A 72089-nucleotide genomic window follows, 5' to 3' on the forward strand; every position below is an offset into this window, starting at 1 on the left:
ATGGTTCAAATGGCTCTGAGCACTATGGGACTTAACATCTATGGTCATCAGTCCCCTAGAACTTACAACTACTTAAACCTAACTAACCTAAGGACAGCACACAACACCCAGTCATCACGAGGCAGAGAAAATCCCTGACTCCGCCGGGAATCGAACCCGGGAACCCGGGCGTGGGAAGCGAGAACGCTATCGCACGACCACGAGCTGCGGACTCTCGCCAGCAAACTCCCCAGATTTAAATCCAATCGAGGAGCTGTGGGACGACCTCCATCTGGCTGTTTCCGCCATGGATTCTCAAATGAGAAACCTAGCGGAGTTGGCCAAAAAACCGGAGTGGCCATGGCTCTACATTCCTATCGGTATCTTCAAATGGTTCAAATGGCTCTAAACACTTTGGGACTTAACATCTGAGGTCACCAGTCCCCTAGGACTTAGAACTACTTAAACCTAACTAACCTAAGGACATCACACACATCCATGCCCGAGGCAGGATTCGAAGCTGCGACCGTAGGAACAGCGCGGTTCCGTACTCAAGCGCCTAGAACCGCTCGGCTACAGAGGCCGGCGCGGTATCTTCCATAGCATCAATGACTCTCCTCCTGCATGTCACCCAGCGGTCCGCACTGCAAAAGGTGGTTATTCAGGCTTTTGATATGTGATCACGTTAACGTGACACGACAGTATGTATGTTCTGTTCTCCTAGCATTGCTAATGTATTTAAGTGGTGAAACATTTTTACTTTCCGAAGGACCTTTTAAATAACGTGACAATTTCAACAGCGGTGAATAAATTTAAACCTGCCTCTGAGATTAAAGCAGTATACCATAATGAGACCCTATTTCGGTGCCTTGCTTCCATGGGCAGTGCACTTACCGACTGAAGGAGCCAATCAAAGATGATGAAGAGCCCTCACAGCAAGTTTGGAAGGTTGGAGAGAGGGATTGGCGGTAGTGGGTCTGTAAAGGCAGGTCGTGAGTCGTGCGGACATAACTCAGGCGCTAAGAACGTTGCCCACTGAAGGAAAGGCTATAGTTTCGAGCCTCGGCCCGGTACACAGCTTTATTCTACCACGAAGTTTCAAAACTCCGACCACTCCACTGCAGAGTGAAAGATTTATTCTGGAAATTTAAAGGTGCCAGTAAAATGAGGGCAGTGGGAAAAGCACATCTAAATCTGTGGGATAGATGAAACCATAAGCCACATTCACTTGGCTGCGAGCCGTGTCGCCTATTAAAAAGTTATTTATTTCAGTCACAGCAGCGAGAAGACGTGAGTGATCCTGACCGCTTACGACCGTCACATGCCATCTACAGATCTCGACTAGCTGATTGCAGTGCCTGTGGGCACCGTAAATGGCGGCATTGAGATTAAAACAGTAGGCTATTTGACATCGACAGAGATATTTACGGCGTCAAATGTGATGTGTTACACTGTAATCAGCTAATAGAGATATGATGATGGACTCTAACGGGCGAAACCGTTTATGATTTCTTATATCTTCTCGCAATTGATTTGCAACTCATTAACAGTTATTGTACCTCTCGAAGACACTTCATACCACCTTCTTCACTACCTGTCAAAAACAGTGAAGCACCCAGAAGGGGAGAAGGAAACGCATTGAAACTGTGATGGTATATAATGTAGTTGAGGTGATTATAACATTTAGTCAGATTTACAAAGAACTTGGCAGTATGAGCCCATGAGCCCATTTATCAGTATACGTGGCACAACCCCCCCCCCTCACCCCCCTGGCCTGGGTGCATGCAATGATTAGGTTTGGAAGGGTGTGATAAAGTCGTTGTATCCTATCATTATGCAATCTGATATCCTGGATACTTGCACTGGGACACAGCTCTGTCGGGAAGAGATCTGGAAATCTTGCTGGCCATGGGAATACCCCAACAGTTCGCAGTTATGTCGGCCTTACTTTGGATAAATCATCAGCGTGGAGCCTTTAATGTAACGAAATATTTTTCCCTGTACGAATCCCTGGATGAAACGTCGATTTCCATGTTCTAAAAATACCATTCACGTAACTATTAAGCAATTTTTATAAAAGCCTCTTCCCGAATTATTTATTTCTGGAAATCTGTAACTTTACATTTATCTGTTTAGACTGCTCAGTGGGAAAGTGTCAGAACACAAATCTTAAGTTGCAGGGTTCGATCCTCAGTCGATTATTTCCTTTTTTCTTCCACTTATATTTCTTCCGCTTCTGGAAACGACATATAATTGCGAAAAATGTCGAGTTACACTATTCAATTACTTCAAGTCAAGACCCGAGTCTGAATACGCACTACTGACCGGGCGTGATTGGAGTAAGCTTTCTTTTGGAGTCTCCTGGGGTGGGTTACTGGTTGCTGTACGCTGTAGTGGTCAGACGTACACTGCCAGAAAATAAATTAGTTCATCCTTTTAGAGGTTTTTCCAATTCATTTAACATTTGATTGTTGCAATAGTGCATATGGAATACATGAAATGATTACATTTACAGATCAATAACGCAAGTGGTTCTGTGGTACCAGGTATCAACGCATGCTGAACCATCCATATTAGTATGTAGTGTAGACTCTACGGGTGGCAATGCAGGCTCTGGCATTTGATCGATCGTACAGATGTCGAATACTGTCCTGGGATACATTATTCGACACCTGTTCGACCTGTTTACGTAGTTCTGTAAAAGTTGTTGGCTGACGAGTCGCACAAGCCACTTTTCATCCCACCATATCCCACACGTGCTCGAATGGAGGCAAGTTTGGAGACCGTACTGGCCAGGGAAGTTGCAAAGTACGTTGAGTTTCATGGGCAGCGTGTGGATGAGCATTATCCTGCTGGAACAACACATCACCTACCTGTTACAAGAACGGCAAATGAATGGATCTAACAACATCCTGCGCTTATCGGGCGCTGGTTAGCGAACCATCCGGAGACACCAAACGTGAACGAAAGTTGTAGTTTATCGTATCCTAGAGCATGAGCCCTGGGGTGGAGCCAAAGCGCCTTGGACGAATGCAGTCTACGAGACTGCGCTCACCAGGTCTACGTCGTACGAGCAAACGACCATCACTTGCGTGCAGGCAGAATCTGCTTTCATCACTGAAGACCACAGTGCGTCTTTCCATCTTCCATGTGACCCCCTGACTGCACCAGTGGAGCCGTGAACATCGATGCTGTGGCGTGAATGGAAGACGGGTTAGAAGTGTGCGTTCCCCCAGTCCCACTGCTAGTAACCGGTTCGCAACAGTTCGTGTTGACACGTCTGGGCTTACAAGCCCACTTATCTGTGCTGTGGTAGCTGTACGAGCTGCGTGGATGTCCAGACCTCATCTAAGTGTTTGAGGATGTTCACATGGCGACTGATACCAGCAGTGCTTCCCAACTGACGCAGGACGTGCAACATGAGTGGCAATTCTCCGAAAGGGCCTTTCCAACCCTCGGAAGGCCACAATTTGAGCTCTTTCAAACTCTCTCAGCTGGCTGAAGGGAGCACGACTGCGTCTCCGTGGCATGTTTGCCTGCTTGCTTCACACGTTTGCACCACACTGAGCCTTCTGGTTGTGAGCATTCCCTTGTCAAGAAAAGACACAGACGCTGCTCTGGTAGCTGTGCCAATACGCTATCTGTTGGCAGATGAGGCTGAAACTATTATCAGTACATCTACTATCCCATAGGTGGCCTATTCCGTCATCTGATTAGAGCTCGTCTTTCCAGGTGTACTAATTTTTTTCCGTCAGTGTAGTATAGCTGTCTGCAGGGAGAGCACACTTGTAATACGATTTTATTAATCACTCACTTTATGGTTCATACAAAACTGTTTTTCGGTTTGCGTCACGAAGTGACTGAAACTTTCTTGATCTGAACGTGTTTCTCAAGTAGAAATCCTATCTTTGCGAGTAGAGACTGTTTCGAAAATCGGTAGAGAAGCCTCCGGATGGTATAACAGTTAATTTCGTCAAACTCCCTGTCAGTGAACGTTTGTCAATTATTTGTCACCCGTGTTGGCCTTGCTTTTTTTTTTTTTGTTTTCTTATGTGCTGGAATTCTGCTCGCCGCGTGTTTTCTGAGTAATAATATTCCGCTTGACAATGTCATTTAATTGCTTTCCTGAAGTCAGTTGTATAAATTTTCATTCAAATATTCTTTCATATCAATATTTCCTTACCATCATTTCCCCGTTCATACGAATTCGTGTCGACTTGCGCTCAGCAATCACCATACGATCACTCGATGTGAATCGCATTACTTGCCTTCAGAAACTGGTAAAACTTTATAGATTTCTTACCGAAATTAATGTCAAAACTAGGATCAATTACTGTGAATATTATACTTCACGTTTCGTGTATGACTTTTCAGGATGCAGGTGTTGACACAGCAGCCATAGCTCCTGCTATGGAGTCGTCCATAAACTCAAAATGGGTATGAGGAGCGGAGGGCTCTGGCGAAATCTCACTAATCCATTTAAGTGGAAGGGCGGGGGAAGAGGGGGGAGTAGTGGAGTGCAATGAAAATCTAACGTCAACTTTTCCATTCAGAGAATATACAGTATTATAAGGAACACCATTTTGTTTTATTAAATTAATCTAGAGCCTAGACAATATTGAAGTGCCCACCAGTCCCTAAGGTTTCTGAACTGAACTGAAATGCTTTACAAGTATGAATGTCAGAGATTACCCGATTTGAAGCATACGCTGCACAGCTATTAGATTTGATTCGGGGAGTCCTGCTGTGCTGGCCGAAAGCACAGCGCGTCAGTCTTGATGTTCTGCAACGCACATAAAGCCAGTGTTTTGTGTTCAACTTGAATTTGTATCTAAACTTTTACAATGCATATTTTAAGCGGCTTGCCGAAAAGCCTGAACACACGTGCTAGCAAGAAGTTAATCGTTTGTAGAAGGAAGCTAAGCTGAAGTTCACCTACAACAGTTACCTCAGTGATCACATACATCAAGAGACTGAAAAGCTGCATAATCGAAGGTAGGTATAAACAACGTTATCTTTCATCTGGAATTTAAATAATGGTTCAACGATATTTATTATGTATAAGATACTAATAAAGTCCAGTTTTTTTTCGATCTGTCAAAATGGTTAATACAGTTTCCGTGGAGCCTTTTTGTCTGCCTTTCACTGTCTATCCGTCTGTCCGACCGTCCGAACACTACTCATGGTTGGCATGTTTAAGATAAATTATATTCATTATGCGTCACAAACGCTGCTTAATACACTTAAGTGAAGCATGGTTTAGTAAAGTGTTTTAATCAATCCTTAAAACAAACGAAAAATTCATTTCTAAGTATTTTTACTTGATTTCATACTAAACCTCACATGAGGGGATGGGAGGTTCCCCACCACATCTCACCAAAATCTCATTAAGGGGGGACGAGGGGTCCAAATTTTAAAGAAAACCTCTCACGTAATTAACGGACCTTCCATACTTGTTCTGCAAAAAGCGCGGTAATTCGACGCATTATACGTGGAATCTGTTATAACAGTTGGGTACACATAATGTGGCATTTATGCCAGAGTGCGTCCCGCTTTTATTCCTACATAGACTGGAGTGCTTAGAGTGAAGCTGTACCAGTTTCCAGTAGTCGGTAGCTGACCTCACACCACGCGACGCCAGATGGTCACGTAGTGTGGGAACTCGGAAAGTTCGATGGGCTTCCTATGCTGAAGCAGTGGGGAGTAACCGTTCACACGGGGCGCCAAGCCGCATATCTCTTGCAATTTGCTTTTGTAGATTACTATTAAATTTAACTTCCATCCGGCGTTCTTCCTTGTACTGAGAAGAATCATTTGATAATTTCAACAACTTTAATAATTTTTATGAGAGTTGTTAGATGTTTTAATTAAGGTGAACTCTTATTGGGTATTCAGATGGCCCAATCAGAACCATCAAGGAGGAGACAGGTGCGAAACGGTAGTTAAGCGTCCCCAGGAGTAGAGGTGGGTCGAACTCGTTCATTCCCGTGAACTACTTCATTCATTTCACTCTTTGCCGTGAAGCGTTCAAATGAAGTAGTTCATTCGTGAAGTACGGAAGCCTAGCGAAGTTGCCCAGTTCGCCGCTCAGCCGCTGCTACGCTCGCCTCGCTCGTACAATAAAGCTTCGTAATACTTCACAATTTTACCAACAGATGGCGGAACTATGGAGTACCGTGCACGCAACGGTTTACGCTCTTACAGCGTCAGAGTTATCTTAAATACAGCATGGTCGAAGGGGACAAAGGGCATTTCTGTCTGTGTCCAAGTGTCTGAACAATTTTATCTTGGACTTTACGCCCGTGAACGGCACCTTGTATTTTAAAAAGTGTTTGGCTCCGTTTATATGTCCACCATCTTTTTTCTCTAATTGTCTTCATTTCTATCTTTTGCGTTTCTCTGCGGCCAAAGAGCGGCGTAGTATGCTGCTGCAGGCCTGCCTGTATACAGGTTTCAAAATGACAATAAAGAAAAAAAGGGGGACAAAGGAAAGATAAACAGAGAAGGCTGTCACATATAAAGAAGGTACTACATTTAATCTTGCTCGACATTTTCTGATGAAGCGCCCAAAAAAGTCTTTTATCTGCCAAATGAAACATTATTTGTTGTATTCATGAACTGAAAAATAGGGCTACCAACGAAATGCAGTCCAATTTTATGTTCCTTTTAAAATTTAATCCAAAATAGAATGAGTATGTTTAACACTGTCACAAAGTCTATATATCTACGTTAAGTAATTATTCAGAAGTTTTCCTGTAGATTTTATTTTTGTTGACAATAATAACCCACTAGATTCAAAACGTAAACTGTTACCTGTAGTCACTGATACGATTTCAGGCAAAATCCCTCTTTCAGTGTTATTAACAAACCTTTTATTTTCATGTTTGCTGTGCGTGCTCACACAGATAGCCACTTCGTTTCTATCTTTAATATTCATTTGTCTTCAAGCGCTGCCAACGGTAGGCTACCCGTAGACGCGAAGTTTAACTGCCCAAATAGTCACGGGTAATGATGTCAGCACTGCAGGTAGCAGCTGACGCTGCCTTCTCCTCACCCCTCACCTCCACCACCCGTCCGAAACCTATCTTTCCCCACGGGTAATGATGTCAGCACTGCAGGTAGCAGCTGACGCTGCCTTCTCCTCACCCCTCACCGCCACCACCCGTCCTAAACCTATCTTTCCCCACTAACGCCGCGTGATTCGTCGACAGGCGGGACAGGGAGGAGTGAAGTGATGGGAGGAGGAGTGACGTGGGTGAGGGAGAGGGGAAGAGAAGAGTGAGTGAACTAGAAAAAAGTGTGGAGTGTGCCATCTGTGAAGAGTTTGAAGTAACAGTTCATTGAAATTGAATGGTTAGTTCACACATCACAGGAGTGAAGCGTTCATTTGAACGACTCATTCACGAGCTCCCCATCACTACCCAGGAGTCGCGATCGAGACTGAAAGGTGTAAACACGTGTGTTGTAAATGATAGGACACTGAGTGACACTGAAAACTTTCATGTGATATTGCCGGAAGGTATATAAACTAAATGTTAAAACATATTTCGTGCATGAGATTCATGGTGTTAAAGAAATATTTCATGTTTCAAACATTAATTTTACTGGCTCTGTGCGTCTGCATGCTGTTCACGGCAATGGCTGTTCACGGCAATGTTTGAATAAATTTGGAGAGGCATTTGTGGCATCCTAAGTCAGTGTTCATTTCTTTATTTCGGCCAAGTCATGATTTGGAATTTTTTCGCCACTATTCGCCCTTGCATCATTCAATATACGAGCAACGAACTCGAGACCTGCATCCCACGCCAGGTAAACTAAAACACCTAAATGAAAATGCAGGGGGAACTCCAATTTCATAGCGTCCGTGTTATCTTCGTGTAACTAAGACAGTGAAACTCAACGCCGACTGTTGTAATATGTGGAAGCGGAAGTATCTAGTAGACACTAGACATATGCCTTGAAGACCACCATTTAGGTGATATAAAGGCTTAATATTACGCAGTGCACATCACTTCCCAATGCTTATTTTCACTTCGCTATTTTCTTACTGTATATGTGTTATAATGTCCACAGCACTGCAAGGGTCTATTAACCCACGTTGCATTACACACTTTCGTGATTGATGAGATATTTGCTACGGTTACTCAAATTCATGTAAATTCCATTTTTTTCTGTTTCCATTAATTCTTGTGCGAAAAAACGGCTTTCCGTCTAGGTAATGTTCCACAAAATGTGTGCAGCCAAATCGCCTTTCTGTTTTGTTTCATGAGTCTAAATATTGCATATGTCTGGACATTTTTCTCAATTCAGAGCATATTCTGACTTCCTTTCATAGGTAATCCGTTCTTCAAATGTAGAAGGAACCCTGCAATCTACTGTCAGGGGACTTGTGTATCCTCTTCCGTTTTTCATTTTTCACAACGGCATCCTGTTGGCCTTCTTAAACGCTTTTTAAAAATCAGTAATCCTAAATGTGTGTCTCAATTTGATGTCTTGTGACGATAATGATCAATAAATGCTAAATGTGTCTCTTAGTTGTCTTTCTTATTTTGAAGCGATAATTTTTGTACTTCTCACAAAACTTTTTGATATTGCTCATAACACCATTTTTGTCAGAATTGTACGTTAATTTCTACGTGGGGTGATAAGGAACAGTCTGAAAGACTTGTGAGGGTGTTGCAGGATAGTTTTTGCTGAGATAATGATTAGGTAAAAAATTCTATACCTTGCGCCGTTTCCAAGTTAATTAGCATTGAAGTTAGTTGTTCGGCTTTAGGAAACCAAACGCAGACCACATTTGGGGACACCGTCTCTGGCAGGCAGCTTGAATTGGCGCGTTGTGCAACCCTCTGTCTGGCTAACGTCACTGATAATTAACCCGGAAACGGCGTAACGTATGAAGTTGATCAAATTTTTTTTCTTAAACATTATTTCTCAGCACAACCTATCCTTCAGCACACTCACAAGCTTCTTAGAATCTTTCTGACCACCGTGTATGTATTGTAACTTCCGAGAATATATAATTCTTAATGTGTGTTTGATTTCTTGTGCACCTAAAACATTCTTCTTTCTTATATTTTCAGGACAAATATAATTAACAATAGATGCAGCTATGAACTTCGTCATTAATTTGTAGTGAGTCTTGCATTGTAACTGAATTTCATTTAGCGGGTATGCTCAGTAGACTAAGATGAGTTTCTTGCAGAAGTTCTGTAGAGACAATAATAGTATACTCTACCGATATTGAGTCTGACTGAATAAAATTGCCCGTCACTTTAGAGATTCAATTTCGATAAACTGTCAACGAACATAATCTGTATCGTCACATGTTTGAAGTTATTACAGAATAAAATAGTCATACCACAGTTATTTTGTATCTTTGTTGAACTACGCTACTTGACAGGAGAGACGCTGAGGAGGCACTTTCATTCAGAGTCCTCGAACAGCTGAACAGCGAAGTATCGATATCGATCGACCTCGGCCTCGACATTGCTGTTGGTTGTGGAACGAGCTGCTTCTTGACGTTGAAAAACTCAGTGCGTCGCCAGAATGCAGTACTCGCTTCCTCAAAACTAGCGTTTAGCAGTTTGGAGCAACGTCACTGGCTATGACCAACCGCCACGGTGACTAACTGTAGCCTGTTTCCGGCTCATTTGCCTTCACCGCTCCGTTTGAAGCTATGGCCCCGACAGCCCTGAAACCACTCGTGTCAGCTTAATGCGTGAAAGTGACTGGCGCCTTTCGCAGTCGGGATCTGCAGTACGAAATGCGGCCTGCCGGAACTCCGTATGACGACAATGTTTATAACACCTCACTGGTCGTATTACAACAAGTCCAACTGCATTTCGAAGCTGACTATGTATTGTAGTTTTCTCATGGTCACTGTGAAAAATTTGATGTGGATGCTGTTTTAACAAATTAGTTTTACTAGAATAGTAGCTGAAATGTCCTTTTTTAAAACGCTTTAGCAAGAATCTACAAATATTCGTAGTGGTATGGTGTTACTTCCTTCATCAAGCCAAAAGTTGGTTTGATACAACTGTCCATTCCTCCCGTTTGTCAGTACCCAGAAGGGAAGCAGGAAACGATGTGGAATTTTACTGGTTGTGGTGTTCGTACTGTAAGACCTTCAGTACACACACCATCAGATTATTTGACTTGTCGCTCTAACAAAGTAGGCGAGTGTCAGCAATATGTCTCGTGGTCTCATCGTGGCGTGTTTATCTTCTGCCATTAGGTCAGACGATAGAAATGCCACTTGCACGCTTAGAGTAGCAGATTGACGGTGACCAACTTTAAACAGAACTTCATTAATTTTCACACACATTTATTAAAATAAAGCCAAACATAAAAATTGCTTAACTTGGTTCTGGATGCTATTTACAATTGACAATCCTTTGGTATTGGTACGTTAATCTTATTCTCACATATATCTCTGATACTTGACAAAAGTGTCTATACATTTATCTTCATGGCTATGTACAGGAATATGGTAATCTTATTAGGCGCAGACTGAAACTTGACTATAGACTGGTACAAGCAAATGTAGAACTCGTACAGACTGGTACAGACTAATGCAGACTGGTACAGACTAATGCAGACTGGTACAGACTGGTGCAGACAAATGAAGACTGACTAATCGGAGATCTGTACACTCGTTATAATACCTCGCACGTTCGTGTATCACTGTGCGAGTGTGATCCGCGAGGAGAAGAGGTTCTGCATTAGCAGCAATCTCATTGGCTGCGTTACATATTAATACGCGGATCGGCGGAAGCAGAATTTGGTCCGTCTCTATGGCAGCGTCATCTCGTAGTGTGGAGACGGACGAGTGCTGCGCCTGCGCTGTTGTGCTTAGCGGGGCGCGCTCTAGTGGGAAAGTTGTGTACGCGCTGACTACGCGGAACTATGTACACAACACTGGTTAAGATGGGATGTGCTGTTATTTCAGTTAAGAGATAATCGAGTCGAATTTCATAAGAACTTCGTAGTATGAGCAAATTTCTCAATATGACATTGCAGCCCCACTGCCCTCCACCTCGTCTGGATACATGAACTCATTCGGTAGAGAGAGATGCAATGAAGCCCTTGCATTCTCTCCAGAGAATTTGGCCCAAAACTGTTGTAACTGGCTTTTAATATCATCCACACAATTCCGAATACTGTAAGAGCTGACAAGTGCGAGAATTATCGCACAATCAGCTTAACAGCACAAGCATCCAAGTTGCTCACAAGCATAATGTACAGAACAATGGAGAAGAAAATTGAGGTAGTGTTATATGACGATCAGTTTGGCTTTAGGAAAGTTACAGGCACCAGAGAGGTGATTCTGACGTTGTGGTTGATAATGGAAGCAAGACTAAAAAAAAAAAAAAAAATCAAGACACGTTAATGTTCGTTGACTCTTCATGGAAATTAGATGTCTAAATTGATGGGCAATTTTATTCAATCAATCTCGATGTTGGTAGAGCATTTGTCGACCCGGAAAAAATGTTCGACAATGTAAAACGGTGCAAGATATTCAATATTCTGAGAAAAATACAAAATTAAAACTCCTCCCGAACAGGCCATAAAGTCCCAACGGTACCGACCGGCTGCCGTGTCACCCTCAGCCCATAGAAGTCACTGGACGCGGATGTGGAGGGGCATGTTGTCAGCACACAGCTCTCCCGGCCGTATGTCAGCTTCCAAGACCGGCGCCGCTACTTCTCAATCAAGTAGCTCCTCAGTTTATCTCAGAAGGGCTGAGTGCACACCGCCTGTCAACAGTGCTCGGCAGACCAGATGTTCACCCATTCAAGTGCTAGACCAGCCCGACAGTGCATAACTTCGGTGATCTGACGGGAACCGATGTTACCACTGCGGCAAGGCCGTTGTCAAGCTATAGGGAGAGACGGTTAATATACAATATGTACAACAGTAAAGAGGGAATATTAAGAATGGACGACCAAGAACGAAGTGCTCGGATTAAAAGAAGGGTAAGACAAAGATGTAGTCTTTAGTCCCCACTGTTGAATCTTTACATCGAAGAAGCAATGATGGAAATAAAAGAAAGGTTCACGAGTGGAATTAAAATTCAAGGTGAAAGGATATCAATGATACGATCCGCTGATAACATTGCTATTCCGAGTGAAAGTGAAGAAGATTTACATGATCTGAATGGAATGAACAATCTAATGAGTACAGTACAAGGGCTGAGAGTAAATCGAAGAAAGACAAAAGTGTTGAGAAGTAGCAATAATGAGAACAGCGCCGAGCTTAACATCAGGATGGATGGTCACGAAGTAGATGAAGTTAAGAAATTCTGCTACTTAGGCAGCAAAACAATCTATGATGGACAGAGCAAGGAGGACATCAAAAGCAGAGTAGCCCTGGCAAAAGGGCATTCCTGGCCAAGAGAAGCCTACCAGTATCAAACATAGGTCTTAACTTGAGGAAGAAATATCTGAGAGTTTACGTCTGGAGCACAGCATTGTATGGTAGTGAAACAAAGACTGTGGGGAAACCTGAACAGAAGAGAATTGAAGCACTTGAGATGTGGTGCTACAGACGAATGTTGAAAATTAGGTGGACTGATAAGGTAAGGAATGAGAAGGTTCTGTGCATAATAGGAGAGGAAAGGAATATGTGGAAAACACTGGTACGGAGAAGAGACAGGATGATAGCACATCTCTTAAGACATCAGAGAATGACTTCCATGGTACTAGAGGGAGCTGTAGAGGACACAAAATGTAGAGGAAGACAGAGATTGGAATACATTCAGCAAATAGTTGAGGACGTAGGTTGCGAGTGCTACTTTGAGATGAACAGGTTGCCACAGTAGAGGAATTCGTAGCGGGCAGCGGCATACCAGTCACAAGACTGATGACTCAAAAATATTTTGGACGCTGGCACGGGGATGAAGTTGGCGTCTGAACTGGTCACACACATGTTGAATTGGGGACAGATCTGGATATCTTGCTGGAAGCGTAAGTGCCTTAACATCACGCAGACAGTTCACAGAGACACGTGCATGTATGGGAATCCATCGACCTGTCACTCGAGAGGAAACACAGAAGAATGTAACGTTGTGTGGTCAGAGTTCCCTCATTCAATACCAGCTACGATCTCAAGTCATACCTGATGATGCCCCACATCAAGACTCCAGAAGTGAGACTGCTGTGCCTCTCCTAAACATTCGAAGAATGGAACCTCCCACCAGGTTGCCGCCATAATACTCAGCGATCATTGGAATCTAGGTATCGGAGAACCACAATTCATCGCTGAACATGAAGTGACGCAACTCAACAGTCCATGCTTCTCGATCACAGCACCACTCCAAACAGCCGTTTCTATTTTAATATTAGCAGCAGGCTAGGAGTGGAACGGTAATATCATAGTCTGGATGGTGATACACTCCGACCAATAGTACAGACTGTTATAGGGAGTGCATTACTTTTTCTAGGGTGGAAGACGCAGATTTTAAGATGTTACGGTCACGTCTGGTGCAAAATATGGCGATCCTGCTTCTTATTGGTCAGATATGGTCGACCAGAACTTTGGCGACATGTAGTCCAGCGTCAGGGAACTTCCGCACTTGACTGTCTCACAAAACTGGACCCACAGCGAGGCCCCTCCGAAACTCTTGTCAGGTGTGCTGATAACGCTGTCTCACACGAGAACATGACGTCTCCATGTCCTTCATAGTGATCATTCAACATCTGACGCTGTCCATACCCCCTATATACCCTACCAAACCTAATAACAACACTAACTAAATACGAACAGTGGTAATGTACTCTGGTGATCATACTGCCAATCGCAGGGAACTGCTACTTTATTTTTTAAATAAAGGCCAATGATCAGTGCTACTGTAGACTATTGCTAACATGTATACGATTTGTTACTCAAAGAAAATACCGGGCAAACATTCAACACGAAACTGAGGGCCTTAACTTTTTTTCTCGCGTTAAAAGAATTTCGCATTAAACGAAGTATGCGTAAAAAATTGATTTGTTTTAGAGTTTATTACTGTGAAGTAATTCGATTTCCTGCTAAAATTTGCTCTTTTGGGAATCTACTGTACATTGAATGCACTGTTTTATGGGAAAAAATCTACTATTTCTTTCTGCGGTTTCTTTTTTAGCATCAAGTTTTCAACAAATTATTCAGTACCAGCTAATGTTTAAGTCATTTCGCCGTTCGACTGAGAAGCTCAGTAGCACATTTTTCTCGATGTTCTGCATTTCTGATATGCTGGAGACAGAAACTGCAATGTTGATTTCATTGTCAAATTCGTCGTGATCATCTACATCGACGCGATCTTAAGAGCTCTAAATGAGCTACAAAAAGATTGTGACAGTGGACCCATCATTATCGATATAACAAATTCATTCGCTGATATCGAAGGACTCTCTGACAATGTAGAAACATTTTATTCAATTTCGATTCAGTTTGAGTTCCCACAGATCGTTGAAGCGCGAAAAAATCTGATACAAGGAAGAAATCCCCACGAGAAAAACAATACTATTGCGAATGGTCTTTGGCGTCACCACATTCCATGTAGAATGTAGCAAGTGAAATGTTTCTGATAAACTGATCGATTTTTTTTGTTGCTTCAGTTACTAGTAAATACAGTAGGAGCAATTTCTTTCAATCGTAAAATTTCAGGTTTTGCATAATGGCTTGGGCACACGGTTGTAAAACATTTGTGGCGTTCGATGGCAAAAACATAAGTTTTATAGCTTTTAATTTAATATTGGGGTGTTCTGAATAATTATCAATAATAATTACGATTTTACTCTCTTCTCGTAAAAAAACACTTATGCTATTTTGTCTAAAACCGACATGGCGAGACCATGGCTGTGTACAATTAATGTAGGTTAATTCTTACAAAGAAGAAAGAAAATCGTGGTTGGTTGCTGTTTTCTTCTTTGTAAGAATTAACCTACATTAAAAACATTTATTCTGAACTGAGAGCCTTATCGGTGAATGTAGTGGTCTGGTTTTGTTTGCCGTATATTCTATTTGTAATGTTCTTAAATTTTTATAATAGCGCTGCCTCAAACTTTTCCCAGTAACAAATAATGATAATTTTTCACATCATTCTGAATTACATCCTATCAATATTGTACTTGTGACTCTTAAGTTTCTCCCGGCGTATTTGATAATCAAAATATCTACGGGTGTACTGCCGATCTACAGTGTCCAACGGGCACAATATTTCGGCGATCATACCTGTCGCCATCATCAGGTGAACTGACGGACTGAGCTCCTGTAAACGTGCCGGTACGGAGATCCGTACGCTATGGCTGCTCAGGGGGAACTAGCTTCGATTCTGCAGCAGCTATGAGAATCAAGAAACGAGCCAGCCTCGCATTGGTACGTGAGAGAGTGCAATTCACCCGCCGGAGCCTTGAGTTTATCTCACAGGAATTACTCAAACTACATTTGCAACTGGCTAGTAATTTCACTTCTTTTTCATGGGATTGGATTGATGGTGTCACCTGAGTTGCAGCTGATTCCGCCCATAAGAAGGCAACGGGACGTCAACAGCTAAGTTCTCACGTCTCCTTGACAAACCGTCTCTGCAGGTTCCGTGCAAGACTGTCATCAATTTGAGTGGCATGGTTTTGAGTGATGATGCGATCTCGGTTTTGCAGAAAGGTCTCAACTTCGCTCCCACCCCGTTCACTCCGGTCGCAGAAATTGTTAGTGCTGTTGAACAGGTTGCAGCTCGACTTCCGCCTGAATCAGCTGAGGAAATACGTCGTGAAACTTGTCGTGCGTTGACGGAATCCAAGCCGATGAAGTCAAATATCACCAGTAAAGAGAGGGCGGCCATTCGTGATCTGAGGGAGCGCTCCGAAATTGTTGTCTTACCGGCTGGCAAAGGCAATGCTACAGTTGTTGTCTACCATAAGGACTCCACTGATAAGATGCAGAGCCTGCTAAATGACGATTCCTACTGGAAGATCAGCGTTGACCCTACAAAGAAGTGGAGAACAACACGAGGTCGCTTCTCAAGGACGCAGATTTACCGGAGGGTGACGCTAAGAAATTGTTACCGCAAGTCCGGTATCGCCTGGACTATATGGGCTCCCTAAGGCTCACAAAGAGGGGGTACAATTACGCCCCATTGTCAGCAACATCAGTGCACCTACATATTTGTTGGCCAAATACCTGACGGGAATATTAAGTCCTTATGTGGGTAAATGCCCTCATCACATCCGTAATTCCGTGGATTTTGTTAAACGCCTTGATAGCTTCAGGTTGGATGAATCAGATATCAAGGTGAGTTTTGACGTCGTTTCCTTGTTTACGAGGATTCCCCTGCGAGAGTCACTAGAATTGATTAATGGCTGGCTCTGAGCACTATGGGACTTAACATCTGAGGTCATCAGTCCCCTAGAACTTAGAACTACTTAAACCTAACTAACCTAAGGACATCACACACATCCATGCCCGAGGCAGGATTCGAACCTGCGACCGTAGATGTCGCGCGGTTCCGGACTGAAGCGCCTAGAACCGCTCGGCCACAGCGGCCGGCCTAGAATTGATTAGTCAGAAGTTTGACGAGAAGACCACTGAACTTTTTAGGTATGTCTTGACCTCCACGTATTTTCTTTTTAATGGAGAATACTACGAACAAACGGAAGGAGTCGCCATGGGCAGCCCACTCTCACTGGTGGTAGCGAATTTGTACATGGAGAACTTCGAGGAGGAAGCCCTGTCGTCATCCGAATGGAAACCTACTTGCTTTTTCCGTTACGTGGACGACACGTTCGTCATCTGGCCACTTGCTATGGATAAACTCGTAGACTTCCTTACACATCTAAACTCCATACACCCCAACATCAAATTCACTATGGAGACTGAAATGGATGGTAAATTACCTTTCCTTGACGTCTTGGTCAAGAGAAGGGCTGACGGCACCCTAGGTCATGGGGTGTATCGGAAGACAACGCACACTGATCTGTATTTGCACACAGACAGCTGCCACCACCCTTCACAGAGGAATGGGGTACTTTAAACTCTAGTACATAGGGCGCGCACTATCTCTGATGCAGAGAGTCTACCCCAGGAATTGGAACATCTGAGAACTGTATTTCGAAAAAATGGGTACTCAGAGTGGCAGATTCAACGTGCTCTCCGCCCAACCACTACAGCGCTACCTGTGGAAATGGATGAAATCACGAGGGAGGAGGTATGCACTGCGTTTATTCCATATACAGGCGCACTCTCGGGGAGAATCGCCCGCATTTTGAAGTAACACCGGGTCGGAACTGTGTTTTGTCCTCCGAATAAAACTCGTGCACTGGTGGGGAGCGCCAAAGATGACCTCGGTCTGAGGAAGGCCGGCGTGTACCAGATTCCGTGTCGATGTGGCAAGTCGTATATTGGTCAGACGATGCGTACCGTCGAGGATCGATGCCGTGAACACCAGAAACACACTTGACTGATGTATCCGAGCAAGTCGGCGGTCGCTGAACATTGTTTGTCGGAAAATCACGCTATGCAGTATGAACGCACGAGGATTCCGGTACAGACGTCGAGATACTGGGACAGCGTTGTTAGAGAGGCCATCGAAATTCGCACCAATGACGACCTCATAAACCGTGACTGTGGCTATAATCTTAGCAAGGCTTGGGAACCAGCGATTGGGTTAATCAAGAGTAAATCGAGCAAACGTATAGTTGTGACGACCACGGCGGACAGAGCCATCACACAGACATCATCTCAGACGCCGTCGCAATCTGTTCCACCGCGCGACCGTGGCGCGGGGCGCGGACGGCGGAGGGAGTGCGCCGCGGGCGGAGAGTGTTTAAATCGGCCGCCGCCGGGACCGAACCCAGTTGGTTGAGTTAGCCGACACGGCTGATTCCCGCGCCATCCTGCAGATAAAGAGCTTTCTGCGGATGGACGTACGTGTAGAACTCTATGAACCACCCAACGTCCCCCAACAATGCAACAACTGCCAGCGGTTCGGCCACTCGGCCCTCCGCTGCGGCCTGGCAACTCGCTGCCGCGGATGCGCTGGCAATCACAGATCCAACACATGCACACAAATACAACCAAACCAGCGACGCTGTGCCAACTGCGGTGGGCCCCATGCGGCAAACTTCAGACAGTGCAACTCATACAAACAGGCGCTGAAGCGAAAACAAGACAAAAGTAGGGTACTGTACGACATACCACGTCCAAGGCCAGCGCCGAACCCAGTAAGGAACGGCGTAACGTTTGCCACGGTTGCACGCCCTCGCGGGACGGCACAGGCTGCGGAACCTCAGCGCCCTACACACACACGTGAAACAACCGCTGCAACAGCCACACAACAACCACAGGCAACACCTGAAACCCAGCAAGCATCGGTACCAACACCTATGCCCCCAAACGACACGACCCCACTCCCGGAAATCACGTGCTGCGAAGAAACGCACCATATACAGGAAAACACACCCACACAAGAACCCCCCGAACCCCAAGCCCAGAGGAGGAATAGACGTACACGCAAACACAGGGCGGGGAACACGAAATCACCACAACAGGCCACACAGCAACAACGGAACAGCAACACACAGGAAAACAGTCAACAAGACACCGAGACTGTAACTCACACTCCCATCCCCCTCACCACAGAAGTAACACAGGCGCCACAACCTCTGCCACAAAGCACAAATGCCGCTCCTAACAACACACCAATACCCGCACAAGCGGCCGCTAACTCCACAACAGCACCTCAGGCTGCCACACCCAACACCAGCACACCACCTGGGGGAATACTGGAAACACTATTCCCCCGACACACGACCGTTCAAATCCTTACCAAGGTGCTGACGGCCGTCACTACACTCATCACCCAGCTCATGAGCGCCGAACCCGGGCAATACTGGGCTGTCATACACACTGCCATCACAACACTCTTTCACACTCTTACACGAATAATACAACACACCCGGCCCATAACGCAGACCCGCACACACTATCACGGATCCTGTTCTGGAATGCAGACTCGATCCACAAGAAAAGGGCAGAATTTGCCGCGTTCATGGAGCGCAAGACTAAACTTAAACCGCACAAACAATTAAACTTTCCTGGCTATTGTGTCTAACGTACCGACCGACCGGGCGACGCCGTGGCAGGTGGAACTGCAATCGTCATACACAATGACATTGAGCACACAAACATAGAGCTCCCTGAACTGGAAAAAATTGAGGCTACGGCCGTCAGAGTCAAGTTCAACGGAGCCTACACCACACTGATATCGGTATACAACAGCCCTGTAGGCATCTCAACACGCGATATCAGCACATTACTCAACATTTCACCGCGAGTAATAGTCGCTGGAGATCTGAACGCAAAACACCCAGAATGGAATTCACGCATACGAAATCCCAACGGCAAAAAACTGTACGAACATTCGCTAGGTAGAAACTACATTATACTAGCGCCGACTGAACCGACGCACATTCCCTATCAGAGGGGACACAGGCCAGACGTGATAGACATGGCCCTCATCAAGGGCATTACAGCGACACTCAACGTTGCCGTTGAAAACGATCTGCCCTCAAACCACCAACCTGTAATACTATACATTGAGGAAACACTGCAGCACACGGAACAACGCAAGATGTTGGACTACGGGCGTGCGAATTGGACATTGTTCAAGCAAACGCTTGATAGCCACATCCCACCTATATACGAAATTAACGAAACAGGACAAATTGACGAGGCAGTGGAAACCCTCACTAACGCCGTCCGGGACGCAATGGCAGGCACCATACCTGATCGCACCTCACAACAATGCAGTGCGGCCCTGCCCCAGGAAATCCTGGGCCTAATCTCAATGAGGAATCGCCTCAGGAGACAATGGCAGCGCACCAGGCGTCCGTACTTCAAACGGCACATTAACAGACTACAGGGCATCATACACGATAAAATACAAACACATAGAACACAACAGTGGAATCAAAAACTCGAAGGGCTGGACACCGCACGACCTGGCGTGTGGCAGTTAGCCCGACACTTCACCAGGGAGAAAATATACACCCCAACGCTTCAAGGGCCTGACGGACCTGCATACTCAGCGGAAGAGAAAACAGAACTAATGGCTCGAACACTCGCAGCGTCATTCACACCGAACCTGATACCATCAGATCCAGTGTTCACACTTGCTACTGACCAAGAGGTTACACGCATTCTAGCCCAACCATCGCGCGACGACATTCGACATGCTAGCACAGCCGAAGTCTCCTGGGCTATAATGCATTCCGCCGCTAGGAAAGCCCCTGGTCATGATGGCATTCAAAACCGTGTCCTCCAGGAGTTCACGGATAAAGCAACTGAGTACCTAACACACATAACGAATGCCATACTGAAACACCAACACTTCCCCGCCTTTTGGAAGACGGCCAAGGTCCTGATGTTCAGGAAACCGGGGAAAGACCACAGCCTCCCACAAAATTACCGACCCATCAGCCTTCTGAGCTCGCTCAGTAAGATTGTTGAGAAGGTGATTCTCAAACGCATCATTAGGCACTGCATAACAAATGACATCCTGAGACCGGAGCAATTCGGCTTCAGGAATCACCACTCCACAACACAACGACTCCTACGGGTCGTTGAACATATAACACATGGCTTCAACATAAACAAAGCTACAGGGGCAGTGTTCCTGGACATCGAAAAGGCTTTCGACCGTCTATGGCACAACGGCCTCATCCGCAAACTCAGCGACGCGGGATTCCCTGACGGGCTGCTGCGTCTAATACACTCATACCTCACAGACAGGAGTTTCAACACTGACGTGCAGGGAAAACAACCAACACAACACGGTATACACGCGGGAGTACCCCAGGGAAGCATCCTAGGGCCCCTACTGTTTAACCTCTACATAAACGATCTCCCAACCACACACAACACAATGATGGCAATCTACGCGGATGACACAGCCATCCTTGCGCAAGATTGGAAACCATCAAACATTACGTCACGCCTACAGACTGCACTCAGAGTGGCCGAGTCTTGGTTGGAGAAATGGTGTGTTAGAGTAAACGTCGACAAGTGCGAAGCCGTTCTGTTCACTAGAAGACCGAAGCAACTGCGCAAACACCGCTACTGCAGACCAATAACTCTACATGCACGCCCAATACGTTTCCGTGAGAAAGTCAAATACCTCGGTGTCTGGCTGGACCGGAAATTACTCTGGGGGGACCACATACAACACATGACCAACCGAGCTAGCGCGAGGCTCAAACAGCTCTATCCTATGCTCAACAGTCGTAGCACACTGAACAGAAGGGTGTCGAGGTCCATGTACATGACACTTATCCGACCCCTGATGACGTACGCAGCTCCTGTCTGGGGATACGCTGCGCCCACACGTCTGCGCCGTCTGCAGCTCATACAAAACAAAGTACTCAAAATCATAAGCAATGCTCCACGATACACACGCATCGCGGACCTTCACCGGGAATACCGACTTGAGACTCTCACGGAGGTAATCCACAAACTCACCACAAGACTATACAGAAACTCCAGACATTCGCAGAACCCGTTTATTCTGAATCTGGGGAACTACGACCACAACCATAGATGGAAACATAAAAGACCAAAAGACATACTTGTAAGGACATAACATCTATGGCCAAGCATACGCAAACATAACGGCACAGGCGAGCCCCTGTTAATCAGACCCATTACTGGATATCCAGCTGGAATACACTGCCGAATAACTGGCACCACACAGGGAAGCCGTACCGTACACTGCATGCAAACAAGCTCCACACATCCCCCACACAGTGAGATGATCTATGGCCGATCTCCCACTACTGTATAACGATCTTGATTGTTCCAGGAATGCAGCAGCAGCAACAACTGGGACACATCGCCATCGCTTGTCATGGTAATGATGCATGATACCTATACTAACAAATCCAACCTTGCATGAACTATCGCAGCTAGTAAGCCACTACTGCTCTTACTACCCATCCCACTGTCGCAGAGGTTTTTTTCCCACGGCACGAGCCATGGCACTTTTTTTCCTCTGCTCTTCAAATCGCTACCCTCACTCGCGTTTCGTCCACTATCTACACTCCTGGAAATGGAAAAAAGAACACATTGACACCGGTGTGTCAGACCCACCATACTTGCTCCGGACACTGTGAGAGGGCTGTACAAGCAATGATCACACGCACGGCACAGCGGACACACCAGGAACCGCGGTGTTGGCCGTCGAATGGCGCTAGCTGCGCAGCATTTGTGCACCGCCGCCGTCAGTGTCAGCCAGTTTGCCGTGACATACGGAGGTCCATTGCAGTCTTTAACACTGGTAGAATGCCGCGACAGCGTGGACGTGAACCGTATGTGCAGTTGTCGGACTTTGAGCGAGGGCGTATAGTGGGCATGCGGGAGGCCGGGTGGACGTACCGCCGAATTGCTCAACACGTCGGGCGTGAGGTCTCCACAGTACATCGATGTTGTCGCCAGTGGTCGGCGGAAGGTGCACGTGCCCGTCGACCTGGGACCGGACCGCAGCGACGCACGGATGCACGCCAAGACCGTAGGATCCTACACAGTGCCGTAGGGGACCGCACCGCCACTTCCCAGCAAATTAGGGACACTGTTGCTCCTGGGGTATCGGCGAGGACCATTCGCAACCGTCTCCATGAAGCTGGGCTACGGTCCCGCACACCGTTAGGCCGTCTTCCGCTCACGCCCCAACATCGTGCAGCCCGCCTCCAGTGGTGTCGCGACAGGCGTGAATGGAGGGACGAATGGAGACGTGTCGTCTTCAGCGATGAGAGTCGCTTGGTGCCAATTATGGTCGTATGCGTGTTTGGCGCCGTGCAGGTGAGCGCCAGAATCAGGACTGCATACGACCGAGGCACACAGGGCCAACACCCGGCATCATGGTGTGGGGAGCGATCTCCTACACTGGCCGTACACCACTGGTGATCGTCGAGGGGACACTGAATAGTGCACGGTACATCCAAACCGTCATCGAACCCATCGTTCTACCATTCCTAGACCGGCAAGGGAACTTGCTGTTCCAACAGGACAATGCACGTCCGCATGTATCCCGTGCCACCCAACGTGCTCTAGAAGGTGTAAGTCAACTACCCTGGCCAGCAAGATCTCCGGATCTGTCCCCCATTGAGCATGTTTGGCACTGGATGAAGCGTCGTCTCACGCGGTCTGCACGTCCAGCACGAACGCTGGTCCAACTGAGGCGCCAGGTGGAAATGGCATGGCAAGCCGTTCCACAGGACTACATCCAGCATCTCTACGATCGTCTCCATGGGAGAATAGCAGCCTGCATTGCTGCGAAAGGTGGATATACACTGTACTAGTGCCGACATTGTGCATGCTCTGTTGCCTGTGTCTATGTGCCTGTGGTTCTGTCAGTGTGATCATGTGATGTATCTGACCCCAGGAATGTGTCAATAAAGTTTCCCCTTCCTGGGACAATGAATTCACGGTGTTCTTATTTCAATTTCCAGGAGTGTATCATCTGATGGACCGTGTTAATGCGTAGCCTTACCCAGACGCACGGACAACATCACAGCCCAGCATCCTGTGATCCACTTACTAGACAACTAACATGTTTACGGAGGTGACGGTAGAACTCTTGGTTTGGTCACCACGTTGGTGTGGGCGTGGAGGGGCCCCATCTCTAAAAAAAAAAGACCGAACCCAGTTCCCCCTGAGCAGCCATAGCGTACGGATCTCCGTACTGGCACGTTCACAGGAGCTCAGTCTGTCAGTTCACCTGATGATGGCGACATGTATGATCGCCGAAATATTGTGCCCGTTGGACACTGTAGACCGCAAAAAATTGGTGCCTGTAGTTTTGGTTTAATCAGGGCTCTGAGTGTTTGAAGTAAGCAGACTGTGTGCTGTGTAGCCCCTCAGTAGTTAACTGAAAATCAAAAATGGATAACATCAGTCGAAACAAAATAAAATTTATGGGAACTTGTGTCTAATCACAATGAATAATCTTACGTTTAACGATATGGTGCTAACTCGAACTCTTGTGTTCGATTTTTGAAGGTTTTTTTCAGTTTTTATAACTTTACAAAAACAGTTAATGTTAATGAATTTCAAATATAATAGGTATAAGCTCCCAGAAACCGTATAAATCATTTTGTGAACGTGCGTCACGGCACAAGTGTTCCACCTGAGCTGTGGGTACCCGTCTGAGAGCGACCGTGACACTGCTCCGAACAACGGGCTGTAGGAACTTTTGTAATAGTAACAAAGAAGAAGTTACTTGCGAGTCATTTGAATGTAATATGTGTGAAAAAAATGAAACTGGCAGTTCATAAAATCATAGTTCCCTTTTTGGCAAAAATGAAACTGTTCTTGCGCCTCTAGGCAAACTTTCTTTTCATTAGTCTAAGCGTAGACTTCACAAATGATAGGTGACGTTCTTAGATAACTGTAAAATTGGTGAAATACCAATGAGATAAATCCTACTAATACCAATAAATGTATCTTTCTTTCTTGTGAGATGAAGTGTAAACCAACGAAATTTTTTGGCGGAGCTTAGGGCGAACACCGACCTTCTCCCTTCTTGATTCAGCATTATCAAATGTTTGTGGAACAGTACATCTCATTCATATGCAGTGAAGAGTAACCATATCACGTCCCTCCAGTCCTAAAGGTGACTATTGATGTTTATTTTGCGCTGAAGTAGCCGATATTTTAACAGAAATGCAGAGTGTATAAATTTATTTTGAACTAGTTCCCTATGAATGCCGTTTAGCAGCCAGCTGCCCAGTCCTAAACATGTTAAATAAAAACTTGGAAATACTTCTTTTTTCTTCCGATTACGCTGTATGATGTATAACATTCCATTCGCGTGTATCTTGGCAGTAAAATTTGTGATCGATAAGTACCATTAGAATGTCTTGCAGGGCCAGAATACACATTGCAGAAACACACGTGCTCTTGTTTTGTCCAGCACATGTACGTGGATACATTCTTAGATTCTTTACTTAAGTATCTCAAAGATTACAAAAATATTTTGTATTTGTGGGGATCCACAGCCTACTACGTACCACGTTTACGTTTATAAATGCGATGCTTATTTAATCGAGCTATTAGCTAATTTCGACTACTAGTCATTGTCAACCACGTTTGTAACATTTGTATTTCAGTTCATTTTCAAATCACTCTTAATTAAAAGTAAAAAGTAGCCATATTCTGTCATTTTACGAAAGGATACACTTTACCTTTTAAGATGAAAAATATATGACTAACGCAATTACTGTCACTTGTAACTAAGTGGTAATGTGCTGGACACCCTACATCGTCCGTTATATATGTTATTCCTTGCTGTCTTTACACATGTCCTACAATTCTGTCGTTTCTTCTTGTCAGTGTTTTCCATATGCTCCTTTCTTTTACGTTTGTGGGGAGAACATCTTCATTCCACATCTTATAAATCCACCTAAATTTCAATATTATTTTATAGCACCACATTTCAAACATTTCATTTCTCTTCTTTTCTGGTTTTCTTACAGTCCATGATTCACTATTATGCAATGCTGTGCTCCAAATATCTTTCTCAGAAATTTCTTCCTCGAGTTAATACTCATGTTTGACACTTGTAAACGTCTTTGATTCTACTAGTTTACTTTTTATGTCCTCCATGCTTCGTCAGTAATGTGTTATTTCGCTTCGAAGCTATCAGAATTCCTTAACTTCGCCTTCACAGCAGCGATTTTCATATACACGTAGTGTTTTGGCAATGGCTCTCTGGCCAAAAAGAAAAAAATTCACATTTCTTCGAAGTGTACTGGTCTCATGTAAACGAAACATAACGTATCATGGAGAGTTCAATAGTTATGGAAGATGCGTTATTGGAGCCTGGTAAACTGCATGGATTCCGTGAAGTTGAACATCAGCTTCATTGAAAGAAGTTAAAATCTGGTGTGGAGTAACTGGTAGCAAACTTGTTGTTCCATATTTTTTGGGAGCATTTTGGATGCGGGTTCGTACGTAAAATTTCTTGTTAACGAATTGGTAATTCATCAGAAGATTTAAACTTCAATACTGGGGAAAAATTTCATATTGGCATGGCGGTTGCCCAGTGCATTACTAACTAAACACACGGGAAATACAATAACGCAATTACAATGACCGATCGGAAAAAATGATACAAAAAATTTGCTTATCAACATATTTCACCTCTCAGGATTTAATTTTCTGGTTTTTCTGAAAGAGAAAGTATGCCAAAAAGTTTAAAAAACTGGTGCGAATTTAATTAAACGTGTTAAAAAGTCTTGCAGAAACAGTGACATGAAATTGCCGTTACATCTTCAGAAATTAACAGCTTTTTTTATCAACTGTATTGTCAGGATATTTTCAACCAAATAAAAGGCAGGCTTTTAGTGTGGCAGAGGAAATCCCAACTGGGCATAATTGGTAGGCGACTTCCAGTTTCGTCATCTTCTTTACAACCAAGCGGAACGTCCTGGAAACCTTTGGGAACAATGGGAACGAATTTTAAAGTGATTCCGGGACAATATGTCCGACACAAAGTATTCGAAATCTTCCTATACTTGAAAGTGTATTTGTTTATGTGTTTCCAGAGTAGATGTCTTGATCGATATATGCAGCGTACCTAAGTCACTGGCGGGTGCAGTCGATACTGTCGACGGCGGTCGTTTTGTGACATTGAATCCTTTACGAAAAGGATCAGTTCGAACAAGTACAGGAGTACTACGGTTTGATCAATTGTAGAGCGGAAATTTCCAAGTTATGTGTGCCATTTTTTCATAAAATTCGTTCTAAGTACGCTGTTCCATGTCCCTAGACTTGCAAGAGAAAAATATATAGAAAATGTTTCAAACATTCACTATTAAATGGTGCATGTTCTTTGTTCCAAGCTGTTCTTGCCGGTGAAGGTCCAAGTGCCATGTGTAAAAATCTTTGTTCATGGAGATTTAAACAAGATGGTTGAGGCAGGAAAAGTTATGAACATATTCCACGCAATTCCAATGCACAGAACTGACTACTTTGATTTTAAAGATGCCACTAAAACAATGTTGTCAAGGTGGCGCGCAAGATTTCAAAAAACAGTATGATCTAAGTGTCTCATACTCATCTATCTCAAATTGTTATTAAAAATCGCTACTGTGAATTAGAAGAATGGAAAGATGTCAATGTATTCAAAACAGGAAACACGGTGGTTGATATATGGCATGCCGTACTACACCGAAAAGATCAGCTATGTTTAAGAGTTGCATAGATGAAGGACCTCGTGACAATGTTACCATTTCTTCCTCAACAACAAAGGGAGTTCTACAGCAGACTTTGCAACATCTGATCCCAAAAATGGAGCTGTGTAAAGAACAGTGGTCAATACCAAAAAATATTTCCTTAAGTTTAATTTTGTCATTCTGACAGAAGAAATGGTTCTTCTTGCGTACAGTTTCAGTAATGAAAATACTACCTTTGAATTTCTGTACTTGTTGTTGTGTCCCAGGTTACAAACTACCAAATGGAAAGTCGGAATCAATTACAAGTTAGAAGATTTATTCTGAAAACTAGGTGAAACGTAACTCAGTGTAATCATTCGTGTCCAGGTCCGTGGCCAAAGTTCATCTCCCGTATACACCATCACAGTAACAGCGTCGCGACTGAGAGGAGAACTGCTTCGCACTGCAGGAGGCCCTCCAGACGTCTCCCCTTCTGGACAGCGACGACGCGACTTGTGAAGCTGCATCCTAATTGGCTCTGTCAACTCCAGAGATATGACTGCTGCGCCTCTTGTGGCGCCCCCCGTGTCAGCATTTTGAAGTATGCGATGCTGCTGCCATCGGAGCATTGGCGCACGGTGTTCGAGAAGGCGGTGGCCGTGTCTTACGTGTGGCGACCGTGCTGTATGAGGGTCGACACGACACCTGTATTATCACAAATAAAACGTAGTGCCACATTATTAATGTAACCTGAAACAAAACAAAAAAACTTTCATACTAGCTCTTAGAACATTTTTTATTCTTATTTTTTTCTGTAGTGGTGAGGCGATCAGCAGAATTCTTTGCTAAGAGAGAACCTTCTCAGCTACTGGAGGTAAGCAAATTAATTACAAAAAGAAATATAAGGGGCCTTCAAAAAGTTTCCTTTCGAAGAGCACATAGTCCAAAATCAGTAAACAAATTAGGCAAAATCACTGTGAGCACTGAGGGAATTATCGCACTGTCGCGCCAGTTTGAGGATATCCAGTTGGTAAAACGACGTGTCCTGCTGTGTGAACAAGTCTCTACCTGTTGCACATTATCGTCTGACAGGAATCGTCGGCCACAAAGGTCTTCTTTAAGGAATCGAGGGCATGATCTTAGAATGGAGAAAGATGAGGGCTGTAAGGGGAGAGCTCGAGTGTCTCCCACTTGAGTTTCCCAGTTGAGTGTCGATCGGCGTCTTGGGTCGAATCGCAACCAGCATGTGACATGGCGCACCATTCCACAAAGATGGTTTCGTATGTGGGACATACGACGAACGCATCCGTTAGGACAGTGCGACAAAATTTGGCGTTAACGGCCTATGGCAGCAGACGACCGATGCTAGAACCTCTGCTAACAGCACGACATCGCCTGCAGCGCTCCTCCTGGGCCTTGTGACTATATTGGTTGGACCCTAGACCACTGGAAAACCGTGGCTTGGTCAGATGAGTCCTCATTTCAGTTGATAAGAGCTGATGGTGGGGATCAAATGTGGCATAGACCCCGAGAAGCCATGGATCCTAGTTGCACTAGGCACTGTGCGATGAAATTTTTATGGGTGACAATGCGCCATGTCACTGGGCCACAGTTGTTCGCGATTGGTTTTTGAGAACATTTGAGCGAATGATTTGGCTACGTAGATGGCCCGTCGTGAATCCCGTCGAACATTTATGGGAGATAATCGAGAGGCAGTTCGTGCACAAAGTCTTGCACCGGCAGCACTTTTAGAATTATGGACCGCTGTAGAGGCAGCGTAGCTCAATATTTCTGGACGACTTGTTGAGTCCACGCCAAGTTGAGCTGCTGTACTGTGCCTGGCAAAAAGAGGTCCTACGCGATATTAGGAGGTATCCCATGACTTTCGTCACCTCTGTGCCCATTGTGTTTTGCTTCTGCTGACAAATGTGAGTTTTGACATATGCACTGTTCAATTTATCGTGGCCTTGTAAAAATTATTTTTTTAATAAAATAAATAGAAAAAGGGAAATATTTCAGTAGAAATATTTGCTTGTAGGACAGAAGTAGGTGTTTAATCATTAAACGTCTATTTTAAATAACTTGAAGTTTTGTTACAAAGATAATTGTGCCATCTATTACAAAGTGGATACAGACATCTTTTAGGCTCCTCTAAATCTCTTGAAACTGATCTTTACCATTTATTTAGTGGATGGATGGATGGATCTCGTAGTATTTTACTTTGACGTGTCAGATTGAGTGACACTCGCTGCATATAGAACAAAATCGTTTTCGCCAGGTTAACTTGACTGTCACTGACTGTGAATCAATCTTCCTCGGCTTCAGCCAAGACGGCGGTGCTTCTCTGACTTTATCTGCTTCTCCATGTCGGCCAGTTCCCGTGGCGACCCTGAGCATTTTGCGACAGGGCCACCCTCCCTGCCTGACTGCATTTGACGCTGTTTCACGGCTGGCGGCGGCCGCTGCATCTGCGTCCGCTCGTGCGAAGATTCGCCGCCCGCGGCCTGCAGTTGCGCCGCAATCGGCCGCGGTGGAGCAACGCGGCGCGTCCCGTGGGACGGCGCCGGGCGACCACCCGCTCTGCAGACCGCCTGCTGCTTATGAAACGCGGAAACTGCTCTGCCCCTTTCCTCACTCGGCATTCGGGCACAGCTTTCCTCGACTCTGCAGTTATAAGAGTCCCGCAACGGAAGGAATACAGCCTGTAATATCTCGCGCATTATGACATTTCTGGAGTAATGATCTAATGGATAACGTCGGAATTTCCGTCACACTTTTCGTGAGTAATACGCGTATGATGCATAGAGAATTCTTAACGCTAGAAAAGTGTAGTGAATTGAAAGAAACCTGCAGAGATCGACGTTTCATGCAGTTGATCCAAAACATTAACATATTTAACGTATTGCACATAAATAGGCGGCAAGATTATTGCACGATTAGACGATTGTAAAACGGTTTCTGGAAGAAGTCACATCCATTAAATATATAATGGTATGCAAACGGAGCGACCACATAAATCGAATAGCAGTTAGCGCGGATGCCAGACCGAGATGCATGTGAATAATCCTCAGGAAGTGAAGTCCACCAAGGAAGGAGGCAACTTAAATAAACCTCATTCAAAATGGTTCAAATGGCTCTGAGCACTATGGGACTTAACATCTGTGGTCATCAGTCCCCTAGAACTTAGAACTACTTAAACCTAACTAACCTAAGGACATCACACACATCCATGCCCGAGGCAGGATTCGAACCTGCGACGTAGCAGTCGCGCGGTTCCGGACTGAGCGCCTAGAACCGCATGACCACCGCGGCCGGCAATTTCTCTGTCTAACGATAATATTTATATTGTGTACGTCAACATTGGGGCACATACTGAAAAGCAGGACCGGGCAAATGCAGTAGTGTGGAAACAGGCGCCCACAGAAACTCGCTCGTCTTGTCTGTAACTCCCCTCCACTTTCAGATGCGTGTTCCCCCTCCATCCCTGGCCCAGTCAAGTTGCAAGCGCGCGGTAGCACTGGCTGTTGAACTTGTGTAATTAGTACTGCGTTCATTGAGGTTGAGGTAATAAGACAGAATTAGTGAGAAGCAAATAGCCGAGATGTAGTAAAGATTGTCAAAATAAAAATCTAATGAATCTATAGCTTTCAACTGACAGGGGGAAAAATTTACTTGTTAATTGAGTCTCAAAACGAACACCAGTGTTCCTCCTCCTCCTCCTCATCATCATTTAAGACTGATTATGCCTTTCAGCGTTCAGTCTGGAGCATAGCCCCCCATATAAAATTCCTCCATGATCCCCTATTCAGCGCTAACATTGGTGCCTCTTCTGATGTTAAGCCTATTACTTCAAAATCATTCTTAACCGAATCCAGGTACCTTCTCCTTGGTCGGCCCCGACTCCTCCTACCCTCTACTGCTGAACCCATGAGTCTCTTCGGTAACCTTGCTTCTCCCATGCGTGTAACACGACCCCACCATCTAAGCCTGTTCGCCCTGACTGCTACATCTATAGAGTTCATTCCCAGTTTTACTTTGATTTCCTCATTGTGGACACCCTCCTGCCATTGTTCCCATCTACTAGTACCTGCAATCATCCTAGCTACTTTCATATCCGTAACCTCAACCTTGTTGATAAGGTAACCTGAATCCACCCAGCTTTCGCTCCCATACAACAAAGTTGGTCGAAAGATTGAACGGTGCACAGATAACTTAGTCTTGGTACTGACTTCCTTCTTGCAGAAGAGAGTAGATCGTAGCTGAGCGCTCACTGCATTAGCTTTGCTACACCTCGATTCCAGTTCTTTCACTATGTTGCCATCCTGTGAGAATATGCATCCTAAGTACTTGAAACCGTCCACCTGTTCTAACTTTGTTCCTCCTATTTGGCACTCAATCCGTTTATATCTCTTTCCCACTGACATTACTTTCGTTTTGGAGATGCTAATCTTCATACCATAGTCCTTACATTTCTGATGTAGCTATGAAATATTACTTTGCAAACTTTCAATCGAATCTGCCATCACAACTAAGTCATCCGCATATGCAAGACTGCTTATTTTGTGTTCACATATCTTAATGTCACCCAGCCAGTCTATTGTTTTCAACATATGATCCATAAATAATATGAACAACAGTGGAGACAGGTTGCAGCCTTGTCTTACCCCTGAAACTACTCTGAACCATGAACTCAATTTACCGTCAACTCTAACTGCTGCCTGACTATCCATGTAAAGACCTTTAATTGCTTGCAAAAGTTTGCCTCCCATTCTATAATCTAGCAGAACAGACAATAACTTCCTCTTAAGAACCCGGTCATATGCCTTTTATAGATCCTTTTGTAATATAAAATCGTTGGCGTCTAAGAAGTGTAATGTGAAGCGACATTTCTAACTGCTTCATCAAAACGTGTAGTCGTTGATTATTGGAACACAGAGGAAAATAAAACCAGGCATATCAAGCTAAGGCGGAACAGAGAGAAAGAAGTGAGTTTTCGCGTAGGTAGATACATGTCAATTTTTGAATTTATTACGATTGTTGCTAACGCATTACATGGGTTTGCCCTTGAATTTATCTCACCCTCGTATTTGCAAGATCACAAAATGAAATTAAGCTATCATTTAGCTCTTAAAATAGGAAAAGCGGCGCGTGGGGAATGTCAGGTGATCGTGCAAGAATTTTATGTCTAGCAGAAATTCTTCTTCAAGAAACAGTTCCTCTTTCAAGGAGAACTGTTTGCAGACATAAGAAATGGCGAACGACGTAGATGAGCAGTTCACAGAAATAAATCGTTCCTTTGGACGAAAGCAGCGATGTAGCTGATGTTGGTGAACTTACTGTGTTTATGATAGTTGTTGAATCTGAGTTCAGCATAATGGAAGAACTCCTTGATTTTTTTCTAGTTTTTCACCGCTCTTTAGGCTGTTTCTCGCAAGCTTGAATCCAAATCTCTCGATCCTTGTAAGGATTTTCTTCCAAATTTCTTCGTTGCATATCCTCAGCCACCTGATTTTTCCATTTGGCACATCGTCTTCCTATTTTTCTCTTGTATGGAAACTGGCAACAAATTGCTTTTGTGCCATCGTTCATTCCCTAATCTCATGACATGCCTGTGCCATTTAAACTGCTCTTGTCCACCTCTTCAGTGATGTACATGGGAGCTTTCATTCGTTTCCTGATTTCTCTGTTTGGGCTATGTCGCTAAACCCGCCCAAAGATGTGAACAATCATTCATGAGCAGCGCCTATTAGACGGAGGGGGTTCGACAGCCGATCAGTTTGTCATTCCACCAGGAAGGAGGTACAGGGCTCATGTTGTCTGTAGTTCAACCATGCCTAGACGGTCAATATCGCGGTTCGATCGCGTCCGCGTTGTTACTTTGTGCCAAGAAGGGCTCTCAGCAAGGAAAGTGTCCAGGCGTCTCGGAGTGAACCAAAGCAGTGTTATTTGGACATGGAGGAGATACAGAGAGAGACAGGAACGGTCAATGACATATCTCGCACAGGCCGCCCAAGGGCTACTACTGCAGTGGATGACCGCTACCTACGGATTATGACTCGGAGGAACCCTGACAGCATCGTCACCACGTTGAATAATGCTTTTCGTGCAGCCACAGGACGTCCTGTTACGTCTCAAACTATGCGCAGTAGACTGGATGATGCGCAACTTCACTCCCGACGTCCGTGGCGAGGTCCATCTTTGCAATCACGACACCATGCAGCGTGGTACAGATAGGTCCAACAACATGCCAAATGGACTGCTCACGACTGGCATCACGTTCTCTTCACTGACGAGTGTCGCATACGCCTTCTACTAGAGAACCGTCGGAGACGTGTTTGGAGGCAACCCGGTCAGGCTGAACGTCTTACACACGCTGTTATTTATTGCGCTCTCCTCAAGATATCGATATACGAGGGTTGGAACTTAAATAGTGGCAACTATTTATTCACAACCGATACAAAAGAGTTACATGTTTGCACCTGTTACTGTCCTTCAAAATAGTATCGGTTGTGAATAAATAGTAGCCGCTATTTAAGTTGCAACTCTCGTGGATTCTTTATTGGTACAGTGTCATATGTTTTCTGTAAATCCATGAAATTTATATATTCCCCAGCCTTTTCTTTTTCAGTAAAGCTTCTCTGCTTTTCTCCTATAATTATTTCATTTTTTTCAGACGTTGTTTTATAATTCGACTATGGAGCCTTCCCACCGAAGCCGTAATGATAATGCCCCTATAGTTGCTGTAATCGTTTTGTTCATTTTTACTAGTGACATGGGTCCATCGTACAAGGTTCTGTCCTTAGGAAAGCTTCTCGTTCTTCTGTTGCCTTATTTTCATAGTATTTCACCCATCCTTCCATCTCTAACAATAGTATATTTATGCTGTTACTCTCTTTTCTGTGGTTCTTTACTGTTCCCCAGGTCGTTTTCATTCTTGTTCCTCCGATATATCTCTATACTTCCTAGTATTAATTTTTAACTTTTATTATCCGTTTTTTTCACCTCTGTTCTGGCTTTAACATACAGTTTCCAATCAGCCTACTCTTTCGAAGCTAACCATGTTCGTATGCCTTCCGTTTGTCTTTCACCTGCTCTTCCATATTCCGACGCCACAGGCTATTGACCTGTCTGTATTTAGGGATTGGAGCTAATGCTTCACATTAATTTATGTTATTTTCTCTACCAATGCTACCAGTACTGTCGGTAATCTTATCACTCACTACGTCATTTAAGCACTGTACAAAACCACCGAACGGTAGTTTTCATAGAGCGAAGCTCTACCCATGGCTATAGGCTTCTGTAACAGCTTTTTCCTCGAATCAAGATACTCGCGACAACCAAAGTGTCCGATATGGAATATCCGAGGGGTCCGGCACCCACGATCTGTCCAAGATTAATTCCGCTGTTTTCGAGTGTCTTGCCAGACTGTCCTCAACAGCCACGGTGACGGCCGCTAAGGTGACCACCCGAATCCTTTTGTTCGCTATGGTGATGGATCACGCTCACCTCATCACAGCATCTGTTCCCTAATTGATTCAGTGCATTCATGCAATTTCACAGTCGTAAACCCAAAACAGTAATGTAGCATATCGTGTTTATTGTTTAAGAGTATTTATTTGATTCACTGTACTATGGCTTTTTGAGTAACAGCTTCCTAAATACGATGTGACAGTGTGAAATGGAAAAGGACCATCGCTTTCTGCATGGAAAGTCCCGAGTTTGTAGAGACTGAGGGCGATTAATCTTCTCTGTAGTTCTCTACGGCAGCTGTTCTGCAGCAACTCTTCAAGTGAAAACTCTGAGTTTTGTAACCGCAGAGAAGACTGAAAGGTCGAAGAAGGCGTAGTTCTGAATGAGCAACTGCAACCTTTGCATTATAAATTTCGCAGTAATGCGAAGACCTCCATCTTAGCTATAGAGGAAAAGGAAAACCACCTATCACCTCAGTTATTCACAACCTGGAGATCATTTACGAATATTGTAATAAAGAAACGATGCACAAGGAAGACGAAAAACTTCTGTAAGTTTTTAAGAAAAGGTGATTTTTTTATTCACACGCAACTGAACATAACCTAAAAGTCTGAAAGGAAATGTAAACGAGGACGCACCAAGATGTAGGCCACACTGGCTCAAATTGAAGGAAGTTTCATTGCCTGCTGAAAAATGTATCTATGCACAGCATATATTTCAGTTTCAGAGTGCCCATTTGAACACGAAAACTGTAAATTTTATTTTTCAGGTCTGTACCTAGCGCTAAAATAAATTAACGGAGCAGCACACTGAAAATGTTGCCTTAAGTATTAGAAAGAAAGGGAAGTTGGAGGTCTAAGTAGTACGAGAACAGTACTTTGCCAATTTCCGAACATCAGGTGCCGCAGCGATCAGGTTTTCTTGGTGCACTTTGCAGGTTATCGTGTACACGGAGGAAGATTGTTTAATGTTCGCGCTCCATCGCAATCACCCAGGCGTAAAAACCACACTTTTCCGTATTTCCTTCACTTATAGAACCCCGGCTGCTTGGAATTCGCTCTTAGCGTTCTAAATGTGAAGTATTTCATGGGTTCCGTTTTATTCTTAATGGCGGTTCTAGGCACTTCAGTCCCGAACCGCCGCGCTGCTGCTGCTGTCGCAGGCTCAAATCCTGCCTCGGGCATGGATGCGTGTGATGTCCTTAGGTTAGTTAGGTGTAAGTAGTTCTAAGTATAGGGGACTGATGACCTCAGCAGTTAAGTCCCGTAGTGCTCAGAGCCATTTTTTATTATTGAAAAACATCCACTATATTTTCACGAAATTGTTTGTGTTCATAGAGCTGTGATCGGTCTAATTTGATGCAAAGTGACACTTCTGATTGACAGTAAGTGGTGTAATACGAGGGGCATTAAATAAGTAAGCATTAAAAAAGTAATGCAAAGCATATTTTTCTCGGACACTTTGTTGTAAAAATGTGGAATTTACTGTGTGACATCGTGGAATATTCTCGCTTCTGCATCTATGTTTTACCGAGTGAGAAGGTGCAGTGGTTAGCACACTTGACTCGCATTCGGGAGGACGACAGTTCGAGTCCGCGTCCGGCCATCCTGATTTAGATTTGCCATGATTTCCCTAAATCATTTCATGCAAATGGCGCGATGGTTCCTTTTCAAGGGCATGGTCGACTTCCTTCCCTATCCTTCCAAATTTGATGGGACCGATGACCTCGCCGTTTGGTACCCTCCCTCTAAATCAACCAACCAGCCAACCTCTATGGTTTCACGAAGTCCCGATATGTGATGGCGCTATACGTAACTTGAAAACTTGCCTCTGTAGCGGCGGTTCGTTCCAAGTACAAACATTTTATTGAGTTTCTTTTGAGGAAAAACCAGAGCATCGCAGATATTCATAGGCTCTTGCAGAATACCTGTGGCAACCTGCCAAACAAAAGCACCGTGAGTCTTTGGGCGAGACGTCTGTCACCATCCAAACGAGGTCGGGCAAACGTATCCAAACTTCGGCGTGCAATCCGTGGAATTAGCGCCGCACCACATCTCCTCCGAAGAAAAAATTCCGAGCCGCACCCTCAGCCAAAAAAGTCATGTCGACGGTCTTCCGGGCCACGGAAGGGGTTATTCTTTCTGATGTCCTCCCTCATGGTGCAACTATTGAGTCTGAAGTGTATAGTGTTACTCTCAGAAAATTAAGAAACGACTACAGAGAGTTTGTTGCCACAAAAATGCAAACAAACTCTTCTTCTCCATGACAACGAATGCCTCGCTCGAATGTGCGCAACCTGGAGGAGCTCATAAAACGTCATTGGACTGTTCTTCGTCATTCACCCTACAGCCTCGATCTCGCACCTTTCGACATCCATTTGTTTGGCCCAATGATGTATGCACTCTACGGGATGATGAGGAGGTTACTGATGCAGCAAGACGTTGGCTCCGTCGTCCAACAGATGGACCACCTTCTCCAACATAAGCTACTGTACACATCTATCTAGCTCTCTGTTAGACAGGACAGTACCCCCTTCGCCAAGCCCGCGTCTCGTAAGAAAACATTTCCATGCATTATTATCTGAGGATAGCGACTGACCTTGAGTGTACGCTACAGTTAGACGTATGGTCGCACAGATGATGTACTGCGTTAAATGCCTACCTCCGTGATTATAAAAAACTACACAGAGATCGATTTAGTTGTGTAAATTTATCGTAGACTGTTTCAGATGTAGAGAGAATGCACTGTCACGTTTCAAAGGATTTCCGAATTCGTTCCACAGATAATCGCCTTACATCAATAAGTAGCAGAATCCCTAAATAAGAAAAAAGTACTGCACAGACGGTTCTTCCGCTGTATAGACAGACTGTACGCAGATATTGCCACGAGTCTGAAAAGCTCTGGGACAGCTTCAGACGACCTCCATTCACAAGCAGAAACAGTTTCTGGATATAAAGTATAGTATGTCGCAGGATGTGCAGTAGAAAAAGTACACTCTCTCATCTGCTAATTTGATAACTTGAGTTTAATGCAGTTCATGAAATCATTGTAGAAAATTTACTGGGAGGGTTCTTAAAACAGAATCATGGAATATTTTCTCACAGTGTTTGTGACTTATTGTTGTCCTGTTGCTTCCGAAGCAACTTGAAGCTCATCGCTCCCCCTCCCAAAAAAATTCTGTGGAACTGCAACTGAAATTTGCCAAACATGGTCGAAAGTTATCTTGGAAATCTTCCGAACAATTATTTCCTAACACCCAGTTTTGTTTGCTCTATTGTGCTGAATGAAACCAGGAACATGAATTGAAACTTAAAACGATTCTGCGTGCGAGGCTGTGCTATGTTGTAATATAAACGTTTCGGCCTCCACTGTACCTGGTCAGCATTACCTCAGTGAAAAGCAGCAGCACTAGTGGCCAACACTATTAGCGGAAGATAACCAAACGTTGGGTTGAGGTCTCCAGTCTCCATGCGTCGTTCACCGTTGACCCATACCACAGATCCACAGATAAACGCTAGCATGGTATAGAGCCAGCGTCAACTGGGACATAGAGGTATCTATGGCCTACAGCGATGAGTCTCCCTTCTGACTTTGTCGTTGAGAGCGGCGCCAACGAATCCTCAAACTACGTGTTGAGAGGTCATAGAAGGAGGGGCTCTTGACACCCATATCTCGCCAGCTCCAGGTATCATGGTGTCGGGAGCTACTGAATATGGCAATTGGACTTATTTGCTGTTCAAATGTTCAAATGCGTGTGAATTCCTAAGGGACCAAACTGCTGAGGTCGTCGCTCCCTAGACTTACACACTACTTAAGGGGCTCCGGAAAGGCTCAAAATCATGAAAAGTTCAATTTTTACTTTTTTGCGTTTTCTGAATCTGCAGACTATTACCTTTTAATAGATAAATAATTTATTCAATTCCGAAGACTACAACTACTTTTAAATTTTTTTTTGAAATGTGTTCTACATGGGCGTGACCCACTGTGGCGCTGTTAAACTGCTGTCAAATGGTGTTATTATTAACGTCCGTGTTCATCAGGTACATTTTAGTGATGTGAGATAAAGTATGTGTTGTGGCTAACCTGTGATGGTTCAATATATATCGCTGGTGTGATTGTCGATTGTTTCATATTTATTTACTCTGTCGTTATCTCGAAAATATTCGTAATTAATTCTGTTTCTTGAGTCTCTGTTTTGTTGAAGTATAATAATGAGTAAAAGTAAAGTTATTAGAAATCCTCTGAAGGCTTTTAAGAAAAGGAGAAATGTTGGAAATCCAAAGGTATGTGTTATTACTGTAAACAATAAAGACGATAACCAAGTGAGTGAACCTAACCTCTCAAGTACACCTGCCCATAGCAGTCAAAGTGGGAAAGAAAATACTTCACAGAAGAGGCTTGGTTCAATGAGTAAAAACTATGAATGTTTTATGGGCGAATCGGATGTGAATGAAATATTTAATATGTCGGTTCTCAAAGGAATTTTTTCAAACTGTGTAAGATGTATTCATTGTAGTGAAGTTGGTCTGGAACTCTCCATAATAAAGCACGTAGGACTTGCTAGGTAAATACAACTGAAATGTGATAAGTGTTCATACATGACCACCTTTTGGAACAGTGTTGCAGTAACTGTAACTGAAGAAAATGGTAGCAAAATCTACGAACACAACAACGATCGATGCTTGCTTTAGACAAGGAACGCCTTCGGGCTGCAGACAGGGCTGTAAAGAGTCTAGAAATACAAGCAAGAGTAAACAGGAGGAGGAACAAGACGAAGCTGGAGGAGGAGTTTGCAGAGGATGAAGATAATCCATCCTATGGACCTGGAATGCACTAAAAAGTTAATCCAATCTTCGTCGCTCGATTCCCAAAACTTTTATTTTCTCATACTAATTACATGTTTTCTAAGGATCTTCCAAACATATTTGTTTCAAACTTTCAGTAAATGTTACACAGTACCTTCTGCATAATTTAACACAGCCTTTTTCCAAAAAACTGTATATTTTTGAATATATAAATAAAAAATTGCAAAAAAATCTTGTGAATTTTCATTACAATTGAAAAAAAACCATCTTTAATAACTGAACTAAAATTTTGTAAAATCCCTGTGTTAAGTTGTAGCCCATATTCCAATAAATAATCTGTAAAAAGTTCAACTTCCTACCTCAAATACTTTGTGAGGAAAGATGTAATTTATAAGCGTTATTTTAACATTGCAAGTATAGGGCGTTTCGGAGCCCCTTAAACTAACTTATGCTAGGAACAACACACACACAGACACCCATGCCCGAGGGAGCACTCAAACCTCCGGTGGAGGGGCCGCGCAATCCGTGATATGGCGCCTCAAACCGCGCGGACACTCCGCGCGGCACTTATTTGGTAATATTGTTAAACGGAGTCAGAATGCTTGCGAGTATGTGGCGAAAGTGAAACTCTTTTTTTCGAATCCTTAAACTCAGTGTGCCAAACGTTATATTGCAGCGGAATAACACTATACTGTGTACTTCAGTTTACATGCTAATGCTTTGAGGAACATACGAAATCTTCACTGACCTGCCCGGTCCCCTGATTTTTCACGCAAGGAATTTGCCTGAAACGCGATGGGAAAACTTATACACTGAGGTGACGATAATCAGTTGATACCTCCTAATATAGTGTCGTACCTCCTCTTCCCCCGAGCAGTGCAGCAACTCGACGTGGCATGGACGCAGGTCGCTGCAAATTCCCAGCAGAGATACTGAGCCTTGCTGCCTCTACAGTCGCTCATAACTGCGAAAGTGTTGCCGGTGCAGGATGTTCACGAATTGACCTCTCGATTATGTCCAATGAATTTTCGATAGGATTCATGTCGGACGATCTGGGTGGCCAAATCATTCGCCCCTATTGTCCAGAATGTTCTTCAAACCAATAAGAACAATTGTAGGTCAGTGGAACGTCGCATTGTCATCCATAAAAATTCCATGGCGTCAATGAATGGCTGCAAATGGTCTCGGAATAGCCTAACGTAGCCATTTACACTCAATGATCAGTTCAGTTGGACCAGAGGACCCAATCCATTCCATGGAAACACAGCCCACAACATTATGCAGCCACCACCAGCTTGCGCCGTGCCTTGTTGACAACATGGGTCCATGTCTTCGTGGGGACTGCGCCACACTCGGACCCCATCAGCTCTTACCAACTGAAACCGGGACTCATCTGACCAGGCCTCGGTTTTCCAGTCGTCAAGGGTCCAACCGATACGGTCACGAGCCCAGGGGAGGCGCTGCAGGCGACTTTGTGCTGCTGGCAAAGGCACTCACGTCGGACGTTTGCCGCCACAGCCCATTAACGACAAATTTCACCGCACTGTCCTAACGGATACGTTCGTCGTAAGTCCCACATTGATTTCTCTGGTTATTTTACACATCGTTGCTTGTTTGTTAGCACTGAACCTTACGGAAACGCCGCTAAAGTCCGTCGGCCACTGCGTTGTCCGTGGTGACAGGTAATGCCTGACATTTGGTATTCTCGGAACACTCTTGATCCTGTGGATCTCGAAGTATTGAATTCCCTAAGAATTTCTGAAATGGAATGCCCCATGCTTCTAGCTCTAACAACTATTCCGCTTTAAATGTGAATGTTGTGTGACCTGGGCCTCCCGTCAGGTAGACAGTTCGCCAGATGCAAGTCTTTCGATTTGACGCCACTTCGGCGACTTAAGCGTCGACGGGGATGAAATGATGATGATTAGGACAACACAACACCCAGTCCCTGGGCGGAGAAAATATCCGAGGCAGCCCGGAATCGAACCCGGGCCCTTATGATTGACATTCTGTCGCGCTGAACACTCAGCTACCGGGGGCGGACCTCTGCGTTCAAAGTCTGTTAATTTTCGTCGAGCGGCCATAATCACGTCGCAAAGCTTTTCACATGAATCACCTGACTACAAATCACGGCTTCACCAATGCACCGCCCTTTTATACTTTGTGCACGGGATACAGCCGATGTATATGTCCGTATCGCTGTCTCATGACTTTTCTCACCTCTCTGTATTTTGGTACCAACTTCTAATAATAGCCGTTCCCTACCAGCAAAGAGATCTAATTCACGCATATCGTCTCAGAAGTCAAGTTCATGCTTCCATATTCAAAAGAAACCTCCTTCACCTCTATCACAACACTAAACGATCCTTCCTTCTCGTCCACAGGCTTCCCGTGGCTTCCAACGAAGCCACCTTCGCAGCCGTGGCAGGAATCCACGTATTCTTAGCGATGTGAGGCACGCGAGATAAATTAGTCGACTTTATTGACGGACCCCATTAATTCTCTGCATTATCAGACATACACTATCAGTTAAAACAAGGGGCGCAAGTCTCACTTTGATGCGTGAGACAGGATTAAAATTGTCACTATTCCTATACCACTGGCGAATGCCTTGTATCCAACCGACTGCTTTCAGGAGACACTCGAGACAATTACTGGACTGAAAAGCGACCACCGCACATAGTCCGTATACCGTCTCCAACGGGCTTTTAGCGTCTTCTCCATAAATAAAAAAAGACAACAGATTAAAGTTTAATAGGAGAAGTACACACTGAAAGCCACTACGAGTTTCCACTTCAACAAATGGAATTTATTGTCCTCTACAAGATCTCACCAAGTCTGTCTTGTTATCATATACTACCTACACGTAGGTGATCCACTTAGCAAATGGCGTTTATTAAGATTCTCCTTTTCTCATAAAAGCCGCTCTAACCTTTACACATATGCACATGAAGAGTTCTTGTCAACTCAAAAGAACAACTTCATCAGTCGCTGAGGATCACTCACGGCCCACTTCATATACGCAAGCTTTTAAACCACACAGAACCCACAACTTCCGTCTTACCCACGCAAGGGTTTCCGGCTGACTCCAGATTTCGCGAGCTCCAAACCTGCTCTGGAAAATTATCTTAACCTTCAAACCTTTCGACAAGTCAGTCTGCAGGGCATATTGTCGCCACTCCAATCGGCCACTTCCTGCTAACGCTCGGAGTACTTGCTGTAAGGTGCTGCTTTCTGTCCAGAGTTTCAGAAGTTTCTCGCCCAAGGGACGCTAGGAAACACCTTCCATCCTATGGAAATGCCGTGGCGTTGGAAACAGCTTGTTCGGCCCTGACCACCACCCTTTCAGCCGGATTGTGGGAACTTTTCTTCCAGCCTGGAGAATAATCCCTGTTTCGCTGAAACCGGAACTCTGGAGCTGGCATTCACAATAGCTATCAGCCCCAACCGACGACCGCGGCCCGGAAATGATGTGTCACAAACGTCCTAAATACCCCAATTCCCCAGACAGCGCTAATAACCCGCCTATCCTGGCGATAGAGGTTATGTGGGCTATCATAAGAACAAATCTGATAGACCACAACTGCTGTGTCAATACTCTCATCCACCACCTAATTTTTATAGTTTTTCTTTCAAAATTTTGTCATTAATGTGCCACTACCTACATCTGACCTCATAATCCCATCTGTTATTATTTTTACTTCGTCTCCAATATGAACTGTACTGCTTCAAGCTAAACATCCACAGCTGCTACCCTGCAGTATTCTACCTATGAAATTGGTTTAGGGACAACTTCCAAGGTCACAGACTGCCCACCTTTCCTCCTCATGCTCACTACCTCCAGAGTTCTGTCCTCTGTACGTTCTGTCGATTGTACTTTATTTCTCCTGGCTCGTGACCGAGATGCAGTTATACGTTGTCGGTAAATACAGAGCACATCAGAAATCTACTAAATCCGAAGAACCGAAGAGACTGGTGTCAAATGTGTACCAGCCTTAACGCTACACTACTCTTAAACTACAGTACGTACTGGAAAACCTTTCATAATATCACTGGTAACGGTCTTATTCCTTACTTACCACTACTACACAATAAGCATATTTTCCTTGAAAATCTAAGTAAAATAAACCACTTCACATTTGGACACACAGATACTCTTACGATCCCTAAACACCACCAGTTAGAATGTTTCTCATAACCTATAGTCAACGAACGAACCAGCACCTGTTTTCCTACTCTTGCTCCTAGTTTCCAATACTTAGGCCGCCAAAAGAACATAACACATCATAAAACACCAAACGAAAGCTTCACAAAACACGGAATACCGTTCCTAGTCAGGAGCGCACTATCTAATGCTACCTGAAATAATGAGCTCACTTCTTATTATAAATCTTTGCCACCCTCTAGAACGTGATTCCGCCCAAAGATGACTCTCCTGAGTGTGAAGAAAATTCCCATTTCCCACGCTTCGTCAGATCAAGAAACCCTCCAGTGACGCCTCTTCCATCTGATCCATCAGCCTCGACTTCTTATTCGCCGGATTCTTCGCAACCATCCTCTCCTAACACATTCATAATGACCTGAACCTTCACCTATTCCAACCTTTCAATCTGTGTGTATTCTGTCCAAACTTCTCCTTCTCCGACCACTTCCTTTAGTTTTGCACATCTGATCCCATCAGTTTAATAACCTTAAATATGACAACTTTGCGTCTCTTGATCTTCAAAAATCATATCAGCATGTATGTCACTCCTGTCTCCTTTTCAAACTCTGTGCACCCCTAATAAACTACGTCCACCTTATCGATTCCTTTCTGTACAACCGCCGATGCTACATAACCATAAACAGCCTCAATGGCCGTATCTTCCACTCCCTGTATATATGCTCTAAGGCCTCGTTTTTACAACCTCTACGCTGCTGATATGCCAAAACTTCACCCGTTCTAATCCCTGTTCGGCTATCTAAATTTAGTATTTTCCTAATTTCCCTGAATAGCTTAAGGAAAATGGCGGAATGTTTCCTTCGAGAGGGTACAGCCGATTACCTTTCTCATACCTCCTCAGTCAGAAATGGTTCTCGGTACCTAATGATCTAGCTGTCGATCGGACGTTAAACCCTAATCCTCCTTCATTCCATCCTCCTCCATACACTTCCTACAGTACGCCATGTTCTTATCACTGTACCACTCATTCCACAAATCTCAATTATCCTTTCAAATCTATTCACCAGCTTACCTCCAGGTGTAACTAGTGACTCCTTAACACTAACCTTTCTGAGACCCAGGTGGTAAGGACGAACTACCTTAGCGTCCACTCCCATGACTTCTACGACGTCAACCGTCTGATCTAATCAAAGAATCTAAGACTAGCTGTTGGCTGTAAGATAATATGGAAACGTAACCTCCGACACAAACAACTAAAGCCCACAATACTGGTTTTCTCCAGTTCCACTGTATAATTCACCAGGAAACTTTTTAACCAAAGAAACTAGGTTTTTAACATATTACAAAAATTTAATTTCGACAGTTCATTTCATAAAATCTTATGGTCTCATTTAGGCAGCTAAACCAGTTTCTGGAAGAAATTGGCTATGAATAAGCTGATTTTATTTTCTTACACGTAAATAAGATGGTTAAATCATGGCAAAACGTTTATGCCTGAATTTAAATGATGAAATAGAAATTCTCTTGTCTGCGAAGAACAATTAAAGAATCAGAAATGTTTATGTAATTTGATATTTCTGACTGATAGCACTAATCCTTTACACGTAAATACGTTGAAGCATGACTTCGACCTAACAATCAATTGGTTTCTCAATTTTATTGCCATATTTTGCCTTTACAGTATCAGTTAAATCCGCTTCAACCCCCTACTGAAACCAGGCAATCCTTTCTATTTTCCTATTTGCAAGAAAGTGCCTGAAAAATTAAATGCATGCTGTCAGAGTACAAAAGACGTAAAACTTGGTGAAGTTTTATTGGTCTTCAAAGCTCGTTTCAAGGAATTTCAGAAGGGAAAGCTGTTGTTAGAATTATCGTCCAATTTTTTTGCCTTTTCGCATGAAAATATGCCAGAGTTGGTGCACAGCGAACTCATCTTTGTCCAAAACGACGAATCACTGCGAAATAAATTCGATGAAGCAATTCTTCTGAACATCATTATGTTTATAGTCATTTAAACAGCAACAACAACAGCAAGTCATTAATAGACAGTACGTTAAAATATCTAGCCTTTTTGATTGAACGTATATCTATGAAGACACGGTTTTCCGTAATTAATGTTAAGAAAGCAAAAAATGAGAATCGCTTGACCAATTACAGTTTAGGATAAGTTTTGTGTTTGCCTACTTCAAAACTCGATCGAAACATTAAGGCAATTGTGATATCGGCAGAGGGACATTTTTCAAATTAAATTATGTAAATAATGTTTCTGTAAAATACGAAGTTGAAATTATGTTTGACAAATAAAACGAATTTTTATGAAACAAATGTTATGACAAAAAGACTCTATTAGTCCTGTTCGTGTTTAACGTTGTTACCAGGCCTGGTAGGAAAACAAGGGCGTGAACAGCATCGGATGTTGAATTATCACTTAATGGTATGGAGGTGCCGCGCACTTGTGTGAGACAGCGTTATCAGCCCCTGACAGTTTCAAAGGGGCCTCAATGTGGGGCTCCAATTGGCCGGTTGGCCAGTTGGTTGGCATAATATCCAGATTTATGGGGCGTTCGAATGTGACAGTGGACTGATGTTGGATGGCAAGGAAATTAGAGAGCAGGCATACTCGCCATCAAGATTTCAGTCGACCACGTCTGACCACCACAAGGGACGATGGGCGAGTTGTGCACCATGCTCATCGCAACCTCTTCACGATTGCATCTTCCATCCGAGAACATGTAATAGAATCCCTACAACATTTTGTGTTATCTCACACCATTGGTCGGGGACTCAGCAGCATAAACAGGGAATTACGGCTCAATGCGTAGGTTGCTGTTAACATCCCAACACAAACAGATGCGTTGGAGCAGTACCGTGATCGAGAACATAGGCTGCTGATGAATGGAGTCGCGTTGTCTCCAGTGGTGAATCATGGTTCTATACTACCCCAGATGACCATCGTTGGCGAGTATGGCGGCAACCTGGCGAGAGGAGTCATTCTCGAAATGTTTTGGAGCGGTACAGTAGCGTTACTCCTCGTGTCACTTTTGGGAAGCCATTGGGTATGATTTCAGGACACGGCTGTTGAGGGATCTCTGACGGTGCAATGGTACCTCACGGACATCCTGCGTCCTCGTGTGCTACCTCTCATGCAGCGGTATCGTGAGGCTGGTTTTCAACTGGCCAGTGCTCTTCCAAACAAAGCACGTCTCTCTATGAAATGCCTGCTTGATGTTGAGGTACTCCCATGTTCAACAAGATCCCTATACCGGTCCGCAGTAGAATATGAGCGGGACCAGTCGGATGTCAACTCCGTCTCAGTGCCAATGTCCAGGATATCATGTTCAGATTAGAACAGTTATGGACCAGTGTGCTCAGGAGAGGATACAATGGGTTATAACACTTTTACCAAGTGCATGCGTGTAGGTCAGAGGATGTGCAACGTCATGCTGATTGTACTATTAAGTTCTTTGCGAATTTAACATGATATTCTAATCACTGCAATAACATCACATACTATCTTCACCCATGAAGATTCATATCGTTTCCTCAACCCCTCCCAGGTAATTGACTTCTTTTGTTTTTGTGGTCCTTACGTTAGAGAGGGTTTGTAATGGCTCTGAGCACTATGGGACTTAACATCTGTGGTCATCAGTCCCCTAGAACTTAGAACTACTTAAACCTAACTAACTTAAGGACATCACACACATCCATGCCCGAGGCAGGATTCGAACCTGCGACCGTAGCGGTCACGCGGTCCCAGACTGAAGCGCCTAGAACCGCACGGCCACACCGGCCGGCGGAGAGGGTTTGTAGCCTGCAGTCCTAGCAAGTGTGTACACTCCTCCTTTAGAGCATCGAAGAACAGTTTGTGGTATATAACAGTTTGTTTACAAAAGTCATCGATGAAATCAGGGAAACGTCGCATCATTGTTCGTAATGACAATGACAACTATCATAGTGAACGTAAAACAATTTTTGCTTCTTTGACGGAAGGAGACATGGAATTAACGTCTCATTACCCGTATTTACCTTCTAACGACCTCTCTTTGTTCAGGGATTCAGATGAAAGGTGTATGAATAACTATCTTCATCATCCGAAGAAACTTTTGAATTCATCCATTGCTGTGCTTTTGAGATAGCAGCATGTGAATGAAAAAGTAACATGAACGCATCGAAATAAAATATACAGGGAAATATTTTGAGAAGCAATAAGCCGATTTGTTTAAAAATTTAAAACAACGCAGAAAGACGTGATGAAAGGGATCACTACAGTTTTGACCAGTCCGAGAAGGAACTAAAACTGTAAGTTTGCAATTAGCAACTGGCTATATGTGTCATAACTATCCTGTTGTCTGTCACTCGTCATTTACAACTAACAAATATAGTATTTTCCTAACATATCTCATCGTTTGGTACGGATACTACGGTGCTCACTTCAGAGACTCCAGAGATTTCAACAGCTGAACGCTGTTCCCTCCAAACGCGTGCTGCGGTCTGTTAGCTACTGCTAACACTCGCGCCAGTGGTTTTGGTCAACAGAGAGCTTTTACGGTTGACAGGGCCGCAAAGCCTGAGGTAAGTCTTTTTTGACGGATTATTTTTCTGTTATTGCAACCAAGAAAGAGCCCCAGCGTTGCGCACTGCGGAAACGAGCCATTCAGTAACTGTGAAAATTTTCCTGAAACAAAACATCTCAAATATTTGAAAATGAACTTGTACACTCCTGGAAATGGAAAAAAGAACACATTGACACCGGTGTGTCAGACCCACCATACTTGCTCCGGACACTGCGAGAGAGCTGTACAAGCAATGATCACACGCACGGCACAGCGGACACACCAGGAACCGCGGTGTTGGCCGTCGAATGGCGCTAGCTGCGCAGCATTTGTGCACCGCCGCCGTCAGTGTCAGCCAGTTTGCCGTGGCATACAGAGCTCCATCGCAGTCTTTAACACTGGTAGCATGCCGCGACAGCGTGGACGTGAACCATATGTGCAGTTGACGGACTTTGAGCGAGGGCGTATAGTGGGCATGCGGGAGGCCGGGTGGACGTACCGCCGAATTTGCTCAACACGTGGGGCGTGAGGTCTCTACAGTACATCGATGTTTTCGCCAGTGGTCGGCGGAAGGTGCACGTGCCCGTCGATCTGGGACCGGACCGCAGCGACGCACGGATGCACGCCAAGACCGTAGGATTCTACGCAGTGCCGTAGGGGACCGCACCGCCACTTCCCAGCAAATTAGGGACACTGTTGCTCCTGGGGTATCGGCGAGGACCATTCGCAACCGTCTCCATGAAGCTGTGCTACGGTCCCGCACACCGTTAGGCCGTCTTCCGCTCACGCCCCAACATCGTGCAGCCCGCCTCCAGTGGTGTCGCGACAGGCGTGAATGGAGGGACGAATGGAGAGGTGTCGTCTTCAGCGATGAGAGTCGCTTCTGCCTTGGTGCCAATGATGGTCGTATGCGTGTTTGGCGCCGTGCAGGTGAGCGCCACAATCAGGACTGCATACGACCGAGGCACACAGGGCCAACACCCGGCATCATGGTGTGGGGAGCGATCTCCTACACTGGCCGTACACCACTGGTGATCGTCGAGGGGACACTGAATAGTGCACGGTACATCCAAACCGTCATCGAACCCATCGTTCTACCATTCCTAGACCGGCAAGGGAACTTGCTGTTCCAACAGGACAATGCACGTCCGCATGTATCCTGTGCCACCCAACATGCTCTAGAAGGTGTAAGTCAACTACCCTGGCCAGCAAGATCTCCGGATCTGTCCCCCATTGAGCATGTTTGGGACTGGATGAAGCGTCGTCTCACGCGGTCTGCACGTCCAGCACAAACGCTGGTCCAACTGAGGCGCCAGGTGGAAATGGCATGGCATGCCGTTCCACAGGACTACATCCAGCATCTCTACGATCGTCTCCATGGGAGAATAGCAGTCTGCATTACTGCGAAAGGTGGATATACACTGTACTAGTGCCGACATTGTGCATGCTCTGTTGCCTGTGTCTATGTGCCTGTGGTTCTGTCAGTGTGATCATGTGATGTATCTGACCCCAGGAATGTGTCAATAAAGTTTCCCCTTCCTGGGACAATGAATTCACGGTGTTCTTATTTCAATTTCCAGGAGTGTATTTCAATTAGGTTAGATGCAGTTCATAAATGGTACTGGTATTGGTTCGTACAAACATGGAGACCGTTAAATCGCACCTGTTTCTTTAACTAAAAAAATTACGTATTGGATGTGTTGGATGGGGACAACTGCCTTTTTTCCCCTCTCTAACGTGACACTTTCGAGCCAGTCAGTTAAGAAGGAACTGGAGTTTACAACACAAGGCCTCTACAGTTCTCATACGTTATTTTAATATGTATCGCTAAGGGTCCTTAGAACCGTTTCAACTTATTTCTGCACCATTTCAGAATATACGAGGGTTATTCGGAAAGTAAGGAACGATCGGTCGCGAAATGGAAACCACAGTGAAAATCCGATGAAGTTTTGCACAGTGAGCCTTGAGCAGCCGCAGGTAAGGTATCAGTGGAGCGGTAGTGGAGCAGCAGTGCAGTAGCGTGTCGCATATTTAGCTTTCATATTTGTTTTTTAGTTTGATTCTTAATCTCTTTCCGAGTGTTTGTGCGCTTGCATATTTCATTACATAAAATCCTTGCGTATTCTCGTATTTGAGAAGAGTTATATTGCTTATTGATAGCTGTTAAGTATCAATTCGTGGAGTCGTTAGTCAGTTGTTTGTTTTGGACAGTCAGTGCTTATTTCGTAGAGTCAGATAGCAGCAGACAGAGGCCAGTGCAGTTTCATCTGTGCTTGCAGAGTGATGTGTGCGAGCAGCAGTAGCAGAAACTAGTCGTATATTCAATTTTTCGTATTAGTTCCGCAGGTTTAATTCAAATTACTTCGTGTGTTTGTGTGCTTGCAGGGTGAAATTTTTCGTATCTTTGCGTATTTTCGAATTAGAAAGGGGTAGTTTCGAATAACGGTAGAGTGTAACATCGCGTAGATGGTTGTCATTTGTACTAAAATAGCGGTAGGATCGCATTGTAATATCTGTATAGTGGCGTCAGTCGTGATCAATTGATTGCTTGGTTCGTAAGTAATTGTTCATATATCGCAGCTCAATCTGGCGCTGGTGACGCAATTGTGCAGTCGAATATTGCTGTTTTATTTGTCGCAACTATATACGTCCATATATTAGCAATAGGATGGATAGGGTGTGTGCGTGCTGTGTGCGGGCGCAGGAGGACTGGCCGCGGTTCGTGAGCAGCTGAACGTGCCTTTGGCCACGGTCAGTCGCCTTCAGGCTGCTGCCTCGAGGTGCAGCGACGGCGGAGGGTCTTGCGCGTCGCTTGCTGCGTCCGCTGACTCGGCCGCCGAGGCACCTTCTAGTGTACCCGGCGCGTTGGGGCCGGCCTCAGCCGGCCGTGGTGGCCGTGCGGTTCTAGGCACTTCAGTCCGGAACCGCGTGACTGCTACGGTCGCAGGTTCGAATCCTGCCTCGGGCATGGATGTGTGTAATGTCCTTAGGTTAGTTTAAGTAGTTCTAAGTTCTAGGGGACTAATGACCTCAGATGTTGAGTCCCATAGTGCTCAGAGCCATTTGAACCATTTTTTGGGGCCGCCCTCACCTCAGGGTGAGTGGCGGCCTGCAACGCGTTCGCGTCGCTCGAGGCGGAGGGCCAATGTGGAGGCTGGCCGGCTGGCCTCGCCCGTTCATCCTGTCAGTGTGCAGGTGGCCGCTCCTTCAGCAGGGCCCGAGCAGGCACACGGGGGCAAAGGCTTGCTGGTTATTGGGAGCTCCAATGTTTGGCGGGTGATGGAGCCCCTTAGGGAAATAGCGGAAAGGTCGGGGAAGAATTCCAACGTGCACTCGGTTTGTCTGCCGGGGGGGGGCTCATCCAAGATGTGGAGGCGGCCTTGCCTGCGGCTATCGAACGTACGGGGTGCAGTCGTCTGCAAGTAGTTGCTCACGTCGGCACCAATGATGCTTGGGTTCTGAGGAGATCCTCAGTTCGTACAGGCGGCTGGCGGATTTGGTGAAGACCGCTGGCCTCGTACGCGGGGTGCAAGCAGAGCTCTCTATTTACAGCATCGTTCCGAGAGTGGATCGGGGTCCTTTGGTTTGGAGCCAAGTGGAGGGTCTTCGTTGACTCTGTGACGGTCTTGGCTGCAGATTTCTAGACTTGCGCTGTTGGGTGGGGAATTGTAGGACGCCCCTAGATAGGTCAGGGGTGCACTACACAAAGGAAGCGGCTACTCGGATAACAGAGTACTTGTGGCGTGCACATGGGGGTTTTTTAGGCTAGGCAGTAGTGCGAGGTGTCCTGATGAACACCCACCAGTCGACGTGCAGGCAGGGAAATCAGGACGCGCTCAGTGTAAAGACACTTCAGCTTTCAAGATATCAGCAGTAAATTTTAAGAGTGTTCTGAATAAAGTTTCTGAAATTACTGCCCTCCAGCAAATGTGTGGCGCGCAAATTATTCTCGGGACTGAGACCTGGCTGAACCCTGAGATAGGAAGTTCTGAAATATTTAGTGAGGGTTGGGACGTGTATCGGAAAGACAGATTAGACACCGTAGGAGGTGGTGTCTTCATTGCAGTTGATAAAAATATTGTGTCTACTGAGGTCGAAGTAGAGTGTGACTGTGAAGTTACCTGGACACGTTTATCAGGGCTAGGGGAAATAAAGTTAATCGTGGGGTGTTATTACCGGCCACCAGGTTCCACCGTGACAGTTCTAGAATCATTCAAAGAGAGTCTACATTCTGTATCGCAGAAGTACCCGGATCATGCTATATTAGTCGGAGGCGACTTAAAACTACTTAGCATAGACTGGGATGTCTATGGATTCATGACAAGTGGTACAGACAAGCCGTCGTGTGAATTACTTTTGAACACATTATCCGAAAACTGTCTTGAGCAGCTAAATCGACAGCCAACTCGTAATGGAAATATTTTAGATCTGGTAGCCACGAACAGACCAGACCTCATCGACGGTGTCAGTGTTGAGACAGGGATTAGTGATCATGATGTTGTCATTACGACTATGGTTACGAAAGTTATAAAGTCGGTCAAGAAGGCTAGGAGAGTATTCTCACTAGAAAGGGCAGATAAGCAGTTGTTAGCATCCCACTTAGTAAATGAATCGACTTCATTTACTTCCGGTACGATGGACGTGGAATTTTAAACACAGTGTAAATCACGCATTGGACAAGTATGTGCCGAAAAAGTGGGTTATGGACAGAAAAGACCAACCGTGGTTTAACAGCGCAATTCGGAGAATGCTCAGGAAGCAAAGACAGTTGCACTCGCGGTACAAGAATGATCGGGAGAATGAGGACAGGCAAAAGTTAGTAGAGATTCGTGCTGCTGTAAAAAGAGCGATGCGCGAAGCATACAATCACTACCACCGTCATACCTTAGCAAAAGATCTTGCTGAAAACCCAAGGAAATTCTGGTTTTACGTAAAATCGATAAACGGGTCGAAGGCTTCCATCCAGTCACTCACTGATCAGTCTGGCCTGGCAACGGAAGACAACAAAACGAAAGCTGAAATTTTAAATTTAGCATTTGAGAAATCTTTCACGCAGGAGGATCGTACAAACATACCGCCGTTTGAGCCTCGTACAGATTCCCGTATGGAGGACATAGTGATAGACATCCCTGGGGTTGTGAACCAGCTGAATGTGTTGAAAATAAATAAATCGCCAGGTCCTGATGGGATTCCAATGCGGTTTTACAGAGAGTACTCTGCTGCATTGGCTCCTTACTTAGCTTGCATTTATCGCGAATCTCTTGCCCAACGTAAAGTCCCGAGCGACTGGAAAAAAGCGCAGGTGACGCCTGTGTATAAGAAGGGTAGAAGAACGGATCCTCAAAATTACAGACCAATATTCTTAACATCGGTTTGTTGCAGGATTCTCGAACATATTCTCAGTTCGAATATAATGAATTTCCTTGAGACAGATAAGTTGCTGTCGATGCATCAGCACGGCTTTAGAAAGCATCGCTCCTGCGAAACGCAACTCGCCCTTTTTCACATGATATCTTGCGAACCATGGATGAAGGGTATCAGACGGATGCCATACTCCTTGACTTCCGGAAAGCATTTGACTCGGTGTCCCACTGCAGACTCCTAACTAAGGTATGAGCATATGGGATTGGTTCCCAAATATGTGAGTGGCTCGAAGACTTCTTAAGTAATAGAACCCAGTACGTTGTCCTCGATGGTGAGTGTTCATCGGAGGTGACGGTATCATCTGGAGTGCCCCAGGGAAGTGTGGTAGATCCGCTGTTGTTTTCTATCTACATAAATGATCTTTTGGATAGCAATGTGCGGCTGTTTGCTGATGATGTTGTGGTGTACGGGAAGGTGTCGTCGTTGAGTGACTGTAGGAGGATACAAGATGACTTGGACAGGATTTATGATTGGTGTAAAGAATGGCAGCTAACTCTAAATATAGATAAATGTAAATTAATGCAGACGAATAGGAAAATGAATCCCGTAATGTTTGAATAGTCCATTAGTAGTGTAGCGCTTGACACGTCATGTCGATTAAATATTTGGGCGTAACATTGCAGAGCGATATGAAGTGGGACAAGCATGTAATGGCAGTTGTGGGGAAGTCGGATAGTCGTCTTCGGTTCACTGGAAGAATTTTGGGAAGATGTGGTTCATCTGTAAAGGAGACCGCTTATAAAACACTAATAGGACCTATTCTTGAGTACTGCTCGAGCGTTTGGGATCCCTATCAGGTCGAATTGAGGGAGGACATAAAAGCAGTTAAGAGGTGGACTGCTAGATTTGTTACTGGTAGGTTTGATCATCACGCGAGTGTTACAGAAATGCTTCAGGAATTCGGGTGCGAGTCTATGGAGGAAAGGAGGCGTTCTTTTCGTGAATCGCTACTGAGGAAATTTAGAGAACCAGCATTTGAGGCTGACTGCAGTACAATTTTACTGCCGCCAACTTATATTTCGCGGAAAGACCACAAAGCCGGCCGAAGTGGCCGTGCGGTTAAAGGCGCTGCAGTCTGGAACCGCAAGACCGCTACGGTCGCAGGTTCGAATCCTGCCTCGGGCATGGATGTTTGTGATGTCCTTAGGTTAGTTAGGTTTAACTAGTTCTAAGTTCTAGGGGACTAATGACCTCAGCAGTTGAGTCCCATAGTGCTCAGAGCCATTTGATTTGAACCACAAAGATAAGATAAGAGAGATCAGGGCTCGTACAGAGGCATATAGGCAGTCATTTTTCCCTCGTTCTGTTTGGGAGTGGAACAGGGAGAGAAGATGCTAGTTGTGGTATGAGGTACCCTCCGCCACGCACAGTATAGTGGATTGCGGAGTATGTATGTATATGTAGGTGTAGATGTGGGTGTGTTGGGCAGTGTCTCAAGTATGCCCGTCGATAGCATTACGTCCTTCTTTTAAGTTCTGAGCACACAGGGGGCACATAAAGATACCTAGAACAATAGCGTCTCCCACCATGTACGAGGGCCCAGTGAGAAATTTAGCCTGAAGCTATGCAGCCATATTACACATCTGTCGTGCGTTTTCTTGTTCAAGACAATTCTCAGCCGCATTCTGCAGAAGCAGTGAAGATGCTCCTGCATCGTTTTGAATTGAAAATGTTTGACTACCCACAATACAGCCCGTAATTGTCTCCCTCTGAGTTTCATCTCTGCTCACATGAACCGCTGGCTGTGAACACAACATTTTGGCACAGGCAATGAGCTGTAGTCCATCGTAGAGGATTGGGGGAAAGTACTGGCGGCTGCCTTCTATAACGAGGGTAGTGGAAAGTTGGTACAACGCTACGCCAAAAGTCTAAGTCGGATCGGCGACTATGGAGATAAGTAGCTGGAAGTTGTAGGTAACGGTTGCAAATCAGTTTTGATTTTCACTGTGGTTTTCACTCGTGACCTATCGTTCTTCACTTTCCTAATAGCCCGCGCATGTAGAGAGACCAAGTCTTATATCCCTGTACGACGTCAGTCTCTTTTACTGTCAAACACACAGAAACATCGAAAAGCAGATGAGAGTAATTGTCGAGGTGTATTAGTCTGCAACTTTTTTCAGTCTCCAAGTGCGTCCATACATTGTTAGACATTTAATCGAAATAGATCTACCAGCACGTTGTGGACGATAAATTTATAGAACTATGATTCCCCGCTCCGACAGAAGGCAAACATAACGGAGCTCTCGTGCACTTTACACCTACATCAACATCTACACCTGTTAATACTCCACAAGTTGTATTACGAGGGTGCATTACTTTCTGGGCAGGTGTCAACACAAACGCATTCGACCAGTCAGCTTTGCGCAGGCAGTGTTAAATAGTGGACGTGTAGCCCTAGTGTGTCAACACAGCTGTGTCACAAGTCGCAATGGAGCAACATCTCTAAATCAAGTGTTCAAGACAGTTTGTCTCGCATACCTCGACTCCCAAACAACAACGGCGCGCATACCCCTATCGTGACTTAATATGAAATGAAATAAGCATACAATTCTTTACTACAAAAAAATCATCACGGGTGACGAGACTTAGTGTCATCAATGCAGACCCACCACAAAACGACAAAGTGCAGATTGGGTCTCTGATGGTTCGCTAAGATCGAAAAAGGCGAGAATGTGACGCGCATGTTGAACATTCCAAAGAAGCACTTGTTGAGAGTTCTACTTGTTTGTACGAAGGCTCTATGCGCTGTACTCAAGTGGGGTGGTGGCGGGGGGGGGGGGGGGGGGGGGGGGGAGGGGGGGGGAGAAACTATGTAGAACGTCTTAACCATTAAAACCAGCGTCTTAACTTTCAATTTATTTAAAACCGATATCAAAATTTACGAATTAAGTATGATTGCAATGTTTATAGAGAAGGCATTGTACGTATACGAATCTCGGTAGTTAGATTCTTAGCTCCATTATTGAGATGCGCTGTAGCTACGAGAACAGTTCGCAAAGCGCATTGCGACACAAGTGAGCCAAATAGTGCAGAAAACAGAATCTTTCTTCAATCAAATTTCACAGTGGCCAACTTTAGTTCAAAGTAATCAGCTTTTCGTCAAAATTATGGTCAGATTCTGTGACAACGATAAGTTAAAGACAGGGCATGATTTTCTTAGAATTCTCGAAGATGAATTTTATCACCAACAATTACCGTTACGCAAGCTGTCGGCTTTAAGGTCTGGTATGTGCACCATTCAAAACAGGAACCACAAAGTTCATCAACTAACTGATAATTTGACATTAAAAACACAGTCAACTTTACAGACCCACTTGCACTAACATAATTTTAAACACACAACTTTCCAGCCCCTGAGTACTGATCGGTAAAAGTTGGCACAATTCGGAACACTCCAGTCGACTGTTCTCGTTTCAGACTGCTGCCACCCTCAGCGACCCCAAAGTAGTGACGTTGTTAAGTGCCTGATGAAGTGTTGTTGTGTTGTCTATGGGAGCCGTTGATTAGCTGGTTAATAAGAGGAACTGTACTTATATTTAAACGCATTATGGATTAGGAGACACGAGAAGTGTTGATGATTATGTGGGTGGATGAGTAATTCGTTAACAACAGTAATTGTACTAAGACTTAAGTGCATTATGCAATATGAGACACGGTCACAAATGTTTACTATATGTTCTGAATGCCAGTTTTCTTCTGCTCATCATGTTACGTACAGCAGACTTAATTTAATTTGGCACTCCTTGCTACAACTATGTATCGCGTTTGAAGATGAATGTCTCAGTTACGCACATTCACGAATCCACATTACTTTCTTCTGAAAATTTATACCACAGCAGCTCATCAGTAGGCTCAAATGGCTCTGAGCACTATGGGACTCAACTGCTGTGGTCATCAGTCCCCTAGAGCTTAGAACTACTTAAACGTAACTAACCTAAGGACAACACACACACCCATGCCCGAGGCAGGATTCGAACCTGCGACCGTAGCAGCAGCGCGGCTCCGGACTGGAGCGCCTAGAACCGCACGGCCACCGTGGCCGGCTCATCAGTAGGAATCGCGCATGTCCGTCAGTTGACAGTACTGGAAGATAAACCATAAGACGTTCCCCCTTTTACATCCTCTGACCTCGTGGTAGCGTCTCTACTTACGCCTCTGCCTCTCAGGTTGTAACGCCGGAAATGCATATCCTCCTATTTCCATCTATTGCACTGCAAATTTTTTCCTTATTTTGTTACCTGAAGATATAACATTTCTGTGTCTTTGTATATTGTGATTGTTTTACTATTTGTATATATATGCATTTATGTCGATGTATAATTGGTTTGTTTTGTGAATATTATTTGTATTTTTACGCTGGGTCTTGCCTAGGGAAAACTATGCTATCGAACGAATACATCGATAGGTCGTTTGAGAACCAAAGTGTTTAGGATCTTTGGTAGTGTTAACTCTGCCGCGTGGAGCGCGGGCAGACAGGGAGTCTGGCTGGGGTAGGGCGGTGGAGCAGGTGTGTTGTGTGACGCTCCCGCGAGTTGCCGCGCTTTCGGGGTTGGGCAGCATGTAATTGCGCTCGACTTGCTATGATAGTTTCTGACACGGTGTCGCGGACGGGAAGCATTAGCTGGTGCACATCAAGAGCCCGTTTCGCCTGGTGACCGTGTCGAGAAGAAGGCGCGCCAACATCCAGCTTCTGCTACAGCGACTGCCCACAATGAGTGACTGTCGCCACCTCCTCGATCGACGGCTTCAAACCTTCAATCAACCAACAAGGAAGACTGGAAGCACGTAAAGTTTTAGAACTGTATGGCAGACCTCAGCTTTTCAAACTGTTCCATTTTCGTAACTATAATTACAGCAACTTAGCATGAACATTGGTTGCTCATTGTTCCAATTGCATTACCAAGCAGGGTCCCTTCCTTTTCCGGAATGAACCCGAGTGTCGTTGAAATTCAAACGCCAGCATTAAAGTAATATTATTCCATTTCACTGCTTTAATTTCAAAGTTCAGTTAAACTATTCATAGCTGGCTACAATATTTAGACTACACAAGCACAAATTATGAGTGCGAGTTTTGTTACCATATTTTAGCTTACCTGTGACTACAGCTCATCTTGGTACGTACTAAATTTTACTATTGTTAATTGTTCAGAATCATTAAATTCAAGTAAAAGTTAAATCTCTTATTTCTAAATTGCGTAGATTCAAGTAGCTTTTTAAATGATTGATGAGGTAGCCCAAGACTAACCTTATTTTATTGAATTTCGTAGTGCTTCAGAAACAAAGCTCACTATTAATTTCAGTCACTAAATTAACTTTCAATTGTCCGGTTTTATTAATTCTTTTGCTAAATTAAGTCAGAGTGTAGCGAAATTTATTACTTCTGACAAACTTTCAGTTTTCACACTACACGTGTCAACCTTCAGTTACCACGCTTCTAGTGCTAATTATATGTACAATAACCTTTCTTTTTCAGTTACTATAGTAATTGTCCATAGGACTGGCGACCGTAATTTTCCCCAAATCTCAAATATCTAATTACCGCTAGTTAATTGTTAACGTAACGGCCGCACATTTACTTTCTTTATTAACTTTACCCCTTTTCAAAATTAATTTCCACCAGTTTCATTTGCATTTTTCCTTTCATTTAGATGTAACCCTTTCCTCCCTCTTTACCGACAGATTAACTTCGGTGACGATTGCTTTTCCCAAATTTCCAATAGGTACACGCTGTTTAATTTTTCACTGTCATTAAGGTCGATAAGTGAGGGGGAGGTTACAAGGTCAGCGGCGAACTTTTCTTAGCTCACGGACAAATTCCACCAATGTCTGTTAAAATTAAGCACATTTTAGAATAATACTGTCTCTGTAAGTACGTATGTTTGTTATTGAGTGGGAATACTGTGCTCTTAGACGTTAGTCGACCATTTTCGATTCGGCCTTTCTTTGCTAGATGCATTATATTATAAAGAACGGTGGAGAATCGCGTGCCCCATGATTACTTGATTCGGTCAGCAAGTGACCCACGGGCCGCAGTTTGACGACCTCTGCTCTAAAAAAACATTCGTTAACGGATAGACATACAGTGCTAGGCCCAACAAGAGAAGACACACACAAGAAATCATCAAAAATATGTGAATATAGAAATGAAGCCCTGAAATCGAGGTCGAGGGAGAGAGAGAGATTCTGTATAGTGATGGTACCCAGTGGCACAGGGTCGGTCACTACATTCAAGTATGCACGCGAGTTAGAGGTGCGGGCCACGTTCGGGCTGAGGTTCGCCTGTCTCGACTTTACTCGGTAATTCTCGTAAGTACTCGGTACTGCCTACATTTCAGTTAGAAATGCGGTACAGCATTTTTCGGTAGACACGACATTCGTCAGTTCAGCTGCGTTGAGAAGTGGTTCAAATGGCTCTGAGCACTATGGGACTTAACTGCCGTGGTTATCAGTCACCTAGAGCTTAGAACTACTTAAACCTAACTAACCTAAGGACATCACACATATCCACGCCCGAGGCAGGATTCGAACCTGCGACCGTAGCGGTCGAGCGGTTCCAGACTGTAGCGCTCCGAACCTCTCGGCCACACCGGCCGGTGGGTTGAGAAGTCACCTCTGTTTATCCTTCGCTATTTGTTCGTGTTATGAAGGATGTTGACAGGTCCAGTGGCCAGTTTGCACAAAAATGGGCAGTCTACCGTCACAAGCCTTCATCTACATCTACATGGATACTCTGGAAATCACATTTAAGCGCCTGGCAGATGGTTCATCGAACCACCTTCACAATTCTCCATTATTCCAGTCTAGTATAGCGCGCAGAAAGAACGAACACCTATATCTTTCCGTACGAGCTCTGATTTCCCTTATTTTATCGTGGTGATCGTTTCTTCCTGTGTAGGTCGGTGGCAATAAAATATTTTCGTATTCGGAGGAGAAAGTTGGTGGTTGGAATTTCGTGAGAAGATTCCGTCGCAACGAGAAACGCCTTTCTTTTAATGATGTCCAATCCAAATTTAGAACTGAATTAAGTGACAGAAGAGAAAGACAAGAATACTCAATATTTATTATGCAGTCGCATTATCGACAGCTAGGCCTAGTGAAAATTTGGTATGGAAAGACACTATAACACATTGCAGAAAGAATCTAAAGATTTATTTGACGATCGACGATCTGTACATCAAGAAGCACTTGGTGTTCAGTTTACATGCATGGAGTAAGCACGTTATGAAACTCGTGGTACGAACAGTAAATTTTCTGAAGACACACGCAAAGCGATATGAAATGGAACGAGTATGTAAGGATTGTAGTGGGGACGGCGAACGGTCAACTTCGGTTCATTGGGACAATTTTAGGAGAGTGTGGTTCGTCTGTAAAGGATACCGCAAACAGAACAAGAGTGCAACCAGTTCTTGAGTACTGCTCGAGTGTTTAAGATCCCCACCAAGTCGGATTAATGAAGACACAGAAACAGTTCAGAGGCGGGCTGCTATATTTGTGCAGGTAGATTCGATCAACACTCAAGTACACCCTAAACGACGCTCCATGAAGGAGTTATACTAGGGGGGGGGGGGGGGGGGGGAGAACCCGAAGATGTGACGTAGAGGTACAGACAAACAAACGATTATAGTATCAGAAAAACTGGATGATTTATTCAAGAAAAAGAGCTCCACAAACTGAGCAAGTCGATAAAGCGTTGGTCCACCTCTGGCCCTTACACAAGCAGTGATCTGGCTCAGTATTGATTGACAGAGCTGTTGAATATGCTCCAGAGGCATATAGTGCCAAATTCCAATTGGCGAGTTATATTGTCATAATCCCGAGATGGTTGGAGGGCCCTATCCATAATGGTCCACACGTTGGAGGGACATCCGGCGACCTTGCAGGCCAAAGTAGGCTTTGCCAAGGTATTGTTTGGCAAGCATGAAGACAAGCATTAGATACTCTTGTCGTATACGTGTGGATATTATCTTGCTGAAATGTAAGCCCAGGATAGCACACCACGGAGGGCAACAAAATGGGGCATAGAATATCGTCGACGTAAGGGTGCTGCAGATGACAACCAAAGGGGCCCTACTATGAAAATATATGGTACTCCAGGTCCAGGCCATCACTCCTATTTGTTGGGCCGCATGATGGGCGACAGTCAGGTTGGTATCTCCCTGCTGCCCAGAGCAGCTTCAGACACGTATTCGACCTGTAATCTCACTGACTAGTAGAACTGCTTCCAACTGAGCCCTGACGAAAGGCGAAGACGAGTCTGGAGACGCCCTGGACAACAGTGAGATCGCACCTGACTGTCATTCGTCATGCGCCCCGGCAAACAATAGTAATGGTCTGGAATGCCATTACATTTCATAGCAGGACTGCTTTGGCTGTCATTCGCGGCACCCTTACAGCACAGCGGAACGTCGACGATACTCTACGTCTCGTTTCGTTGCCCTTCATGGCAAGCCATACTGGGCTTACTTTTTAGTAAGAGACTGTTCTCCCACATACGACGAAAGTTTCTCCCTCCTCAGGTGTGGTGTGGCGGCTGAGGAAGTGTGCGGCCCGGCGAGAGCTACGCAGGCATGCAAGAACACTGCTCGCATGCCGAATTCTTGGCCTTACCTGAAGTGGCGGAATGTCGCAGACCAAAATAATAGTTCAAATGGCTCTAAGCACTATGGGACTTAACATCTGAGGTCATCAGCCCCCTAGACTTAGAACTACTTAAACCTAACTAACCTAAGGACATTACACACATCCATGCCCGAGGCAGGATTCGAACCTGCGACCGAAGCAGCAGCGCTGTTCCGTACTGAAACGCCTGGAACTGCTCGGCCACAGCGGCCGGCTGTCGAAGGCCACCTTACCGGCCGCATAGTGGTCCGGATACTGGTGTAACTGCTTGATACCATCGTAATTCCGATGTATCTAATTGCCATGACTTGGTTGCAAAGTGTTTTTCTAGACAAAACAGGCAGGCTCTCTTGAACTTGTGAGACCTGAGGCACTGAAGTAAACAACAGCAGCATGACGCCTAAGCTGTAGATCCATGTGGCCTGGTGGCTGATTGTAGCCGGCCGGTGTGGCCGAGCGGTTCTAGGCGCTTCAGTCTGGAATCGCGCGACCGCTACGGTCGCAGGTTCGAATCCTGCCTCGGGCATGGATGTGTGTGATGTCCTTAGGTTAGTTAGGTTTAAGTAGTTCTAAGTCTAGGGGACTGATGACCTCAGATGTTAAGTCCCATAGTGCTCAGAGCCATTTGAACCATTTGGCTGACTGTACTTACCACGGGAGTCACTGGTTGTCTGTAAAAGATCAACAAACTGAGAGCGAGGCTGACTTTGGGTGCTATTTATACCATCGGCATTCCCAGACATCGGTCAACATTCCCATAGGTTTGGGAAGGCTGCTCACAGCTGTTAGATTGTTACACAATGACGTCTTGTAACTGCTGAACACACCACTTAGTGTGTCCTTGTTCAACGTATCGTTCAATTTCTGGTTAGGGCTAACTTTCAACAGAAAACGCCACGTTGGCGGAATTACTTACTTCTTAACGAAATGGAATAACGGTACGCAATATTTATGGAATAACAGCTCTATGTCTATGTATGATCGCTAGCTGTGTAATATCTCTCGTGTGTCCTGCATCACACATAAAATGGAAAACAAAATTAAGAAGTCGGTAATAAGTCGAAATTTGTATCTTACTTGTGGTTTTAAAGACTTTCTGTACTTTAATTACCCTAAATATTTACCAAATTCCCCCTTCCCTTGTCTGTAAAAGATCAGCAAACCGAGAGCGAGGCTGACTGGGTGCTATTTATACCATCAGCATCGGCATTCCAAGACTGTGGCAACACGGTAGCTATATGTCAGTTTCGTCTGAGAAACGAAGCACCGTGTTGTGGTGTGAGATCATCCAGTTTTCTCTGTTTATACTTGACAACTTTCAGAATTCGTTCCATGAGACTTACCGTCGCTATTCCAGAGTCGAGGTGTCGGAGGAACCCTCTGTATGACGGCCCTTTTTGGAGGTTGCTGCTTATCCAGCACACATTCCAGAGGTTCCGGGCGCGTCTCTCAGAGAAATGCGGGCAACCACTCAGCGGAGCCACCGGCAAAAGCTGACCTCAAGTCGGCGAATGCCCTGGCGAGTTGCAAGCAGTCTTCTCAAGCCGTCGCCCTTTCCAGCTATACCGCTCCGCTTTAAATTCGGTATTACACGACGTACCTATCGTACATAAGTCTGCACCAGCGTCCGAAGCGCACAAGCCCGGAACTGCCAACTTTCCCGTCATCCATATTACAAAATAACAACGTAAGTCTTAAACAGCGCCCCAGGTATACATTACTCTGAACTGCAGGCTTATTTACGTCGTTGAGTGTGAAAGTCGATATTTTTGCTCGTAAAGCTGCTTTCCACTCGCATTGAAACCTCTGAGAGGTCCAGATTCTTATTTATTAAGTATTTACTGTAATCTTGTGCAGCTAGAATTAAATTACGTTATGATTATGCAGAATTACGGACTAAAGCTTCGTTTTAAGTCATGCTGGTAGAAGCAAACGATTGTCGTGTTTACGTTTCACAGCATTTTAGACGTGGAAGACCAATTATCTGTGCAGTATTTGCCGTGACAGTGTCCGTCTTAGGTGTTAGAAGAAGGGCAAAATGACGTAATGCCATGTGCGGGAAATGGGTTCGACCCTGGCTGGGAAGAAGGGGTGAAGGCGGGGACATATACTCCCTGTCGATGAAGGAGTTGAGGCCCAAAAATCCGCAGGAATTTAGGAACTTCATAATTGATATGCCTCGTTTTGACACGGTGCTGTCGATCGTACACGACGGGATTTACACAAAAGATACAGCAGTGACGGAATCTATTTCACAATCGTGCGACCACAAAGATGCAAAACGGCTTTTACCGTCCTTACTGGTCGTGACAGGCGCAACTGCTCTGACGATTGTGGCTGTTCTCTCAACACTGTCCTTCCTGGCATGCTGAAATAAACAAAACAAAAAACTGCAGTCAAACACATGCGGTACTTTCACCAATTAAACGGATACGTACACATATCGAAAGTAAAATTACTGCATATGCACATATACGTAAAACATTTAAGTTCAGAATTATACGTTTCTAGACGTACCTTATTATGGTACAGCGTATCTAGAAGATCGTATAGACACATTTCCTAGCTGTATGCGTCAATAAGTACGCTTATACTTTCTTTGTTTAATTCCATTTCCATAGGAAGAAGCTCTTTTCTAAATGACAATGCAAAAAAAGGGAATTTTCAATTGTTTCATTATTGTATTTATATAAAATAACTCACTGAAAAATCCGTAGAATACCTGGCAAAATTGCAAAAAGAGTCCTCAGGAGGTGAAAACAATAACAAGCAGAAAACCCGCTCGAAATGCTGTGCTGTGCACGCTGTAACGGGACATCCTCCTCTAGCATTACTTTTCCTCAACAGTAGTTGTCGATATCAGTATTATTTTTCGAATTTTGAACAGGTCAGTATTATAAAACTTTCATATGATTTTATACACGACATGTTACATTTCAAGCTAAAATTTATGAAAAGGAATTACTTTATTTTCGATGTTACAGTTGATAAGTACTAGCTCTGAATGTACAGTTAAAGTAAATTTTTAGAGACATTTGAAATTACGATTTATTTGGCACACATAAAATTTCTGTTATTAATTACGCAATCCAGTGAAGTTTACTATGTTTATTTCTGAATTCCTTTACCCCTTGAATATGGTTATTACCGCAGAGGATGCCTCTGATGTGATCAGACGTATTTTTGTATTTTGGACGAACAATGTAATTTCGGCTTTGTTAATGTGAAAATTCAAAAGACTGTATGATATACTAAAATGTGACAAAATATATTAACGTAACAAAAAAATTCTGAAATAACAATCTTCAAATTTATTTAGATCAATTCGACCATGAGGACCTAAAATGTGAGAATTTCAGCTTCAAGAACAAGACCCCTAGACAAGAAGAACTGGAGCCAACTCTACACGAAAAGCTAAGTTAACTAGAAAGTTTATTGTAATCTTCCCTCGTCTCAAATGTTTATTGGAATTGTCGCTCCTCTCAAATTTTTCATAAAAGACTTTGCTTATTGTGGACAATAACTGGAATTAGGAAGGAGCGGGAGATTACAACGTGCGGGCATACGCCCCTTCTACCGGGCATGAGCGGATCCACGGCAGAATAGAAGGGTTCCAACTTCTCCCCGGGGGACATACCGCCCGCTAAATTCGCTCTACACCGGACTTGCACAGCTTAGGTGCGTCGTGTAATGTGAGATTATCATATTACGCAAACGTTGTTCTACAGTATTTCAGAAGGTAAATTCTCTGGGTATAATGTACACTGTGGTACGCAGAAAGTACACTGTTGTCCCATCAGAACTGCAACACCGTAAAGCTAGCATACAAAGAAAAGGACAAACCAGCTTGAAACGTACTATATGACTGGGTACTTGCATAAGTTTGGATAGCGGAACCGCATGAAGTAGATGGAGTCGGCTACATCATGTTTACACTGATGAACCAAAATATTATGTCTACCTGCTTAATAGCTTATGTACCTGTCTTTGGAACGAAATACATCACTGTTTCTGCGTATCAGGTTTCCGACACTTTATTGGTAGGTTTGTGGAAGTGCGTGGCATTAGATGTCTACGCACAAGTCATGCAATTGTCGTAAATAACGGGCCGCTGATTTGTGTACGTGGTGATGGCGCCCGATGGTGGCCCAGATGGGTTCCATAGGATTTGCATTAGGCGAGACATCAATGTGAGTTCACTATAATGCTGCTGAAACCAGTGCAGCATGGTTCTTGCACCGAGACAGACAGTTATACTGCTGAAAGATGCCACCGGCGTCGGGGAAGGCATCAAGTATGAAGGGATGCAGGGAGTTTTCCGGCGTCAGCTGTCTTCGATAACTATCACAACACCTATGTAAGTGCAGGAGAATGTCTCCCATAGCATAATACGGCTCCGACCAGCCTGCATCCGTGGTGCGCTGCACGTTTCGAGCTGCCGTTCACCTCGATGACGGCGTTAATGGAGACAACTGGCAACCTAGTGCAGCTAAACTTTGATTCACCAGAAGAGCCGACACGTTTCCATTGATCGACGGTCGAACCGCATCGGTCCTGTGCCGTTGCAATCGCAATTGACGATGTCGTTGGACCAACATTTGAACACATATGGATGGTCTATTGCAGAGCTCCATGTTCAAAAACGTACGATGAACGGTGTGCTCTTTCGGCAGAGATACCACAGATCACCATCTATCCTACTTTACAGAGCAGACAAATCTGTGAACACCAAGTCCTGTGAAGAGTGCAAATGTTCAAATGAGAGTGAAATCTTATGGGACTTAACCGCTAAGGTCATCAGTCTCTAAGCTTACACACTACTTAACCTAAATTTTCCTAAGGACAAATACACACATCCATGCCCGAGAGAGCACTCAAATGGTTCAAATGGCTCTGAGCACTATGGGACTTAACATCTGAGGTCATCAGTCCCCTAGACTTAGAACTACTTAAACCTAACTAACCTAAGGACATCACACACACCCATGCCCGAGGCAGGATTCGAACCTGCGACCATAGAGGTCGTGCGGTTCCAGACTGAAGCGCCTAGAACCGCTCGGCCACACCGGCCGGCAGAGAGGACTCGAACCTCTGCCGGGACCAGCCGCACGGTCCATGACTGCAGCACCTTAGACCGCTCGACTAATGTGAAGAGCCGTGGGCGTCCAACCATTTAGCAACTAATAGTAGTTTTACTATCTTTCTTCATCTTTTCGTGGATGCTGACGACAGTAGCACTTATACATTTGACCAGCTTCGCCGTTTTCGAGATAGTCGTTCAGACTCTGCGTAATAATAATCTACCCTTCGTCAAGGTCGCTTATCTCAGTGCGTTTCCCCGTTTGCAGCCCATATCTCCGCTAGGGTTGTCTCCCGTCCGTGTCTGCTCCGCTTAGACATTTTTTACCGCGTCACGTGCCCACAACACCACCAGGCTGCATCCAACGTCACGGTGGGCAGTGGTCATAATGTTGTGGCTGTTCAGTGCATAAGGAAAGATTAAGAATTGGGTTTGTTTTTCAGAAATCGCAGCTGAATGTTGTCGGAAGAAGAAATGTCTACCTGCACGCGACGGTCTCCCACAGAGCAGCAAGATCGAGGCCTTTCGGGACAGTGGTTTATCGTTCCGTGATATTGTTGCTAGCGTTGGTCGGCAGTCATGAATATGGAATCGATGATCGTCATGCAAGACTTCAGCAGCTCCTCCCAACTAATACCCAAAGGACAAACACACTATTCGATCATCTATGCAGGATCGCACAACCACGGCGTGTACCCTGAGATAGGAAATGAATTTTTTTGTTGGAAGCCAAAGATCTGCACAAACAGGCGACGACGTCTAAGAGCACTGCGAACTCTCTACTCGGTGACCATGATTGCAGTTTCCCTTGATATTACAAATGCGGGTCCCGATGGAACCGAAATTCGATATTACGAGGAACGTTTCATAAATAATGCACAGATCGGTGTTACTGTGACTTGTTTGATGCAACAACAATGAAAACTATGTCAGATGTAGTATGCATACTCTAACATAAAGGGCCCTGCGGGGATCACGGGTATTGTAGCCATTGAAGACCAGAGGTTGCACATACAGGTCGGAAAAATCCGACTAAAATCCACAGCGCCTTTTGTGAAGTTTGTGGTGAGTTTACAGTGGACCGTAGCTTAGTTTCACGTTGGGTTAATCGTTTTCTTGGTGGTCGTATGACTATAGACGATAATCCAACACCCAGAAGGCCAAAAACGTCAACAGATGAACAATGTGTGAAACTGGTGGCTGATGTTCTTGAAGAAAATCGCAGTGCAACTTGTGAGTAACTCTCTGAAGCTGTGAGAACTACCCTCAACACCAGTATTCCACATTTTGACAAATGATTTGAAGAAGAGAAAACTTCATGCGAGAGGCGTTCCACACTGTCTTAATGCTGAAGAGAAGCAGAAACACCAGGACATTGCAACCGTGTTCAAACGACTATTCGACCGTAAAGGTCAAGGCTTCTTGTGTTTAACTGTCGCAACTGATGAAACGTGAATTACAGACTTTGAAACGGAGGTGAAATCACTGTGAGTGAAGACCTTCAGATTCTCCATGTACCAAAAAATTTCGACGCGTTCGGCCAAAGCTCAAGCAAATGACAATATTTGCTTATAATAACCAAGGAATCATCGTGATAGATAGTCCTATGTGGAACAGGTGTCACAGCCGTGTATTATCGTAACGTCATGCAAATCCTGTTCCGGCGTATCGACAAGTGCCGGCACGACGATGAAGAAAGGAAGAGCACAGAGGGCTGTGCGACGATGTCAGCCAATAGTACGCTGACTAGGACGACACCATGACAGGAACGGCACATGTACGAAGAGAATATATGCGCCGCTCCGCCTATCCGCGGTCGCAGTGGAATACGAGCCATCATACGGCGCTAAAACAGTGGCTTGTGAACTGAGTCGTTTTGCTTGCATTGAACCTGTGCATACCGAGAGACATTTTTTGCATGTCGTCATTTTCTTGCGACATACCATTCTGAATGTGCAAAGTTCAGTATTGTCAATTTAACTTCCTGTGGTCAAGCCGGCCACTGTGGCCGAGCGGTTCTAGGCGCTTCAGTACGGAACCGTGAGACTGTTACGGTCGCATGTTCGAATCCTGCCTCGGGCATGGATGTGTCTGATGTCCTTAGGTTAGTTAGATTTAAGTAGTTCTACGTTCTAGGGGACTGATGGCCTCAGATATTAAGTCCCATAGTGCTCAGAGCCATTTGAACCATTTTTTACTTGGTCAACTCCATTAATGTGATTTGCTTGAATTGTTGTTTGGCGATCCGACAGGGCAGCTTCCTGGGCACCCTGTATTGGACGAATGGGCAGGATGCTACAAACCTGCGCAGAAATATGCACAAAACCCGACCTTAGTTGCCCGAGGCTGGGCTACTCATTCTCCACGACAATGCTTGCCTGCATATCGGCAGTGTTGTAGCGCAAAAACTGTGCGAATTCGGATGGGAAGTGTTGCTGAATCCCCCTTATATCACGGACACGTTCCACCAAACTTCGAATTGTTCCAGAAGTTGAAAAGACCTATGGGCGGACATCGTTAACTTTCTCCGGAAGTGTTTCTACCACCGTTACTCGAGCCATTCGACTGATGGACAGAAGTGGTGTCCTGGATTGAATAATAGAGCTTCCGAGACGTTGGGATTCAGTCATACAGAAGCAGGGAGCATGTACTGAAGGACTGTAAAGACATATTGAAAAAACGTGTAAGTAAAATTAATTCGTTTGTATTATTTATGTAATGTCCCTAGTACAAAGAGTACTCTACGGCACTGGCCCCTTACTTAGCTTGCGTTTATCGCAAATCTCTCGCCCAGGGCAAACTCCCAAGCGAATGGAGAAAAGCGCAGGTTACTCCCGTATATAAAAACGGTAAAACAACGGATCTGCAAAATTGCAAACCAGTATCTTTCACATCGATTTTCTGCAGAATTCTTGAACATATTCTCGGTTCGAATATAATACATTTCCTTTAGAGGGAAAAGCTTTTGTCTACGAGTCAGTACGGTTTTGGAAAGCATACTTACGTATCGTTTCTGGCGTGAAGTGATGGATCCACAGGTCATTCCTAGACTCACATCACATCACAAAATCAGTACAGTTGTTTTTAAAGCGACGCAAAGATTGCTGACATATTCGTTTCCGATTCTGCGTTTTCACCAAACTTGAACGACGTTTTGTCGCAGTAAACTCTTCTGCAAAATATACCGTCCTCTTTCTTCTGATATGTCATTAATGTCAGGTATTCTTTAAATTTTTAGTAGGTGATCTTCCAGTGCTCTCTATCGATATTTACATTAGTGGCTGTAGTTCTTGTGTGTCTCTCGCGCAAACCATCTTCAAGAAAAGTATGTTCACACTTGAACTAAATCGCTCACTTCTTAAATGCTAAAAGTAGGATATGTGGTATCGTCATCTTTGTGTACGCTTCAGTTGGCGATAAACAACGCAAAGAAGAATTTTATGGCTGCACGTACTCCAGTTTATCCTTTTCAACGATACACAGACAACACAAAAAAGTTCTATAACTGTTGGAGAATTGACAATGGGTTGGCACATGCTTCGGAGCAGTACGTAGGGCTACTTAATTCTTCAGTGAAGACTATTCCAAAATACTACGATGTATGAAAATATTAAATGAAAATTTGCAAGTTAAACCATTGTTCCATCATTGTATGTCGAAACAAACTCATAATTATAAATGAAAAGCACAGAAATGTGCATTTTCAGCAGTGTTAATTAGCTGGTTTTCAGCCTACCAGGCCATCGTCAGACTATAATAATGATTAACGCCTGATGATGAGCTTGTACTCCAAAACTCGTTTAGGACATCCACATTTTTGTGCCTTCTTATCTGTTAAAAAGAGTAGCGAGATAAGCTTGCTTTCCCTCCTACTCTTGCACACACTGAGGTCGCTACACGAACAGACATCAGTGCAGTATTAGTCTGCAGAAAAGGGAAATATTGTAACGGATAGCGACCAGCAGCAAGTGTACGTAGTACCATTTGTCGTAAATCTTAAAACGATTCACCGCGGAATTAATACGTGCCTATCCCCCCCCCCCCCCCTCCTCCTTCCACTCTCTCCTCATCTCATCTCAGATCCTGGGTATGCTCTCGCTCTTAGAACTGACCAACTGAGAAGATATATAATAAGTAAAATCGTAAGGCATTTCTTTTCTGGCCGGCCGGAGTGGCCGTGCAGTTCTAGGCGCTACAGTCTGGAACCGCGTGACCGCTACGGTCGCAGGTTCGAATCCTGCCTCGGGCATGGATGTGTGTGATGTCCTTAGGTTAGTTAGGTTTAAGTAGTTCTAAGTTCTAGGGGACTGATAACCACAGCAGTTAAGTCCCATAGTGCTCAGAGCCATTTGAACCATTTTTTTTCTTTCCTTCTTTAGGGCCAGTAGTATAATCTCAGATAATGACATGATTACTGGAAAGATCATCAGAACAGCTGCTAATAATAATTAATCTTTATTTCCGACAGACTATTTCCGCATTTATCGCCATTGCCAAATACCAGCGAATACAATTTTGGCGGGAACGGATGTATATATGTATGTCATTTATATTAAAGTGACCATTTGCACTTACGTCTGGAATGATTTGACATCCATAGCTAGCATTTTTCCATTCAACCTACCATTAGAAAACAGCTATTCAAAAAGAACTAAACACACTCCGGTCTATAGCCTATACAAGTGACTTTGACCCCAGAATAATCAAAAATTATACTACAAGTGTACAACACCAAAGCACAACGCTATAGCGAGATACACCTAAATCGAGAAATATCTCTAAAATAAAAAAAGAGAGTACCAAGAGTCTAAG

This window comes from Schistocerca serialis, chromosome 5 (assembly GCF_023864345.2).
Source record: "Schistocerca serialis cubense isolate TAMUIC-IGC-003099 chromosome 5, iqSchSeri2.2, whole genome shotgun sequence".
Lineage (NCBI taxonomy): Eukaryota > Metazoa > Arthropoda > Insecta > Orthoptera > Acrididae > Schistocerca > Schistocerca serialis.